The 72,089-nt window shown below is 33.0% G+C and overlaps 5 protein-coding genes across 5 annotated transcripts in view; 3 read left to right on the plus strand and 2 right to left on the minus strand.

Moving 5' to 3' along the window:
• LOC130803640 (protein NRT1/ PTR FAMILY 8.1-like) overlaps positions 1-274 on the plus strand; it is a 3,460-nt gene extending 3,186 nt beyond the window's left edge. The window contains exon 4 of the mRNA XM_057667838.1: positions 1-274. This exon is cut by the window's left edge and continues 600 nt beyond it. Coding sequence (XP_057523821.1) covers positions 1-229 — 229 coding nt within the window. The 3' untranslated portion in view covers positions 230-274.
• A 1,222-nt stretch (positions 275-1,496) lies between these two features.
• LOC130803642 (digalactosyldiacylglycerol synthase 1, chloroplastic-like) lies at positions 1,497-6,676 on the minus strand. Its single transcript, XM_057667839.1, has 7 exons — positions 5,790-6,676; positions 4,871-4,903; positions 4,284-4,371; positions 3,088-3,572; positions 2,741-3,007; positions 2,295-2,644; positions 1,497-2,195 (listed from the first exon to the last, which is right to left on the minus strand). The coding sequence occupies exons 1-7, from the start codon at positions 6,465-6,467 to the stop codon at positions 1,670-1,672; spliced, it is 2,427 nt and encodes an 808-aa protein (XP_057523822.1). The 5' UTR covers positions 6,468-6,676; the 3' UTR covers positions 1,497-1,669.
• An 8,086-nt stretch (positions 6,677-14,762) lies between these two features.
• Positions 14,763-32,032, plus strand: LOC130803643 (exocyst complex component SEC10b). The gene is made up of 25 exons (XM_057667840.1): positions 14,763-14,899; positions 15,256-15,317; positions 15,515-15,766; positions 15,862-15,936; positions 16,316-16,417; positions 16,645-16,695; positions 16,776-16,881; positions 17,069-17,188; positions 17,448-17,539; positions 20,224-20,392; positions 20,538-20,614; positions 20,771-20,869; positions 20,970-21,060; positions 22,148-22,233; positions 22,345-22,521; positions 26,862-26,915; positions 27,006-27,134; positions 27,324-27,416; positions 27,496-27,642; positions 27,896-27,993; positions 28,523-28,607; positions 29,795-29,853; positions 30,727-30,825; positions 30,937-31,020; positions 31,561-32,032. Exons 2-25 carry the CDS (start codon positions 15,264-15,266, stop codon positions 31,637-31,639), a joined length of 2,478 nt encoding a protein of 825 aa, XP_057523823.1. The 5' UTR covers positions 14,763-14,899; positions 15,256-15,263; the 3' UTR covers positions 31,640-32,032.
• Positions 32,033-41,872: 9,840 nt separating this feature from the next.
• On the minus strand, positions 41,873-43,006 carry LOC130803685 (uncharacterized). The gene has a single exon (XM_057667886.1). It carries the CDS (start codon positions 43,004-43,006, stop codon positions 41,873-41,875), a length of 1,134 nt encoding a protein of 377 aa, XP_057523869.1.
• A 4,034-nt stretch (positions 43,007-47,040) lies between these two features.
• On the plus strand, positions 47,041-50,727 carry LOC130803644 (BEL1-like homeodomain protein 1). Its single transcript, XM_057667841.1, has 4 exons — positions 47,041-47,969; positions 48,777-49,156; positions 49,325-49,385; positions 49,785-50,727. Exons 1-4 carry the CDS (start codon positions 47,454-47,456, stop codon positions 50,505-50,507), a joined length of 1,680 nt encoding a protein of 559 aa, XP_057523824.1. The 5' UTR covers positions 47,041-47,453; the 3' UTR covers positions 50,508-50,727.
• The last annotated feature ends 21,362 nt before the right edge of the window (positions 50,728-72,089 follow it).

Below are 72,089 nucleotides of genomic sequence, written 5' to 3' on the forward strand. Positions count from 1 at the left end.
TTCTCTTACAACGAATGCGTTAGGGAACTACCTTAGTTCGTTGCTCGTCGTAATTGTGAGTAATGTGACTACCAGAAATGGGAAGTTGGGGTGGATTCCTGATAATCTTAATAGAGGTCATATTGATTATTTTTACTGGGTTTTGGCTATACTTAGTGTTGTTAATTTCTTTGTTTATTTGTGGATTTCAAGCTGGTACAAGTATAAGGTCACTGGAATTGAAAATTAAACCCTTTCAAGTTTCAACTGCTTGTATATACTAAAAGTATTAGTTGCTACTTAAAGACTTTAGTCTTGCCCTGTTTAGTACTCTTTATCTTTAGATTGAATACAATTTATTTCAGTTGAATCCAAGTTTTTTCTATGTTTAGTTTAGTGGAAATTATTTCGGAAAAGTTTATGTGGTAAATTTGAATTTTTGGTTTTTTTACAAATGTTTTTTAAATCTGCGCGGTGATCTTGAGCTTTCAACTTTTCAATGTGGTAGATGAAATGTTAAGTTTTTTGTTAAATTAAGTACTTATTCAAACTGAAGTTCAAAATATGTGGTTAATTAGAGTGACCACGACGTTTATTTTTTTAAAAAATGTCATAACGCTGGGTTAAAATAGCATTGAGTTAACAAAAAAACTTCTCTTTTATTTACCACGTTTTTGTCTATAACATGAAAAAGTTGGAAGGCCAAGGTTACCACGTGGATACCATGTAGAAAAAGCCAAAAATTCTGGGTACCATATAGAATTTTCCAATCATTTTTTTTAAGAAAAATAATTTTTCATGAAAAATTAATGAAAAATGCCAATGCTAACTAGTTTTTTTTTTTTGATGGAAAACTATTAGGCTAAGATGGAGAAAATGGAGATGTTGTAGATTGAAAATTGGAGCAAAATTAGTTTCCTTTTGTAAAGGATTAGAATATAGTTTTCCACATAAATTTTTCTATTTTATTTTCTTTGTGAATCAAACAAGGGAAGATGCGGACAATAATTTTTTGGAATATATAAATTTTCCGTGTTAATATAAATTCTTATAGTCCATTTTTGTGTTCCCAAAGATTTTAATTTTAATGGCAACTAACCAATTTCTTAAATAGAATACAAAGTTTGAGTTTATACTGGTTACTTCAAACAATCACCAATTTGTGCCAAAAAAATATGCTCGAGTCATGCAATCTTACCGTTTCATTATAAATCTAAATCACTTACTCTTTAATAATTAAAAATAACAAATGACATTTTTTTCAAGATTATATTTCAACACAAATTAATTAATTCCTAAATTTATTAGTACTAACTACTAAGCAATCCCTCATTTGATAGTTAAACAATACTAATAAACACTAGAAGGTAACCCAAAGAGACTAAACTTTGAGCCCATTTCTACAGCCAAAATTTATTTAGCTAGAGTCAAAAATAATATATATATATATATATATATATATATATATATATATATATATATATATATATATATATATATATATATATATATAGAGAGAGAGAGAGAGAGAGAGAGAGAGAGAGAGAGAGAGAGAGAGTATTATATACTGACATCAGATTCTCCTACCATAACACACCAAGTCACCAAGATTATAAGAGAATTCATGAGTGGGAACTAATAAGATATCTACTGTACAGTATATATAAGAATGGCTCCCTGACTGACCTCTTTACCAACCATAGACAGGGTCCTCCACCTGTGGAGGTAATAGATTCATGTCCTTACTATGCTGCTTGTTATAGTTCCGAGACCCTGGAATCGCTCCAGTTGCAAGTCTTAAAATCTCACTCCCTGTGAAACAATAGTGAGTAAATGCCAACCCTCCATCAACCATATCGGACAAATTTGGCAATGAAACTGATTTTGTCACGGTGCTTTTGTTGGATTTGAGGCCGCTTTGATCCATATTCAGCACTTTTTCAAGATCAGAATGTTCCATAAACCTTTCAGTGGCTGCTTCCCATGAAAGCTTGTATCGTTGCTCTGGGGTAAGCGGCTCCGGCTCCTTCTCCAATGCTTCCTTCACCCGGGCAACAAAGTCCTCGGATGTATTGTAAGTCAAACAATTAGGGAATGACCTAAAGAACTCATTGGATGGATGGTCTGCGCAAACTACAAACTTGCCCATCGCAAGTGCTTCGGCAGTAGCTGTGCAAAGCACGTCACTCACACTGGGATTCATGAAAACCTTGTATCTGCAGCAACAGTCGGGATTAGAAAACTTGGGCCAATACTAGCATTCACATTTAACAGTATTTTTTATATCTGAGATTGCATAAGTAAGATGTTCATACCCATGGAGAGAATCATCAGCATGGTCTCTGCCCTTGTGAAAGTTGAGATTGAGATTCAACTTTTTTGCAGTGCTCTGCACCTCATTTGCATCCTCTCCATTACCAAACACATCCAATTTAAGGATATTGAGCTCATTCTTGTGCTTTGACAGCAAATCTATCAGTTCACGGTATCCCTTTGCCCAAACCATCTTGCCCAAGAAATAAGCTCCCTTGGAGAAGGCTTGTTCCCCAGAGTCCCTTTCAGAAGCCAGCTTATCTCCAATTTCTAGGAATTTTGGATTAACGCCATGTACATTACATACAATTGACTTTGGAAGATCTTGAGTGGCAGCTGAAAGCCGAAGAACCTGGGCCACACTAACAAACTTTTAGTCTCAACTAAAACAGGACAATATATTTATAAGAAAAAAAAATTGGCTGGTAATAAAACGTCGGAACTTCACCTTGTCACAATGCGCCCTAGCCACAAGGTTATTAATATGCTTCACAAAAAAAGCTTGCATAGCCCCATTCTTCTCCCTCTTTATATACTCGAGATAATTAGTGTGTACGACACCAACAACATGATTGAATTTATCAGTCCATCGTTTACCATGGTGATACCAATTCAAATGCTCTGGTTCTTCAAGGATAGCAATGTCAGCTTCCTTTGAAGAGATGAACTGAGAAGTATCACCTGTCGGAATTATGCTCCGCCTGGATTTCGAAAACTGCAAAGTTACCAGATGTCAAAGCATTGAATAAAATGTTTACCAAAAAGTCCACAATGTAGAATTAACCAAAATCATACCTTTCCAGGGTAAAAGGATATTTTAAAATCGGCTTTGAAACCAACCCTTTCCTCCAGCCAATTTCGAATATAAAGCTCCTGTTCTTCTGGGGATTTGAATATGAGCTTGTTTGGATAAACTAGTTCTTGGTCAGATTTGCAAAGCCAGGGAACCAATAGAGTAACCTTCTGCTTTTCAGACTTGGATAAATATGCTGCACGAAACAATGGATTCACTGCTGTTCCCGTCATCCAAGGAAGACTAGCAGTGGTGACAATGGCAACATGCCGCTTCTTGTCGGATGGGTTACGTTTTACAAAGTCCGACCAAAAACCACCATCATAATGATGTCCAGTACTCTGAAGAACGCTAGCTACCCTTAAATCAAGTTCATCACTAATATTATCCCCCTCTATCACAGAAGATTCTCCACTGGATATGGAGTGCATGAGAAGCTGGTTCTTACGCTTACTACACAAACTATCCACTATCTTGTCACATATCTCTGCAAGTGTATACAACATAAGTGTCAAAACATTTTACTCAAAAAATGTACAACATGTTCATTGGAAAAACTAAATTAAAACCTAATCATAAAGCAACAAACTGGCATCCCGGGGGGGTGGGAGCAACTACATGACGACATCCCACTTTGAAGTCCACGTTATCACAATATACCCCTATTGAGCTCTCATATGCTTCCTATTTGCACAAGTGTGAAATCTGCATCAACTATCAAGTTTCAACATATAAACCACGCACATAGAATTTAAGCTAAAACATCATCCTGTCAACTGCATAGGAACCTGGATTTTAATTTTCAGCATGCTATTGTAGCAAGTCAAAATTAATCACTCTTAGTAAATAAAGGCAACTTCAAACTCTGGTGTAATGTTTGTGAGACGTCAAAAGTTTGCGCTCAGGTGTAGTTCACGTGTCGGCCTCGTGTTGGCATTTTTTGTCACTCCTAGTGATAGCTAGGATACTAAAATAAGGAATGTGAGGTGCCACTCATAAAAGTTGAAGAAAACAGAGCAATGCTTGACCTACATGATTCTATAAATGTAAAAAATATATAGCAGGCAACAGATCAATATGATACACTAAAAGGTGTTGCATGTACCAAATATAAGAAAAGTTGAAAATGCAAATAATATCTAAGATTTAACGAATTTCAGGTATATATTTTGTAACAAATATAAGAAACTACATGTACCTTTTCTAACACCAAGTTGATCCAAAAAGGGTTCAGACTGCCTAACAAAATGTGCCAGGAGTTCAGGTACATCCAATGGTGGTACTTCCTGCAAAGATTATGCAACAGCCATGAACATACAGAACTGTAATTTGACTGCATACAGGTAAGATATAGGATCAACTTCAGAAAAAGAACCAGCATTTAACCTAGCACTAGCAACATGTTCAAACTGTATTCACTACTTCAAAAGTAAAAAAATGAAAAGGTTAAGGTGTTAAGCATGACTAAATTATTAGTTCTCTGTAACTTGTTCCTTTCTTCCATTAGCCTATTTCTACATGATAGAAGGACTTAATAATGTTTGGATTGATTCAATACAAGTCAAACAATGACTACTTCCTAGGGATTGCTTGTACAGAATTAGTCATTCAATCTCTCAAGAAAAAAGTACTTTTACACAAAAAGCACAATGAATTGCCTGAAAATTATATTTACAAATTAAAAAAAGTAACGCATACATCTAACACTGATAGTAATAATATTAAAGAGGTAAGAGATAAAAGGAGAACAAAGGGAAGAAAAGGGGAAGGGGGAGAAATACCAACCTTGTTATCCTGGGACTCCCACTGAAATGCTTTCTGAAAAATTAACATTAACAAAAACATTATCTATCAGGTAATACATGAGTACATGACCATCTTATTTATACCAAAGCAAACTTTTCATTGTAAATTAAGATAAGAAATTATGCAACGAATCCATCCTTTCCCCTTCAAGAAGTGCATTTCTTTCAAAAATCACATTTAAAGCATCCCTTACCATAAATCTTCCCAGGACATATGAATTACGCAATACATTTGGAATGGGGATGTATAAGTAACAAAACTACATAATTGAGTAAGAAATTCCAGATAGAAAAGGTCACATCCCAATCTAGTTAAGAGGTGTGGTGCTGAAAATATATAGTACAGAAGTTCAAAGAATTCACATAGCCTAGAGAATCTTGTCTGGAGCACAATGATAGAACTTAAACCCATGAGATTCCACCAACCTCAGAGTTGAGATTTGATAAACAATTACCATTTTAATTCTGCACAATTTAGCACAAACAATACCTAGCTCCAACCTTGTACCTTAGAATTCCCACCCTTTCACCCAGTGAAAGATCATGAAATATTGGGTAAACAATCACTTTTCAGACCAAAAAATCCCCTTTGTCCAAACTGACTGTCAAAGTTTTATGAAGTACATTAAGTCTGTGTTTTCTATAACTCATTACTTATACCCCATAAGAACAATTTTATCCGAACCATTCAGAAATTTTGTCAGAAAGATTAGAAACACTCAGTAAGCGAGAAACATTTTTATCAGAATCATTCAAATCAGACAGATCATATAAGGTTCATAACCCTATAAGAACAATAATTATATAATGATAACACTAATTAAAGTAAAATATAAAAAAGACAACAAAACAACGTGAAAATAGGAAACTACGAAGTTAGAATTGAATAGGAGATTTACCAAGCTAGACTTTAGTTTCTCCACAAGCTCACTATTCTTCCAGGCACCAAAAATCTCATCGGGAGATTTCTGCACTTCAAAATCTTTCAATTTAGTCTTTAAAACCCTAAGTGGTTCCCAATCTTTAAAACCTTCTTCTCCTTCTTCTCCTTCAGCTTTCCAATCCCATCGAAAATCCCTAAACGTAGTCCTCTCTCTTCCATTATTCCCAACCCTCACTCTTTCACCTCCTTCAATCTCCACCTCCTCAACAATAGCATTCTTAAACGCTGATAAATCAATTCGTATACTCGGCCTCGTTGGTCGACCCCATTTTTCCAAAACCTTCCGACTAAAATCCGGCGTCGAATACGCTCTCCGAAACTCAGATAACTTGGGTTGTATCCTCTTCACCAAATCAATTTCCACAGGAGAATTCGATCTATTCACCGGAACTGAAAACGGAGAAGCAGAATTAATAAAATTCTCAAGCTCCCTATCAAAAGAAGACGCTAAATTCTTGAAAGAATTAGCCCTATCTTTCATCAACCTAAAATCTGCATCTGCTGAATCCCTTACTTCTCGCCAGCCTTTAGAGAAGAAAGAAAACGCGCTTGACGGTGAGCCTCCGGCAACAGTTGCCGGTGACGTTCTCGATGTCGACGAAGATGTTGCAGTTTGTGGGATGAAATTGTTCATGGTGATTTCCCAATATTGAATGTTGTGGTTACCACAAAACAGAAATCTAGGGTTTGTGAATTACGTGAATTTGAGTTAAGTGGATGAGTTGAATTGGTAAGGTAGGAAAGAAGTGAAGAAGATGAGAGAGAGAGAGAGAGAGAGAGAGAGAAGAGGAAATCTAAATGATGGGCTGACTGCTCATCAAATTGGCGGAAATTTTAACGGCTTTCGTGTCTCTTGTTATGCCTCGGTGAGACGTCCTCGAAACAAGAAGTTAATATAGTAATAATTTTATTATGTTTTTTAAGGTACATATGACTTATGAGGTACATTTCACAATGAAATAGTCTTATATAAGAATTAGTGAACATTAAATTGTTATAATATTTACATGTATTTGAGAATCGAAATTAACTTGACTCGAGATATTATACCTACACAATCTGTCCAAACACCCAAATAAACATTTCTACCCCTCCATCCTATTATATTTGCTCAGTTTAAATTTTAGTTGATTCGAATTTGTTATACTCCCTACGTTTTTTTTCAAATGTCTCAATTGTTTTTGAGTTACTATTCATCAATTGCTCTTTATTTGTATTTTATTCTTAATCCATGCATAGTCTCAACATAAAATTTATTAATATATAGTTTTTATAATTTTTAATTATACACAATTAGTTAGTATATCAGCAAATACACACAAAGCAAATAAAACATTTTAAGTATTTTTTAAAAAATTGTCTCCACCATTTCTTAGATATGTGTCATTTCTTGTTGCCCCTAATTCATGGAGCAGAGAGAGATGATTATAGATTAGCTTGTGTTAGATTTGAATTAGGTTTTTGGGATGGTTTTGTCTCATATCAATGAATTTAAGATGGTATATATATTTTATAAGTTATTAAAGTTTTTCTCTTATTGTCATATTATATAATTTTTGACCGATGAAGTTTATGCACTCCATATTCGCAATAAATTTAGCCAATTTAACATTGGTGTGACTAATTTTAATTTGAATCCTATTTTGTTTGATGGATCTAAATTTGGGTTGAGATTTGTGAGGTCTAAAAGATTACATCCTTTGTTTACATATTTTATTTAAAAATAAAATTTTGAATTTTAGTGCTCAACATAGACTTAAAATTCATATTAATTTATGTAAAACAAAAAAATTCATGTGAAATCTTAATAGAATCCTTTCAATATATATTTTCTAAATATCATTATATCAATATTTTATTATTTTTATAAATTCACAAATAAAGTATTTTGATTTTTAAGTTTGTATTAAAATTTGTAAATGAAGTGAATTGAAGAACAAAAGAAAACAATTTTTGTACTCTAACCTCTATTATTATGACTTTATGTGTAGGGATTGAATAATTATAATTATCCTAAATAAACTACAGTCCCTTCCCCATAATGCAAGTGTCTCATTTACGCTTGCATTGTGACTGGGTAGTACTGCTTACTTTTGCCATAAAATTGTAACAAAATTATAGAATTAATAAAGGTATATTTTTATTAAATTTATTAAATTATTTTTTAGCTAATTGAGATACTTATATCAAAGCCAAGTTGATGATATTTTCGTCATTTAAGTTGCACATAAAGCTAAATTTATCAATATAATCATCATCTACATCTGGTTACAAATTACATAATCTAATAAACTAAATTAAAAAATCGAGTTAAATCAAAACAAGGTCAATATCAAACAAAGTTTACTTTTTTCGTGCACTGAAAGTAGATTTAGATGTCAAGTCTAATTCAAATTTTGAAATTTTGCTCAAAATCATTTTTCAAAGGAATAACATTTTGAGATTAGTTTTGGGGGGGAATATTCGTAAATTAAGCGAGTAATTAGTAACAATTACTATTTCAGGTCATATTATTTGAGTCGTAGTCAAAAATATATAGATGAAATTAAAGAAAGAGTATGAAAGAATTTTTGAGATAAGTTTTGAGGGTATTATCTTTTAAGGGAGTAGTTACTAGTTAGTAGTACTTACTATTTCAGGCTAGTTCTTAAGGAGACAGAGAGAATGCCCACTACTCACTAATCATAGTAATTGACAAATAATAAGAAATTAAAAACCTAGACATGATACTACGCATAGATATATAAATTAATAACATAAATTGAAAAATATTAGAGTAAGAGCCAAATTAACCTATGCTTGAAGGTGATCTTGATCACATAGTAACTCTAACATCGACGTACTCGTTAGAAGATGATGAAGGGTGTGCAACGGGGCATGAGTACTTAAACTTTAGGATTTTGATAGAATGATTAAAAGAAGCTAGGAGAAGGTAAAGGACAAGGCTGCCATGTCCAAACTACCGCAACACCAATAGCGTTATGATGCAATGTGCTTGAACAAGCATATGAGACGCTCAAATGAGCAAATTGTGTCAGGAGCTTTTGACTGTGTTCTTCGATTGCCTATTTCATTTAGGGCACATACTTTCTTTGTCTTGGGGTTGTTCTACTCATTTGACGGGATATATAAGGCCTAAATTGGTATTAGAATATAGTGCGGAGAAAATTACAAAGAGAGAATTAGGATTTGAAGAACCTATTGAGTCTTCTTTTGTATTAGTTTGTGAATTGCATTAAAGGAGAAAACTTTGAGCTCTAATGAGAGAGTTCATTGATTGCAATTGATATGTCATTAATGTTTTGTTGAATAGTTAATGAAATTTAATTCCATTTGAGTGAAAAGTATCCGAGACACCATTTTATGTTGTTGTGTGTGCTTTGTTTATTCAAAGCTTTGTACTTTTTGCTTGTGTGCATATACTTTGTTTTTCACTTTCTTTTACACCCCTTATCGCCACTTGAGGGTCCAAGATTATTCCATTTCAAAACATTAACAATTAAGAAAACAATAAAGAACAATAATAAATAAGAATAGGCAAAAAGTGAGAAACATCTAAAGCAGACATCCGATTGCTCACGGTGAGTCATCGTGTGGAGAGGTTGTTAGCCATGATGACTTATTGTAGCCTACTAAACTGGTTTTCATATCAATTTTCAAACGTCCGCTCTTGAAGTCTAATTTTTAACCCATAGCTTTATATCAAAATTTTAATCTACAAATTGAACTTGTATCATATTTCAGCTTTAAAGTTTTGTATTATGAACACTTTTTACTCTTTTGGTTATCTTTTTTGTCAAACTTCTTCAATGCTAAAATCATTCTACCAAGCTCCACCGTCATCAAAACCACAAAATTATGCTAAAAACGATTAAAACCACTAAAAGTCAACATAAAAAACCAAAATGATAGTAGAGTAACACAAATCTTTCAAAATAAGCACAAAATAACTATTATAACCACGATAAAAAAAGTATAAAATCATGAGAATAAGTGGAATTGCAAACAATTGCACTTATCAATCTTAACTTGCATGCAAAGAACTTGGACATAATTAAAGTGGAACATAATATTGAGACGAAGAGACTATGAGTAGTGTCTATTGTCTAAATGTAAATGGCACAAAGAGAAAACGGTGTTTGGTAAATGATTGTTGGCCGTTGGCTTGTTTGACCAGTTGGAAAATGTTGGTTGTTTTTGTTGGCTTTTTAAGCTAGCTGAAAAAGCCATCTATATTTATGTAGATGTTTCATAAATTTAGGCATTGATTATTAGCTATTTATTTGAGAAAAATTAGGTCAATAAGCCAAAAACCAACCAAAAAAACGAACTAGAGTAATTTTTTTTATTTTGACTTAAAGGCTAGCTTTTGGCTTAAAAACCATTTATCAAATACTTTTTTTATTATTTGACCGAACAACAAGCTAAAAATCAAAATCAACTAAAAAGCTAAGTAAAAAGCCATAAATCATTTTTCAAAAAAAATCCATAAACCAAACAACCTAGATAGTTGATAAAAAAACTCATGTATACCCTTTGTTAATCTCACATCAAAGGCCGTAGTATAAGGACAAGAATTTTTGAAATTGTTGAGTGAAAAAAAAAATAATTAAATAAACGAAGTTTTAAAAAAATCCCAAAAGTAAGCGTCCAAACCTCAAAGCTGTGCTTTGGAGCTGTTCGCAGTTACTAACTGTGAACAACATATAAGACAAACTAGTTGTTCGCAGTTACTAACTGCGAACAGCTACTTTGTCTTTTATAGCTGTTCGCAGTTACTAACTGCGAACAACTAAACTGCGAACAACTAATTAATATTTTTTTTCCTTTATTTTTGGAGTAGTTGTTGTTTGTTGTAATTGCACTAGAGACATTAGAATAGTTAATTACAAGTCGATGTATCTTTAAGGCGGCATGATTCATCGCCAAAACTCCGATCATTCATAAGTCAAAGTTTGGGGGCTATGATAAAGTAATTAAACATGTATATACAACAAAATATATACAAATGTGTGAAATATACAAGTCAATTAAAATATATATATATATATATGTACATAGTCGATCCAAATACACAAAAGGTAATCGTTAACATTCACGAACCCTCATCTACCTTATCCAACTGAGTTGGTCTCCTTCGCCTCCTACGATAGTAAGAGGCGTTCGCGTGACGCTCTGGCAGTGGAGGGGACTGGTACTGTGATGGCTGTGATGGCCCAGCCTGCGAGGTCCCCGCAGCGTCAACGGGATATGAATGATCCATTTCCTCCAAATGGTAGTCATAAGAAGGAGAGCATGCCATGTGCGTATGGGAGGTAGTTGGTGAGTGCTGTGCAGCGACTTCCGGTATGAAGTGCTGGAACTGCGAGCCGAAGAGCATGCCATGCGCAATCTCCCTCACCGGCTCCTCCTGGCTGTACCGCATAACGTCTGCCGCACCTTGTGCCTGAAATTAATATTTAGATAATGTAACATTTTATTATTTAATTGGCAACTTAATGAAATAAATGCAAATGAAGACTTACAAATTGGGTCATCGTAGGCGCAGTAGATGCGTAATGTGCTGCTTCCAAGATGGCACGTGGTGTCATCCATCGGCGCGTGATAGAGAGGAACCACGGCATATAGTCAGGTGTAGTAGGTGCGCCGACAACATCGATCGACGCACCTTGTGCAAGCAGCTCAAGTCTATGATCCCAACGAGCGATGTGGCGCCCGTTGATCTCCATCCAGTTTGCCTCGGCTTGATTTCTTCGCGAAATTAGGTGCAGCTGGGGTTCAGTGTCACAAGGCGGTGGAATGCCCTGTACCAACCCATATTGGCGCATTACGCGCTCTGGTATATGTACTTCGACAATGTCGAAGTATATGAGTGGCACAGAAGCCCTCCACGCCCCGGAATGAATCCCCGAGTGTTCAGGTACAGCTGCGTAGGCTTCCACTGGGTATGGGTCCCACAAAAACTAAAATACATGTTTTGAAAAAGGTAAGTGATATGTTGATTAAATTGTACTAATGTTAATGAGTACTGAAATGTTTACCTGGTTGGGTCGTTGGAGGTCTAATTGATCTCGGTAGAATTCTAGACCGCTGCCGGTGTGCTTGCGCGTCCGGCTGGCAAAATTCCACCTCGAACCGTACGCAATATTTGTGTAGCAGGAGCTGCACTCTCGATACATAATTAACATTAATAATTATACTTAAGATAAATAATGCGGAAGTGTAAAACGCCGAACTGCTAAAAACCATTTAAACTAAAATTGTTCAAAACATAAGTAAAAAAATATCTTACAACTGAGAAAATATAAAATAAGGTTTACTTAAATACGATAAAAAAACATAAGTACAATATAGTCATCAAGTAAAATCATTGAAGCTAAGTCCTCGATAGAATAACTAAAGTTGCGGCCTGGATCGAAACCTGAGCTAATTTTTCCTGCAAAATACTGTCATCCATAATACGGATGACAGCCGATTAAATCGGTCAGCGATAAAGCCGAGTACAATTTCCTCAACAAGCTTATGATGCGATAGTTAAATCATGCTTACAAAATAATCATCAAGCACAATATAGAAGGTTATTACTCATTATTGACCTTTACTAAGCCATTAAGTTACATTCTCAATACTTGCAGAAGTTCATTACTGCTACTAAATACTAGGTAACCTTAATGCTTATTTAATCAAGTTCAATTAAGCCTCATAGCTTTACCATCATAGCACATCACAAGATCACAACAATAATGACAACTGATATATGTAAGGGTCTGGTTAGGTGAGGACCGTAGTCCTAAACCCTAACTGTGGTGGGAGTCGTCACTCCTCTCAATACTGTTATGCTCGAGACTTCACAGGATGGGTTTTTCTCGGACCCCCTGTCTGACGCCGCATTTTACGTGCCGGCTAACACGGACGCCGGGATTTTACATGCCGGTCCATGGTTCGACGTTACCTTACTATCAGAGTCATACAATCAATATCATGCAATATCAAACAAGACTCTAAACCGAAATAGTTTATATTCTTATAAGTCAAACTTCCACTAGTCAAATTTTTGACAATTCTACCCTTTTAATAGAAACAAATTACTAGTATCTAATAAATTAATATTAATTAAATAACAAATTTTCGTAGCTATACTAAGATTAATAAGAAAAATATAGTTAATTTTTAGGTATAAAATAATTAAATCAAAGTTGTAAAGTTAAAATGATAAGTAGTAAAGTTAGTTTAAGGAAACGAAATTGAAACGTAACGTTTTAATAAAACCGTAAATATAATATTAAAATTTTACTTTTTGTAGTATAAAATAATAAAATAATATTTTAGTGCTTATAAAGAAATTTAAGAATATAAATATATTTTTAAGTTTAATATTTGGAAGAAATTACAAAAATCGGAAAAAGGTTTAGGAATTAAAGATGATTTGAATTGGATAACCAAAGGATTAGGAATTCGAAAAGAAATTTCGGAATAATTAATCGGAAGATTAAGATTAAGAAATTTGAGCCTGTTACAATTTGGGTCTGGTTGTGGTGGAGGAGCAGTATCACCACGACCAACGGTTCTGTAAGGTTGGCCGATAAGAATATGCTCCCACGCCCACAGCTAACGATCGCAAATGTAATTAGTATGTAATTAACCAAATGTTGATGAGAATTAAGTTAACCATTGAATCAATTGGAACTTGATTCGTAGGGGGTTGAGAAAAAAATACAAGATGCGGAAGAAACGACGGGATTTACAGTTTCCTGAGTTAATATAGGCATAGGGGTAGGAGTTGGATTAGAAGCAACTACATTCCCTAATGGTACTTCTTCTACGTATAACTCCAAAGAGGGAATTTTGGTGGACGTTGAATGCTCCCACATCGCATCTATAGCCTCATCATCCTCAACAGGAAAGGCAATAAATTCTCCACTCAAGGCATATTTAAAACTTATATTTACGGTACTTCTAGTAGGGTCCAATCCAATCTTAGAAGATATAAAACGTCTAAAGTGGTTCAAATCTATGTTCGAATTGCAAGCAAACAACTTACGTCTTCCCCCAACATAATGAACTTTGTCATTATTTTCTCTAATACAACCATTCCAAAAACATACTATAGTGACGCGAAATGATGCCATTTTCTACATTAATACAAAGAAAATCAACATCAACATCAACTCATGTCCATACAAGTACATTATATTCATTTGATTATAATCTTTTTTGGTCTACAAATAATTCAAATTCATAATGTAGCTAAGTTCATACATATATAATACACATAATCCAAATAATAAATCAATTCATAAGTTCACAAATAACATTTCTAATACCAACATCAACATCAACATTTTCTAATCAACATCAAATAATACAACAACATTACTTCAAAATCCAACATAAAGCTATAAAAACAATTAGAAATTACCTTCAATGCTTATGGATGATTAAGATTAGTCTTGATTTAACAACTAGAAACCTACATTTGAAAAAATAAACAAATTTGGTTAAAACCCTAAAATCCAAATATACACCAAAAAACACAAAAAAATTTACCTTTGTGCAAGCTATAGTATCCCACACTAATTTTGAAGTGCCAAATTCAAAGAGGATTGCACGATTTGATGAAATGAATCAATGGGTTTAGAGGGAGAAGGTGAAAATGTCGAGTGAAGTAGGGTTTTAGAAATGCGATTTTGCGAAAAACAGAAACTGATCTGATTTTGTAGATTAGGTCTGTTCGCAGTTAGTAACTGCGAACAGCTATAAAAGACAAAATAGCTGTTTGCAGTTAGTAACTGCGAACAGCTAGTTTGTCTTATATGCTGTTCAGCTCCAAAGCACAGCTTTAGGATTTGGACGCTTACTTTTTGGATTTTTTTAAAACTTCGTTTATTTAATTATTTTTTTTTTTCACTCAAGAATTTCAAAAATTCATAAGGACAAAATGGTCAGTCTGATCACTTGGATTTCATCATAGCTGTTCTCTTTTTCGTCTCTCTCCTTCATTTCCATTCTCCTCTGCAAATTTTCTTTCGATCTACCAAATCCATTTCTACCAGAAAACGCAATCAGGTTTCTAGTTTTATTTCATCTCTACTTTGTTGTTTATAATTTTAATAGGAGTGCGGAATAAAATTGAATACTTAAATGTTTTTTCCCCTTTTGCCATGTTACATTTCTTGTAGTTAACCTGCTTCATTTTGCTTTATGAAAACATTGAACAAATTGTTGAATTTTATTGTTTTAATGCTTAACTGGTAGTAAATTGAACTGGGAAGCTGTCATTTTCGTTCAAAACATGTTTCTGATTGAATTTAAGATATGTTATTTATAAGATCTTGTATACATCAAGGAATTCGGGTTTTGGCAGTAAATTTTGTATCTTTTTTCTGGGTTTTGGGTAATATATGTTTCAATTTATTGTGCAGAGAAGGAGATGAAAGAGAGTACTGGTAATGGGCCTTTGATTTTGGACATAGAAGATTTTAAGGTAAAAGAATAATAGTTAATGTTGAGTTATAATAACTGTATTTGTATTTGTATAGTCATATTCAGTTTGTTTATGGATCCATGGTTTTTGGATTGTTTGCAATGTATGGCATTACCAATTTAGCATACATACCCACCTTTTATGTGATGTTGAGGAGAAAAATAAACTTTTGAGGTTCAATTTGTTGGCTTATGTAGGGGGATTTTTCATTTGACGCGTTGTTTGGTAATCTTGTGAATGAGTTGCTACCTTCTTATCAAGAAGATGATGGGGATGGACATGATGGGCATGGTAATATGGGTGCCAATGATGTATTGGCGAATGGTCGGATGTCGTCTGATGCAACCAAAGCAGCGCAAGGGCTGTCCATGCCTTTGTTTCCAGAAGTAGATGCTTTATTGGCACTTTTTAAAGATTCTTGCAAGGAGTTAATCGATCTCCGGCAACGGGTAAACTTTCAATATTAAGACTTAAATGATACTACTTGTGTGTATATGGGAGTCATTCTCCTTTTTTTTTTACTCGGATGTGGTGAATTATGAAGGTTGATACAAGGCTTAGCGGTCTCAAAAAGGAGGTCTCCCAACAGGATGCTAAGCATCGAAAGACACTTGCTGAGGTTAGTGTGCTAATGCATTCGTGTTCATGGCTTAATGCAAACCAGTTTGATAAGATTTTAATTTGTTACCCTAGCTTAGTTATTTTCTCTTTTAGAGTGATAGAAAGTGTTATGATTGAACATATCACTATACTCATGGCACGAGGTGTGTGTTTGTGTCTTAAAGAACTACTAGTCGGGGCTTTTGCTTTCATTGCTTGTTCCCCTCTATTCCGTGTACCATTTTTAAACCATGAGTTGTATGCAGAACTGATTCTTCTGAAACTTCGCGTTGCTGTGAGGTTGTAATCGTTTAAAACCTTATCGTATGATATAGCTTTGACTGTTAATTGTTAAGAGTATTGATGAACCAATATACTCCTTTAACTTTTACTTTCAGCTTGAAAAAGGAGTTGATGGGCTGTTTGATAGCTTTGCGAGGTTGGATTCCCGCATCTCAAGTGTTGGACAGACTGCAGCTAAAATTGGTGATCATCTACAGGTGAAACGTCTTTTTATTGCAATTTGTGTTATAGGTACTGCTAGTATTGCGTTTACGCTTCTTTTCATGACGATTGTACAAGCATTAATACTATTATCCGTAGTTGTTCATTATGGATCCCTGGATTTTGCACAGTTCTGGAGTATCTGTTCTTATACCCAATATTTCCTGATTATGCATGGTTTCTCAATGCTGATGTTAATAAATATAATATCTTTTGTTGCCAGAGTGCAGATGCTCAGCGAGAAACTGCAAGTCAAACAATCGATCTGATAAAGGTATTGTTAGTTGCTGGACCTTCAGTGATAAATCATTGAAGATGCCCTAATTTTTGTATTTGTTTAAACATGTCTTACAGTATTTGATGGAGTTTAATAGCACTCCTGGAGATCTTATGGAACTTTCACCTCTGTTTTCTGACGACAGCCGTGTTGCTGAGGCTGCTTCAATTGCTCAAAAGCTACGTAAGATGTCATGTTAACCTATAAAGTTGAACTTTTAATGCGATTGGTTTATATAATTTTTATGCTTTATGTCCCAGATTAATATAGTGATGCAGAGGGTCGTTTTTTCTGTGATTCCTGTTCTCTCATGGTGCATTGATTCTTGAAATATCCGTTCATATATTCATTTCTAATGTTGTTCAAACAGGGCAATTTGCTGAGGAAGACGTAGGAAGACAAGGTATAGGAGTACAGTCGGCCGCAGGAAATGCTGCTGCAAGTAGAGGTTTAGAAGTTGCTGTTGCTAATCTCCAAGACTACTGCAATGGTAAGTCTTTCATTAAGCTTAAGGGGTTCTGATTCTGTTGCCATTAATATGCAAAATCTGAAGAAATCTGGTTTTATGACATAAAATGAATTAAGTGAAGACTTTCTTTCTTTCTTGGTGATGAAATCTGAAGAACCAATTGATGCATTTGTTTTTGTTTTATGACATTAAATGAATCAAGTTTTCTAAAGGAAAGCTGTTTTGTTTTGGTGTACCCGCCTTTAGACTTCTTAACATATTCTTGTTTGTTGTTTCTTAGAATTAGAGAATAGATTATTACAAAGATTCGATGCTGCATCTCAAAGAAGGGAGCTGTCAGCCATGGCCGAATGTGCCAAAATATTGTCCCAGGTGATTCTTCTTCTTTCCAAATTGTTGTTTGTAATTTTATGATTGGTTTACCTTATTTGTTATTTGTGCTCAATGTTCTATATCTTCACATATGTACAACACGATATTTAGTGGATCTATATCTTGTTTAAGATGCTTAGTGTATTAAAGCTATAAATCTTGAGCCTTCTTGATTCCCACTAACTGTTGAGTGTTGACAAAATTATTTTCTGGCCCTTGACATTAGATAATTCAATGTTGTACACTTAAGGATATCAGATGAGCAAGTGCTTGTTCATAAGACCACCAAAATCATTTGTTTTGAGCGTTCATTGTAGCCTATTTTGCATGTTTTATTTTTCTCTTGCCTTACTAATTTTGATGCTAATGATTTTCGTTGCATTAATTTACGATTAAAGAGAGCAATTATTGTCAAAATATAGTTGATCTTATGCAAGTTTTGGGCCAAGGAGTTAGCTTAATTGATATGATGAATTGGCTGAAGACATCTTATCCACAATCTTTTTGCCTGATCAATGTCACTCGAGTGATGGATGTAATTTGATGTTTAGTAAAGAGCTAATCTAGTGGCTGGTTTGGCCAAAAATAGCTTATGTGAGGTATATTGGAGGTTTGAGAAGTTAAATCAGTTTATCGTAGTGTTTGTTGTATTGGAGTTTAAATTGCCTTATTGGTCCAGCTAACAAAATTTAAATACTAGGAAAAAAATGCTTTTCTAACATGTGGTTGAAAAGAAATTGTTGGCAAATTTTCTTTGTCTCCGAAACTCATTTATTAGTCATTGATAAAAAATAAATTAATTTGTCGAATTTTGTAAACAATTTGACTTTTAAGTAAAAAACTAGAAATATAAAATATAAATATAGATTAATGTTTTTAATTCTCTTCAAAATGAAATCCATTTTTTGCTATCATTTGGTAAATAGAGAGAGAAAAGTAGGAGAAAGAAGGTGATGAAATAAAAATGAGCTGTTCAGTTAAGTAATGGCTTTATAACATGTTTTGAGCTTACTGTTCTGCAAAACCCTGTTACGTAACCCATAGACCATGATTTAAAATTATGGAGTATAAACCATTCATAGCTGTTATCATAACATATCATTCTTTAGTATCTTTTTAAAAATGTATTATGTTATCGAAGGTCTATTTTATGCTTTAATTTTAATATATGTTCTAGAAAATTTGAATTACTATGATAAAATGAAAATTTTTCGAGTTAACAATTCACGTTGTGACTTTTTGCAAAACAAGTTATAAGTGTTATAACACCGTGAGGGCCTACGTCTGCGACATGCAATCGTGAGAACATCTACAATTTTTTTTAATATGGATGGACGTTTAGGTCAATGTTTTAGAATATGATATAAAGATAAACTTTAAAGAGATGGAACATAATTGATAATATTGTGAACAAAAAAGGGTCATTAATAATGTTGTAATTAATGCAAGTGCTATACAAGTCGTGATTGCAGTATTGATCAAGCAATGGTGATCGGGTTGTCATATTGGACGAGACCATGAGACATCCCTAAAACTTATATAAAATTATGTTTTTCGCACCTTCATGATCAATAACAACAACAAAGATTGGGTTGACTCTAAACTTTATGATGGCGGTATAATTAGTTGATAAATTTCAAAACCTTAGCAACTAGACGAATATGAAGTGTCCTTGTTTTTGCACTATGGCAAGTGATGATATATTGTTTTTGGGCTCTATATGTATTATTATTTGTAAATGAACAACAAAATAATTATATTTGCACCAAATATAAAATAAAATAGTTAGTTTGGGAAATCATGAGCACCCATTAATACCACCATACTAGGAGGAGAACAAGACTACAAGAAAATAAAGATGATGGTGAATAGAAATAATGGATTTATATTTATGGTATTATAAATCATTAACTCTATGTTAACTTTTAAGAACTGAATACGATTTTAAAAAAGTTTCATATCTTATAAAGAATTGTGAGAATTGACTACATAATTCTATATTGAATATGTTGCAATAATAGATTCAATAGTAATAAATTCACAAAATGAATCATGATTGTTGACTAAAAAATAAGTTCGTTGAGGATAATTTAGGATAAATTGTGGTGTTACCTCAATTGTCAATTTTCATATATCAGCTACATCAATGAAGCATAAATTTACCAAGCATTTTTATATAAGTAGTTGAATTTTTAGATGTTAAACATTTACCCGACAAGGGTCTTATTCTAGTTTTAGCTTATACCCTACTTTTTATTCTTAAATCTTAGTGAATAAAAAATGGTAAGAATTTAATCAATGTATGGTCATATTACAACCCATTCCAACCGTCCGTTTTTTCTTAGGTTGTTGGCGAGTAAGGGTAAGCAAAAAATCCAATTAGCTTATTTGATTATTGGCCAGGAGTAATAGCGAGTTAAGAATTTAGGAATCAGGACTAATTATAGTTCTTAATTGGTATCCACTACCTATCCAAAATCATACAATGCAATGCCAAAACCTTGATTTCAACATATGTGGTTTGCTGCATGTATGAAAACAAATTGACGTGATAGAGTGTCACATTGATAGTATTCTTTATTTGACCTATCTATTATAGTCTACAACCCAGGCAATCAATTGCAATGATTATTATGCAAATATTTATTCTTTCAAATTATTGATTTGTTTCACCTTTTGAGTAGTTTAACAGGGGCAGCAGCGCCATGCAGCACTATGTGGCAACACGTCCGATGTTTATTGATGTAGAGATCATGAACGCAGACAACAGATTGGTTCTTGGTGAACAAGGCTCACAAGCCAATCCGAGTAATGTTGCTCGTGGACTTTCCTCATTATACAAGGAGATAGCAGGTTGATTTTCACTTGGGATGCTCAATTTATAATAAAATTGAAGAACGTAAACAAAGAGCTCTTTTTTTTGTTTTCTAATCTTGGAAGTTGGAAGCATGCGCATTTATTTGATTGGAGTTTCTTTTTCCTTGAAAAATTATGACAGATACTGTTAGGAAAGAATCTGCGACTATAATGGCTGTATTTCCATCCCCAAACGAAGTTATGTCAATCCTTGTTCAGGTAGTGTAGGTGTTTACCTTCCTTGTATTTCCACTTTTGTTCTCTGCTTTCCTTTTGTTTGGAGATTTTTAATACTATCTGTGTTGCTTAATAAAAGTTGCATAGGAGGACCTTATATGTTGATAACCCCTTTATTGTTACTATAACGTGTTGCAGAGAGTTTTGGAACAAAGGGTCACTGCACTTTTGGATAAGTTGTTACGAAAGCCATCTCTTCTCCATCCTCCTCCATTGGAAGAGGGTGGGCTCCTCGTAGTAAGCTGTGATTCCATGTCTTTGATTTTGGGTTTTGTAATTTCTTACTGTTCTGTCACAACAGGAGAAAATCATCATTATCTCCCCTTTTTTGCCGCAGTACCTTAGAATGTTAGCTGTTGCCTATGAGAAAACCCAGGAACTTGCAAGGGATCTTCGTGTAGTTGGCTGTGGAGACTTGGATGTTGAGGGTAATATTCTTTGTTCTTCATTCTTTTTAAAAAGAGACTGTATTTAGAGTACTACTTTAATACAATGCTTTATTGAGTATAAAGCTAGCATTGCTCTTGAGAGTTCTATATGGTCACATATGCGCACATTATAAATTATGTGGTACTGTATTGTACAGGTTTTGCACACTTTTGTCCATTCAATTCACGTGAGGTACTGGAGTCAAGCATATTTGAGTAGCGCTCCATTGTAAATAATTTAGTTGAAATGCCATAACAATAATTCCTTTTGTTGGTTTGTACATTTGATGAGGCCACTAGGTTGTCTGTTAATGTAGTTATGCTTACAGGTATCTTTAAGGGCAGTATGAGCAAGTTGAAAGTTTAACTTACTAAATTTAGATAGTCAATTACTCTTTTCAATGGCCTAAAATAGAATATAAATGGGACTAGTATTGAGTCTCGCAATCAATCTATAAAAAGGATTTGAATGGTTTTGCAACAAGTCTCGGAAACATTTTAATTGCTCAATTACACAATAAAATCAAGCACACAAGCTTACCTCACAAATTAATATTAGTCTTACACTCTAAAATACAAAAATAATGATGCCAAAATGACCAACACAAAAACCAGTAAAGTCCTAATATGTAATTCTAAAATACCCTACTTTAATATTAGAAAGAAAAACTATATCAATAAAATTACTACTATACTATACTCTGAATTGTGTCATGAGCCTGTTGAAAGTTTAACTTACTAAGAAAGTGGACGAAATTGCATCTTATGACATAAATAGAATTAGATAAAGTATATTCTTTTAGTGTGATGGTTATTGTGTGGTCAATGTTTGACCTTGAGTTTTTATGGTTTTTCAGCGATTAAGATTCCATATCAAAATGACCCTCTTAACGTGATACTTATATCTCATATAGTCATATCATATACTTAAGTGGAAGGGCCAATAGCAATTTTCATATCTTTTTCAGAGATCTGCAAAAGGCATAGCTTGCTGAAATGAAAGCTCGCCCATGCATTTGTGCTTTAAACCAGAGGTCTTTTTTGTCCTGTAGGCATCAGCTAATTGGTTTCTGGCTTAATGTTTCAGGTCTAACAGAATCTTTATTTTCTGCACATAAAGAGGATTATCCTGAACATGAACAGGAATCTCTTAAACAACTATATCAAGCAAAGGTTGGAACTGTTCTACCCCCTTTTTCGTCTAGGCTTGAGAAATTTCAGATTTTAAACCTGCTGCAGTGCTGTAATATGTGATTTTGTTTGATGTATAAATCTACTATGTAGATGGAAGAATTACGTGCTGAAAGCCTTTCAGAGTTAGGAAGTGGAACTGGGAGTATTGGACGATTTAAAGGGGCTTCTATAGCCTCTAATCATCAACAAATATCAGTTGCTGTGGTAACAGAATTTATTCGTTGGAATGAGGAAGCAGTATCAAGGTGCAATATATTGTCTACGCAGGTAATTTATATTTTCAAGCTCTTTTCCTCTCCTATTTGTACTGATTGTGGTTCACCAGAGTTTTGCAAGTGCTATGTCTACTCATTTCCTGGTCATGATTTGTGGGTATCTTTAGCTGTGTCACTTTCTACTGTAGAATGAAATTTTATTTATTGTCAAAGTTGACTAAGGTAATATTGTAAGTAGAATACTGTTTACTCTGCGTCTTGAAATTGACATATTCAGGTTGATCTGTACAACTTTTTTGATATAAACTATAAAGTAATAATGTGGCTTGAAGAACAAAACATAGTACAAAATATTAGCCGCATCACCACTTTGCATTATTGCCTGTGACAACCGTGAAAGTGGTTTTGAGACCGATAGCACGAATTCACGGAGATTTTTGCAGTTTGCTTCACCGCGTCTGCAAAACAATACATACTTTGACTCGCATGATCATGATATCTACTTTCAAGTGATCTTTAAAGGCTTAAAAATTCAATGTCTTTTATGTGTTAACGTTGATTTTATGACTTTAAGAGGTACCCTTGTCTTAAAAATTACTTGTGTGAGCAAGACCTCGTGACACTTGCTATACAATGACTCTAGTAAGACCTCATGATCTATCAGTTGCCAAAGGCATAATTAGGATATAATTGGAAGTGCCATTTAATTTTGTTTTTGTTTACATTAACTAGACCGTATAAATATCTGGTTAGAAATTTTGTGGGAATATAATTGAAAAGCCAAATCAGAGCTTAATATATTGGTTTTTTCTTTTTGAGGATTTCCAAATTACTTGAAAGTATGTAGTTGTAAGAAGGTTTCTTGCATAATGATTAATCAATATCTATATTGTTCTATCTTCCCTTCCGTTCTCGTAATGCATTGCAACACGAACTCCTCTAAAGTCCAATCATAAATGATTTTTGTATTGTCAAAATGTCGACAAACAATGTGATATCCCTTGAATCGACTTGAAACTCATTTTTTTTGGGAGATCAAGGAAATGCATTTTCAAGTGTTTGACTGAGAAAAGCTAGATGGATGGATCTTGAGAGTGAAACGAGTTTAGATTTTTTAAGCCGATAGAGGAAGCAAGTGATGTGCCCTTGGTGCAAGATCACTTATTAGTAGTAGGTGGAAATGTAGTCTTTCAGATACATGAAGGGACGGAAATGATCAATGGTTTGAGTTGTTCATGGCGACGTGGGTTTCCTATGTGGAGCATGGGAGGAATTTTATTGATTGGAGAGGAGGCCAAATTGTATGTTGCTAGTATAATTTGTGCTAAAGGAGTTGATAAGGTGGATAGGACCACAAACATGGAGGCAAACATAGACTTGTTTTAGGTACATCGAAGGCTAGTTGGGGATTGACCTACGCTACGACTAAATTAAGGATGGGTTTTATACAGGCAGCCATTGGATGAATGAGGAGGCGTTTGATAATGCCCATAGCTCTCATGGTCATTACATACAAAATAAAAAAACATACACCATACGAATAGAAATTTGAAGAAGCCAAGTTTTTTTTTTTTGGATTACAAGGTAGGCCGTGGTTAAGGAAGGGCACCGTCATGTTGCTTGTTGATAATGCATCTCCTGGAGGCGTTGGATATTTTGTGGTGACAACCATACTTTAAATAAGGTGATTATTCTCAAAAGGATGCCGCACAAGTGATTTAAGACATATTTGATGAGTTATAGCACACATGTTTTCCAAGATCTACCCTAAGTCCACATATCATAAGATTTGAGTTTGGAGAGAATATATGCCAACAATCATATTATTGACTTATAAGGGCCATTGAAAATTCTTCGTCATCACCAACTTGTTTTCGATCACTCATGACTCTTAGGTGTTTTGTGTAGAAATTTGACTTATCCTTTTTGGATTTTATTCTATTTCATGGTTCTAGCCTGGAGAAGTATTGCAATGAAAGTTTGGTAGACCATGGTCATGTGTAGGTGATAGTTTATATGACAATACAAAGAAATATGTGAGGATGGACGAAGGTGGATTATATGGGCTATTTTACCTAAGGAGAAGATAGGGAACAATGGTAAATTTCTAAGAATCTAAAGGTTTTACAAGGGTTTTTGGGGCTCACAATATTAGTGCAAACTGATATCACTTATGCTCATATTGCAAGGCCTCTCACCGGTCATCTATTGAAAAGATCTACTGGAAATATAGTTTTAGGCACTTTTAGCCGCCCAATTATATCGAGGACTTCTGAATATATGAAGACCTACATGAGTTGGGTTTGATTTTGGAGTGAGATGTGCAAATAAGTAGATTGAAATTCGTCAATGTAAAAAGCTTCAGATGACTGTTTACAAACCCTACTTAACCAAGTTAGGATTAAAAAACACATTTCTATGCATTTGGTTAAGATGTTGTTTAAGTCCAAAGGTGTAGACATTGTATTGATGGTAGTAGATAATCTCACCAAGTTGCTGCATTTCTGAAGCCTTTAAACACCCCTTAATTGGCTTGATTATTTCTGTTCTTATCATAAGGAAGATCTTGATATGCTTAATCTACAATTATGGATTTCACCTTGAGTAAAAAGTTAACCTAATTGTCACTCCCTATGTCCTCAGATTTTTCCACATTTACTATTTTATTTCGTCCCCATATAGTTTGCTACGTTCCTGTTTTTCGATACAACTCTACATTCAATACTCCAAAAAACCCTCACAACTTCTATATTAAAACCTATTATTACTCCTCTAAAGGACATGACCTTGCCTACGTACCCCACTAAGATACCCACCTTCTCCATTTTTCTTGGTTTGTGTAATGCTCTGAGTATAGGGACAAAGGATTATTTAAGTGTTGCAATTGATCATTTTAAGAAGCAACCTTAGCCATTGACTCGTCAATTTTGACATTCAATACTCCAAAAAAACCTCACAACTCCTATATTAAAACCTATTATTACTCCTTTAAAGGACATGACCTTGCCTACGTACCCTACTAAGATACCCACCTTCTCCATTTTTCTTGGTTTGTGTGCAAATGCTCGGAGTATAGGGACAAAGGATTATTTAAGTGTTGCAATTGATCATTTTAAGAAGCAACCTTAGCCATTGACTCGTCAATTTTGACATTTTCATCTTGAGGACAAGGTGATTGAAAGTGTTGAACATAGTTACATGGAATGTGGAACGTAGCCACATTCCGGGATCCAGTAACATTTGTCCCCAATCACCACAAAATGTGACTCTAAACGCTCAAGGTGGCGTCCTGGTGTAGAGAGAGGGGGGTAGTGCGAAATGGGGACCATGTGTTTGTAGGCTTGCGTGGGTAGGGGATGGTTTAATATAGCACATGCTGTGAGAAAGATACGTGTTGACTGCTTCCTAGAGGCTTAACAAGGATGATATAAGTGGAAATGCTATGTAATTTCATTTTAGTGATGTGAGCTAGGTTGTTATTATGGTTATCTGATTATAAAAAATTTGATTGTGTTGGAGTACAAAGAGTGGGCAAAATGGTAGGCATTATGATGATGTGTTAATCTAACTTTTCGGGAGTGTGCAGAAGATTTCATGAAGTCTCTAATTGCAAGGAACATCTCTAGCTTCACAATCTTGTACTCCCTCTGTCCCTCTCAATTTGCACCTCTTTCTATATTAGTTTGTCCCACTCATTTTGCACCCTTTCTCTTTTTGGCAATGACCCCACTTTCTTTCTTTAAATCTCATTCACAAACTTATCATCTCTTTCTATCTTAACCATTCATTTCTTACATCTATTTATTTTTTGTCTTATTCTCTAATCCAATTTCACTTGCCACTAAATTTCACCCAAACCAATTTGAGTGCATTCTCATAGGGACAGAGGGAGTATCTCTTATGGTTCTTACTATCTCAATTGACATTTTGTGAGGGGAAATGTCAACTGGAAAACTATGGACACCGAGGAGCAAATATTAATTTGATTAAAGTTGTATCATCATATGGTTCTTACTATCTCAAATGTCTTGAATTACTATCATAAAGAAAAATGTCTTGGATTGTTTTAGGACTTTAGATACATGCTTGTACAATTGAAAGTAGCATTCCTTACTTTAATCATGAACTTAATTGTGTGAATCACTATGTGATACTTGGCATTTAGCTGGGTATAGAGTTGAAGCAGCAATCTTTTTACCCTCCTTTCATGTAACAATGGCTGGAAGTGAAATAAATTATCGTTTGATTTGCTTATATTTCATTTAACTCTCTGAATTTTGAGGCTTGTTTTAGTCTAAGACTATGTAGTTATATGTACTGGTCCTGATTTTTAATCACATAGGATATTGATGACTGTTACTAAATGATTGATCTTTTGATATTTTCATTCAGCCATCTGTACTTGCTGCAAATGTAAGAGCCGTGTTCACTTGTCTTTTGGATCAAGTAAGTAGGCACACTTCTACTTTTCTTTCATTTTCTTTGGTCATTGAACCATAATGAATTAATTTCGAATGGTTATTTGTATATGCTCAGGTAAGTAGGTACTTAACTGAAGGCCTTGAACGGGCTAGGGAAGGCTTGACTGAGGCTGCAGCTTTGCGGGAAAGATTTGTGCTAGGAACAAATATCAGTAGGAGAGTAGCTGCTGCTGCTGCTTCTGCTGTAATTTCCTTTATGGCTTAGCTACTGAACACCCATGTGAAAATTTTTTAGATAGATATGATTGCAATAGGAAATGCTTTATATTTATAATTAATAAATTATGAAGGCTTTAACAATTTGCAGAACTTTGCTCATATTTTGGCTTCTGTCTATTGCTCGACTCAGTTTCTGTCAATTGGTTATGTATAGGCAGAAGCAGCGGCCGCAGCTGGTGAGAGCAGCTTCAGATCGTTCATGGTTGCTGTACAGCGTTGTGCGAGTAGTGTGGCTTTAGTTCAGCAAGTATGTTGTAGAGGTTATACTATTACCTATCGAAGATGATTGTTTAAGAATCATTTACTTAAGAAATCTGATTCTACAGTATTTTGCCAATTCGATATCTCGGCTTTTGCTGCCTGTTGATGGGGCACATGCTGCATCATGTGAAGAGATGGCCAACGCAATGTCTAAAGCAGAATCTGCTGCTCATAGAGGACTACAGCAATGCATTGACACTGTGATGGCTGAGGTCTGATACCAAAATCTTGTCAACTTCCTATTTATGCAGTTAATTGAAGGACAATTTTAACTTTTAAAACCTGTTATCTAGTTCTTGATAGTTCAAAGAATGATGTTTATTTTCTGCTTTGTCTGATTCCTCACATAAGTAAGACTATGATATTGGCATATTGCATTTACGACTTTTTCTTTTTTTCATATCGTATTTTAACCTTCATGTTAATTCCTCTAGTAGGGTTTAACCTGTATTCTGGCTCATGTAGGTCGAAAGGTTGTTATCAGCGGAGCAAAAGGCAACTGACTACCGCTCTCCTGATGATGGGATTGTTCCTGATCATAGGCCTACTAGTGCATGTACGAGGTACTTATTTAATTTTATTTTTGGTTTCCCATGCCACTTTTGGCTGATACGGATCTGAAGCATATTCATTTGCATGGCTAATTCTCTCATTACTTTGACAGCCCGTTTGTTAGGTGGTTTTAAACGGTGGTAATGAGAATGAAAAACTAGTGTAATTTTGGTTGAAAAATATCTTGGCTACCTTGATGGTCATGCTTGTCCAACTTCAATCATCTCATTTTTTTCATAAAATTCATTCCAATGTATTACCATTGGGAGAGGTGGTATAAGGTGGTAATGGAAATTTGTAAACAAAAAAAAAATTTTATGATCAAAGTTTCATTACCATAGGAATGATATGGAACTTTTGATGAAATTTTACGCTATAAATCATTCTCATTACCACCATTTAGTACTACTAACCAAACGGGCCATAAATACATTGTGGATTCCTTTAGGTGACGGTAATAGCCTCATGGTTAGTTTATTTTGAGGAGAATTGAAATTAATGCATTAATGACATTCATTATTTTGATTTTCACTGTTGCAGAGTTGTTACTTATCTTTCGCGTGTCCTGGAGTCCGCGTTCACTGCATTAGAGGGTCTCAACAAGCAGGCGTTTCTTACTGAATTGGTATAAAAATTTGTAACTTCTTATTACCTTGATTTACTTTTGCGGATTTCATGATTGTGCTTGACTCTTTTTAATTTTGTCATTCTGATACTCTACCTATGAGTTTCATTTGTACATGTGGTTTATGGTTCTGCCTTTTGCACACTGGTGCATACTGTATAACCCCAAAAATCCACTGCTTATGCATTTTGTATCATGCATTTTGATCGACGGCTTTAAGTATCCTGATGAAGAATTGATGGCAAAAGCATGAACAATCACCGCACTATTGAAATTTGAATGCTCAAGTCCATAGACCCGAATGCATAGAGATTAAATTTTTGCACCGTAACTTAACGATCATGATAAAAGCTTATATCTTTGCACCGTAACTTATGGTTTCTGCTTCTTTTCAGCCTTTGCAGATGCAGGCCATATCAGTGATTCAATTTAATGGCTGATAGTAACACTGTTAAAACAATATAGGAAAAATTGCCGTGAATAGTACAACCTTTTGTTAATTTCCCTACAATAATATCAACTATTGATTAACCATGAATAATACCAACTTAAACGGGTGTTTTCCTAGAAAATTCCTAACATGTTAAAAATCAAACTATAGATGATTATAAGACCAAAAAAAATTGGTAAATTAGTTAATAAACTACTAAAGTTGGTATTATGCTAGGAAAATAACCCCTAAGTTAGTATTATTCATGGTTAATCAATGGTTGGTATTATTGTAGGAAAATTAACAAAAAGTTATTCACGGTAATTTTTCCAACAATATAAGCAGATACCTATTATCATGATGTCTCTTTTTTCCCAAATAGAAATAAAATTATGAGAAAAACGGCGACCTTTATTTATACTGCGTTTGAGATTCAGTGACAAAATGTCCTCAAGGATTAAATTTTTGTCAAACATAAGACGTGAAACCTGTTGCAGTCAAAGCAAACAAGGATATGTAACTTTCTTTCTATAATACTTATTTGTTCCAAGTTCTAAGTATAGGTTTTTAGTGTCTGAAAACTTATCATTTAACAGAATAAAAATCCTATACTGGATAATCCAAAACATTCTGGCAATATTATGTAGCAAAAAGAACTCCTAGCAACTAAGCCCTAAACTTTTCATTTTAGATCGCCTGTCATAGATGTTTTTGGATGATTTTTTTCGTTCAACTTGACAGTGGTTTCATGTTTTAGGGAAACCGCTTGCATAAGTTGCTGCTCAGCCATTGGCAGAAATTCACTTTTAATCCCAGGTAACGCACTTTGTACAGCATGCTAATACCATCTTTTGCTTGGTTTTAGATTAGAAGTACTTTGCTTTTGAGGAATTATAAACAAATAAATTGTTAAATAGATTATTACAAACGAAGTATTGGGATTTGTTACAGTTTCTATCAGCACCAAATACTCAAGTTTGGCCATTATGTGTCAAGGAAACTTCAATGTGATTGTGCATGCATTTATATGTGGAATGCTATATTACTCGGACTCTTCATTTTGCTTCACGTATCCGTGTCTGATCGTTGATACTCGGACATTGGTATAGCACTTAGACACTTCATTTTAGGCGTAAAATTGAATATTTAGACATATCTGACACTTAGACACGTACTAGTATCCATCATCAGTTTCCGAGTCCAAGTAACATAGGTGGAATGTATTAAAAATTGCCTCCTGAATATACAAACCAAGTCCTGGAGATTTTTATTCCTTAGGTAACTGATTTGCTAAGTACATATAATTTGGGTAAGCTTTTACTTACTCATTTTAAGATCTGAGTGACCTTTTAATTACATTGTAAATGGTAAAAAGTTTTCTCCTGGATGGACGATTACTGCCAGAACGTGATAATTTACTGGTTCATAGTGGTCCAGTAGGGTCAGGAGAGAAATGAAAGATTTCTCATCAAGTAATGCGAATAGAACATTTCGACTGACCGTGAGGATATGGAATGGCGAGGAGATGGAACTTCCATTAGGTTATAATTGAGTGTTGAGTATCAAATGCTGAAGTGCCCTATGAAAATTTTGCTTGGTCACTTTTTTTTAGGGGCTTTAGAAAATGGCTATATTCTACACCTACTGGTAAATATTTAGTTGACATAATTTAATCTTTGTATTGTTTAGTGGAGGGTTGCGCCTGAAACGTGATATAACAGAGTATGGAGAATTTGTGCGCAGTTTCAACGCTCCTTCTGTCGATGAGAAATTTGAAGCATTGGGAATGTAAGATGCATGAATCTTATATCATAATTAAGTACTTGATCGCATTGTTAACTTATATCATAATTATGTACTTGATCGCATTGTTAACTTACCGAACTTACATTTCTTCAGCTTGGCAAATGTCTTCATTGTTGCTCCTGAAAGTCTGTCTACTCTGTTTGAGGGGACCCCTAGTATCCGTAAAGACGTACAAAGGTAATGCTATATACTAATTCTCTGCTTCATTCGAGTGTTTGCTAATATATCCGGCCGCTTACGCAACCTTCCTGCATAATTTTCTTACAAGTTTGTAATTCTTAGTAAAGATCCAGCTCTATCACTCTATCGGTAACCAAAAAACACTTAGGGTGTGTTTGATATGCATTGTTTTGGATCAAGTAAGGGAAACGGATAAGCAAATCCGTTACTTTGCGTTTGTTAAGATAATTAGGTAACCATTTCTGTTTCCTTTTGGTAATTGATTCCTCCAATTTGTTTCCACTCTCAGAGCTCGAGTAGCACTTTTTGTAAAAAAGTGTTTCCGTTACATAATTATACCAAACAATTAACAACAATAACCCTTATCATTTCCCTTACCCCTCCTTAAGACTTCCCTTTTCACAATTTATACCAAACTCCCCCTTAAATTGTTTCGGACTTAGATACTTCTGATGTTGTTTTTTGATGTTAGAAAAGTTTGAAATCTTGAAAAGAATACGGGTTTTCTAAACAATGGCGCGTTGATATGTGATCCAGATTTATTCAGCTTCGGGATGATTACAAGTCAGCAAAACTTGCAGTAAAACTCAGCTCATTGTGGCCTAGCCTTGGTTAGTTCGAGTCCGCGTTATTGGAAGGTTTACATCACTTTCCAAGACTCTCGAGGAAGAAGACGCGGTTATTGTCTTTGCCGGAGTTCTTGTCATGAGCGTTGTTGCTTGATATCAAAGTCGAAAGTCATGGTTATATAGCTCCTTCTTCAAACTGTATTTGAGAGTTAAAAGCATCTTGAAGTTATTGTATAAAGGTTGGAAACTCTTATTTGTAGCATATTTTTTAGTTTAGTTCATTTCTTTTGTTTATATATGTACATTTTAATCTTAGTGATTTTTGATCTTTTTTATGATTTTAACCTTTTTGACTTGGGTTTGTGTTGGAAACAAGAAACAAAAGATTCGGTTTTTTTGGCGCCTTTTTTTATTACACATTACTTTCCTGTCCGGCTGTCCTTTAAAATTTGTTACTAAAAGTGTTATAAGTGATATGTTATGGGAAATATTAATAAACTCAAACAGACAAAAAGAGTATATGTCGAATATGAAATTATCCTCCCTTTCCTTGATTAAGGATCGTAAATCAAAATTAAAATTGGCCTTAAGAAATATCTGATCTGACTTTATTATAGAAAAGTCCAAAGGACGTAAACGTAGCGCATAACAGTTAACATGCTAGCTTTATTGTAATTACGATTTTATATATTTTAGTTAACATGCATGCTTTATTGTAATTGGATAGTGCTTGTATGATGTACGATTTTATTTAATTTTCTGATATATTTGTATATATGAAGTAAGAAAATAAAATTTTAAGATATACTTATAAATTATTTTTTGGACATATTTCTATCTTTTATTTTGAATAAAAGGCAAATAATGGTTGATACTTGAAATATACGGTATAAATTTATGAGTTTTTTAAATAAAACATACTAATGTTTTAGAACAAATATAAATATTACATTGATTTATATAAATAATACAACTATTTATATTACACTTAAAAAACAAATATAAAAAACATAAAAATATATAAAATATATTTTGTAAAAGTTAAAACGACAAAGTTTTCTCATAAAAAACATAAGTGATTTATTCAAAGATAGTCACAACCTAAATTTAGACAAAATTGTATGTTAAAATTCAACATTGCATCTAAGTAACCAATAATTAACCAACTAAAATAAATTCAAAATAAAAGTTATTATGTTTCAACCATCTCAAAATATCAAATACATTAAAGTAGTTTATCTAAATATTTAGAAAATAAAGGGATTAAAATAGTAATATGTAATTTTTTACACATTAACTGATGTAACTTAGAAAGTCAGTGGTGGATCCAGGTTTTAGATTAAAAAGTTCAAAAATTAGTGTTAAAGTCAAACAATAAAGTCAATATCATATAACAAAAAATTTTGCAATTACCCCATATAATTGGTCAATTTATGTCAAATTAACATAAATAAATATGGTGTATATACATAAAGTTTAAAATGTCAAATTGTTGTTTGACTAAAAATTTAAATTTGGGCTACATTTAACAACTTAATTCCAAAAATAAACTTCGTGAAAACTTAATTCCCAAAATAAGCGTTCGTACATCCAAACCTAGCCTCGGAGTAAGTCGCTGTTACTAACAACGACTTAAAAAAAAAATTTTTTTTTTGTTAAGTCGCTGTTAGTAACGACTTAATGCATTTTAAGTTTTCAGTTTTCAGTTATTTAAGGAGTTGACCAGTTAACCTTAAAGTCGCTGTTAGTAACAGCGACTTATGGCTTTTATTTTTTTTATTTTTTTTTTGTCTTTCGCTGTTAGTAACAGTGACTTACTCTAAGGCTAGGTCTGGATGTACGGACGCTTATTTTGGGAAATAAGTTTTCACGAAGCTTATTTTTGAAATTAAGTTGTTAAATAATCTTATTTTATTCAAATTTTCTTTACAAAAGTAGTAATTTACATTTTTCAACGGACCATAAGTTATTTGACAAACCAATACAGAAAAAGTTGTAGCATATTATACATTATATTCATTTATTCAAATTAATTGATAAATGTCACTCTAGCAATATGCTACTTTCAATTTTAGATGTTTATTAAATTATCTAATTGTTAGTAGGTTGAAGGTTCAATGCATTAGCCGTAATTTTTCTCAAAGAGTCGTAAGAGTTAAGTGGAGTCGAATGACCCATGAGCGCATATGGCCCCTGACCGTAGTCATATATGGGTAGTAAATAAAAATTATAATAATAATAATAATAACAACAACAATATTATTATTATTATTATTATGACATCATTAAAGAATTTTGAAGGAAAATTTATGTTGAAAAAGTGAAAAAGTGACACATAATTTTAAAAAATAATGTAAGTGTTATTTTATTATTTTATTTTAATAATAATTATAGATTATAAATAGATAAATACCATATAAATATAAATGTATAAGTTTTATAAAAGTTACACTTTTTAAGTGAGGTTATTATTATGATGCTTATTAAAGTGTCTAAATTCAATATAAGTAAGATATTGCTATATGATCTACCACACTGCACTATTTCTTTTAAATCGTAGGACATGTTCAATGCTTAATAGGTTATAGCAGTGTGGAACGAAATTTAATAATTTGCACATTTTTCCCGAATTAAATATTACTCACTCCTATTCAACTTATGTGTCTCATTTCCTTTTATGGTTAAGTCATCTTAATTGTCCCATTTCTATGTTTGGTATGAGTTTTTGACTTTTATGCCCTTAGTAGCTTTATCCTATTTTCAATTATACCCTCCATTACCCATACTAATTTTCCTCCCTTACTTAAAAAACCCATAATATCACTCTCTTTCCTACCCTTAGGATATCACTTTTGACTCTCCTTAAAATTCGTAAAAAATCAAATGGGACACTTAAAATGAATAGAAGGGAGTAATATTCTTCATTAAATTAACAACAGGATATATTATATGTCCATTATATCAATTTGCTAGATTTGCCACTACTTTCTCTTGTACTTCCTTCCACCCAAATACATCTTTTGTACTCTTTTGAATAGCTCACTAATTATCTATATACTACATTTCTACTTCCTCTCTTCCTCCGTTTCTAGGGGATATTATAAGTAATAAAATGAAATTTTTGAAAAAAAAATATGAAAATACAAATGTTAAATATATCAAAATAAAATTAATGAAAAAAATACGAAGATTATAGTAAAATGCATAAAATAGAAAAATGGGTTTCATGTTTCATATTTACTCTATCCAGTATCCCCATCATTTATGCAATAATATTAATATTATTGAAATTGATTTTGCTTGCTTTCATTAATGAATATGAGAGAATAAATACAAGATGGAATAATCAAGTTTTGGAAACTAAATAATCTATACAATATTTACTAATAATAAGAAGATTTTGCAAGATATGCAAAATATACAAGATATATGAAATATTACTTCTAATACACCTTGCAGTCGAATCGAGAGGCGTACAAAAGCTGAGACTGGAGCGAAAATCATCGAAGAGAAGCTTAGGAAGTCCCTTAGTAAAAATGTCAGCAATCTGATAACGAGATGGAACATGAAGTACACGAACTTTCCCACGTTGCACTTTTTCTCGAACAAAATGTATGTCCATCTTAATATGTTTAGTGCGTTGATGATGAACAGGATTACTAGACAAATAGATAGCACTAACTGTAACACCCCGAGATTTTCTGACGTCATTAACTAATATTTTAATGACTTTTGGGTATTTTATAATTATATTAAATTAATTTTGAAGTAGTTTTAATAAATTCCTTTCATATATGAATTTAAATATTGACATATATTTATATTAAAAAAATACAATCACGATTTCTAAATAAAGAGGTTCGAATCAAAATAATTATTTTATTGAAATGTGTGAGCACACGAAGGGTGAGTTCTTAGTTGGGCCTCGCAAGAAGATGAACCTAGGTAAACAAATAAATAAATAAGCGTATAAATTAATAAATAGGATGAGTTAGGGTTTTAAGGGGATATCACTCCCTCCCTCACAAGAATCACGCCGTTAGCCGTCAGTCCCTCACTCCCCTCTCTCAATTCCCTTCCCTCACTCACGGGTCAGCCACAAGCAAGAGCAGCCGCCTTCTGCCTGACCACCATTAGCTGCCGCCTTCTGCGTGACCACCACCTGCACAGCCGTCAACAGCAACCAGCAGCAGGGGCTGCGATTTCTTCCCCAAACAGCAGCTGCGCAGCAGCCTCCCTTCCCTCCTCCACGGCAGCAACCAGCTGCACACCAACAGCCCTCCACGAGCGCAGCGCCACCATCTTCGTGCTCCACCACCACCACAACACCACCTATACCCTCACCCTTTTCTAGTTTCTCCATTGTGAGCCATCTCTTCTCTTTTCTCCAATTAATGTCTAGTTTTATTTGAAGTTTTATGAAGTTTATGAGTGAGGTGTTGATTTTTGTGTTATTTTCATTGAATCTTTTTGGGGGTAAGAATTTGATTGATGAATTAAACATGTTTATGAGTTAGGGTTTGAAGTGTGATTGAAATTATGGGTTGTGTGTTGATTTGTATTAGTTTCTTTGAATCTTAGTATGGGTAGTAATTAAATGTTATCTTTGAACACGAAACGATTAGGGCTTAGATTTAGAGATGAAATTACCAATGATGTGTGTGTTATACTATATTTTGGTGATGATTGATTAAATAACTTTAAAAGTTGTTTTAAGATTTGGTCGATTGGTTATTATTGTGAATAATTAGTAATGGTGATGATGTTAGTTGACTATGAAAGTGATTTCGATTGATTAAATTGGGAATAATAGTTACTAATTGTTGTGGTTTGATTGTTGTAAATTACAAATACCCTTATTAGGTTGTTATTGAAGTTATAGATACATGATATTGGTAAGCCAAGAGCATAATGTCAACTTATCGTCGATGGTTGCTAAAGTTATTTGTCGTGTTGTTTTGATTATAGTTCTTAATAGCTTTGGAGAATGCAACAAATGATATCCCGATATGATAACTCTAAGATTTGCTTTATCGTTATATTAATATTATATTAAAATTGTAAGATTTAGTTGTGATTAGTTATTTTTGGGTAACGCGAGCCGATATGCTCAAAATTAGTTAATGTAAAGAAACGATTCACACATACTTCTACTTTAAATTGATGGAAAAACTTATGCTGTGTTGAGTCAATGATTTTGACTTGTATTGAATGAGTTGTGTGCGTGCTAGAGTAATCGGAAACTCATGTTGAATGGTTGATAGCGGTTGATTTGGTATTTAGTTTGGTATGTCAAAGTAGTTAAGGGAACTTATTAGTTCTACTCATAACTTATATAAGTGCCCATTTCGTAAGAGGAAAGTAGAGCCTTAGTTGGGTGATTTTGTGACTTTTGATCGTGCAGTGACGCTTACAGGTACGTACACGCAGTAATAACCCTTATATGTAATTTTCTTTAAGACATTATTGTTTATTTTGATAGTATGCATTGTATCGAAACTATGAAGTACTAGTGAGTACACTTTATATGAAGAGCTATCGACTATGAAATCCTTGCGCTTAGAATAGTTTAGAGAATGAGAGTGTTAATAGAAGGCGGGAACCACCCCCTTATTTATTTAAGAATTAGATTATGCCTTAATTGGAGTTAGAATGACTCCGTTATAGGTGAATTTCCTATTCTATTGAGTGGCTCAGTGGGTTTTGGCGCGCTACTATCCCAGGGGGCTCATTAATAGTTGAGAGTGGAAGTTATTCCCATCTGATAAGGTACTAGATTATGATTAGCTGGCGTGACTCAACTGGATTATGTCTGGTTGTTTTAGTAGTCCCCTAGGTGAGGTTCGACGGGACCACCGTAAGGGGGGTATGAGCATGCTTGGGTCATTGGGTGCCGGGTGGCCGATAACGCCCCTTGACCGAGGTGTTACCATGCGGGCCTTGCAAACCCCAATATGGTGGCCTCTTCACTTGTTTAGTACCCCAGTGTGTTAGTTTTTCCCAAAGGTAGGACCCGAGAGGGTCAGCTGGATGGGGCATGAGCTCATACTTTGCCATGGGCTCCGGGTGGCCGATAACGCCCTTGGCCGTGTCACTATGCCAGGAAGTAGAGAAAAGATCCACTAGTAGAAAACTATTCAGTGATAGAAAGTTTATTCTTTAATCGAAAGTTATTTCATGATAGAAGGTTCATTCTTTGGTAGAAAGCTTAAGCGTTGATAGAATGTTTACTCTTTGATAGAATATTTACTCATTGATAGAACATCTACTTATTGATAGAATAGTTTATGCTAGTGAGAAGTGTGCCTAAGTTAAGTTACCTCAAGGGTATTACGGACTATGATCACACTTACCTTAAGATAGACAAGCTCTACAACGTCATGTGTTAGGTATTCTGTTAATGTCTTGGTCGAGTTAAACTATGCGTGTTTTGCAAGAGTTTATGTTTGAAAAGAGGAGCGTGAAGACCTGCATTCTACCCAAGAGCACATGGTTCGGGTTGGAAAGCACGTGATGGAATTAAGGAGTATAAGTGGCCGATAAACGGTTACTATCTGTGCTTGCGTTTTATGAAATCATCTTATGTTGTTTTATGATATAATGCTATCTAGTAGTTGGCCTTATTATATTTAATGCTAGTTACTGACGTGTACGTGTTTGTGTTTATGTTTGTTTGTTGATGACTTTCTATGATTGTCCTGCTATGACACATTGGCCTTTGGTCTAATGTCGAGCAGCAGGGGGATCATAGACAAGCGTAGCAGGTACTGGAGCTTCTTTTGCATTGCATTGCATTTGGGGAGAGTGATGAGGGCGAAGCATACCCTGTGTCATACCGCTATCTTTCGATTTTGTAGTTTTTGTTATCTTTTGTAAAGTTTGGTTGTATATGTTTTGTTATGAGACCTTGTGTCCTCCCTCGTATATTTGTATTTCCGCTGCGTAGTTTATAACTCTGTATGGTTTTAAGGAGTAAGTCTTTTTAAAACGCAAACGTCGACACTGGACCACGATCCATGCTTGGCATGTTGATTTGAGAAGCCGGCGACGAATCATTCCGCCGTGACATAGCTTTAATAGGCCGTTGGTGCCTTTACTTTATTAGTTTCTAAATTAACTTTTTTTTTCTACAAAGGCGCACAGTTTTAAGGCAGATGCTGCCAAAATTTCCATTCACCTTTTTAAAGTTAATATTTAACGTTTATCTAAATTCTTTTCTTTTTCTTTTATGTAACACCCGAATTTCCTCCCGTCCTTTACGGTTTTGGTTTCGTTAAAGGGTTGAAAATTCAGGGGTGTTACACTAACATTATCACAATAAACAAGAGTAGCTGTGTTAATAGGAAAATGAATCTCAAGTAGTAAATTTCGAATCCAACAAGTCTTAGAAACGACATTAGCCACTCCACGATACTCAGCCTCAGCACTGGACTTAGAAACGGTAGGTTGGCGCTTAGCAGACTAAGAAATCAAATCATCACCAAGAAAAACACAATAGCCGAATGTAGAACGACGAGTGTCAGGGCAACCACCCCAATTAGCATTAGTGTAGGACAAAAGAGAAGAGATCGAGAACTTGTAGAGCTGCAGTCCATAATCAAGAGTTCCCTTGATATACCGAAGAACGCGATGAAGAGCGGACATGTGAAAAACCCGAGGATTATGCATAAAAAGACAGACTTATTGAACAACATAAGAAATATCCGGTCGAGTGAAAGTGAGATACCGTAGAGCCCCAGCCAAACTGCGATATAAAGTGTGATTATCATAAGGAGACCCAGCATCAGCAGAAAGTTTTCGGGACGTAGCAACAGGTGTAGGAGCAGACTTGCATTGAGACATATCGGCTTTCTCAAGAATCTCAGTAGCATATTTGTGTTGGGAAAGAAAAAGACCGACAGAACTGCGAGAGACAACAATGCCCAAAAAATAACGGAGAGGACCTAAGTCCTTCATAGCAAACTCAGAACTCAATTGAGACATAATGGACTGACGAAGAGTATCGGAGGAGGCGGTGAGAATGATGTCATCCACATATAATAACAAATATGCTATGTCAGACCCATGGTAGTAAATGAATAGAGAAGAATAAAAAATGTTGTTAACGAAACCAATATTAGTCACAAAATCAGCAAAACGTTGATACCATGCCCTAGGAGCTCGCTTAAGACCATAAAGCGATTTGCGAAGAAGAAAAACATAATCGGGATGAGATGGATCAGGAAAACCCAAAGGCTGATGCATATATACAGGTGTAGTCAAGTTACCCTGAAGAAAAGCATTTTTCACATCCAACTGATGAATAGACCAGGACTTAGCCAAAACATGACTCAAAATAATGTGAATGGTAGCGGGTTTGACAACCGGGCTAAAAGTCTCATCACAATCAATACCTACCTGTTGAGATTTACCATCAGCAACAAGGTGCGCCTTATAGCACTCAAAAGAACCATCGGACTTAGTTTTGACCCGGAATATCCATAAAGAATGGACCACATTAGCATTAGGGGGTCGAGGAACAAGATCCCAAGTATTATTCTCAATCAAAGCATTAAATTCCTCTTGCATGGCCTGTTTCCAGTTTGGGTCACGGAGGGCATGGATGGGATTTTTAGGAAGAGGATAGAAAGAGACAGATAAGGCATGGGAAGTGTACTTGGAGTTGGGTTTGAAAATACCATTTTACTCCTTGTAGTGATGCCATAGGAATAGGATGGTGAAGGAAGTTGGGTAGAAGGGGATTGAATTGGGCCAGGCCCAAAAAGGGCGGATGGGAATGGGGGGTAGAGAAGAGTGGGGAGTGAATCTGGGCTGTCGAAAGCAGGCCCAGGAGAGGAGGGAGGGGGGTGTGGGGTGGGCTAGGCTGCACAGCAGGCTTAGTAGGGGACGGAGGGGGGAAAGGAGCTGGGCTGTGGAGAGGGGCTGGTTGGTGGGTTGGACTGCACTGCAGGCCCAGTGGCTGCTGGAATATGGATAGGGTGATTTTGAAGAAGAAGGGAAGGATGAGGAGAGTCGAAAAAGTCATATGCTCAGGTGGTGTATGTGGAAAGATTGGAGAAGGGGAAAGTGGACTCGTCAAAGAGGACATGACGGGACACAATAATTTTGTGGGTAGCAAGATCATAGCACTTGTAACCTCGATGAGAGGAAGGATAGCCTAAAAATACACATGGAGACGAACGAGATTGCAATTTATTAATTTTGGTGGAGGGAATAAGAGGAAAATATAAACACCCAAACCCTAAGATGTGTATAGGATGGTGATTTATTGTAAAGTAAATGGGTTGGAGTAAGGTTACCAAGCAATTTGGAAGGAAGAATATTAAGAAGATATGTAGCGGTACTTAAGGCGTGAGGCCAAAAATACGGAGGGGGAGAAGCATGACACAATAAAGTACGGATAATATTATTGATGGAACGAATTTTTCTTTCGGATTTGCCATTTTGAGAAGTTGTATGAGGACAAGAAAAACAAAAATGAATACCCCGATTATTGCAAAAAGCATGAAATAATTTATTGTCAAATTCACCCCCATGATCACATTCAAAAGATTTGATTTTGAGTTCAAATTGGGTATGAACAAAAGCATAGAAATTCACAAATATATCATACACCTGAGATTTGCGAAATACAGAAAAAGTCCACAAAAAATTAGTGTAATGATCAAGAAAAAAACATAATATTTATAGCCCGAAGGACTTGAAACAGGAGAATTCCATACATCACTATGAATAATATCAAAAGGACGAGTACTAATAAATAGAGAACGAACAAAAGGTAATTGAGCATGTTTCCCCAAAGAGCAAGAATGACACACAAAAGAGGAATTTTTATTACATTTGATAGAATTAGACGAAGACAATGAACCCAAAATTGCATTTCCCGGATGACCTAAGCGAGAATGCCAAATACTAGAAGACAAAAGAGCGGAAGATATAGAAGTCGGGATGGGAATTCCATGTGTTGATTGGAAAGGATAGAGGTCACCAATGCTATTAGATCTCAGAACGAGGTTCCCTGTGGCCAAGTTCTTCACAGAAAAACCAAAAGGATCTAATTCAGCATAAACCATATTATCACGAGTAAATTTGCGAACGAGATGAGATTTTTAATAAGTTGAGGGGCATGTAAGACATGTTTAAGAGTGAGAGTATGATGAGAGGAAGGGAGGGAAATATTCCCGTGACCTTGAACTGGAATCATATGACCATCACCAACAACAATAACATTATGTAAAGGATGCTTGAACGAAGAATTAATTAAATAAATTACCTTGAGATCAAGTCATATGGGAAGTGGCGCCGGTGTCCATGTAATATTGCTCATCCGGAGAAGATAAAGATAAAGTATGCATGGCTTGATCGATGTCCGTAGGAAAATAGCCCGGAGAGGAAGAATTAGTTGCATGAAAACTTTGAGCAGGCCTTGGTCCAAGAAGCCCAGCAGAGGGAAGCCTATTGTGAGAAGGAGTATGCATTTTCTGATGTGCCCAAGGTTGAGTAGGGAACGAACATGGAGGCTGGGCCCAATATGGCAAAGCTACTGGATTCCAAGAGGGAAAAGAAGATGGGCTGGATTTGGTGGGCCGGCTGAACTGGGTTGTTCTGGATGGACGGTATTGCTGCCCATGGTGGGGATTGGTGCGGTGGGAGGGGCTGCGGCTGGACCGGCCACCACGGCGGTGGTGGCGGTGGCCACCATGGTGGTTAGAGGTATCCCGGGGTTCAAAATTTTTAGAATTTTCAATGGAGGAAGGTTTGGGAGTAGTAATGAGAGCGGAATCATGAGAGGAAAAAGTTTCTTTGTGGTGAGAATGCTCTTCCAATTCTAACATGGAGCGAAGAGTATCAAAGGAAGGAATGGGAGAGATGTGTTGAACCAAGGATCGAAAGGTACGGTAGTCAGTAGTCAAACCATGAAGAACTTGAAGAGCCAATCGATTGTCGGAAATAGAAGAGCCAAGATTGTTAAGGGAAGTAGCAAGATTCTCAAGTTCGTTGCAATAAGCCTTCACATTCGGGAAATTAGCAAGGGAAATATCATTGAATTTGGACTCAAGATGAAGAATACGAGAAGATTTGTTGTTTTGAAAATTATTTTCAATGCGAGTCCAAGCATCAAAAGCACTATCATCAGGACGGATAATCGATGTAAGAAGAGAAGGACTAATAGTACAATAAATCCACGTGCGGACAATATCATCAAGACGTTGCCATTCAGAGTCCTTAGAAACCGATGCTTTAGTAGAGTCATCAGGAAGAATGTGGATATCCACAAGATGAGCCCGACAATGAAGCTTAAAGAGAGTTACCCAAGTATTGAAATTTGTTCCTTCATCATCAAGTTGAATGGGAACACAAGTTTTAATGTTAGTAACCAATGTAGCCGAGTGTAATTTTGTGGAAGAAGCCATGATAAGAAGCAAGAAAGAAATAAAAGAAAGGAGGGAGAAGTGGCGGCACCACCACGAGTGGTGGTTGGCGGTAAGAAAAGAGGAAAGGGAGAAAGGAGTGATCAAAACCTAGGCTCTGATACCATATTGAAATTGATTTTGCTTGCTTTCATTAATGAATATGGGAGAATAAATACAAGATGGAATAATCAAGTTTTGGAAACTAAATAATCTATACAATATTTACTAATAATAAGAAGATTTTGCAAGATATGTAAAATATACAAGATATATGAAATATTACTTCTAATAAATATTTCCTTCCTTTTAGATCTTTCATTGACCAATTTTTTTTTTAATTATTGAGTTGACTAAGAAAATGGACTAAGTGAAATTGGTATCCATGATTATATCTAGATAAAGTTATACTTGTTTCAATTGAAATTAAATTCATTTATCATCTCTTATAGATTACTAATAACTTTAATCGATAATACAATGAGCGTGACTTACATTGTATATTAAAATATTTATGTAAATTAAGAGATTTAAATTGCAAATTATGTAAAAATCAGTGTTGGAACACCACCTGGAATAAAATTTTTGTAAATTAAAAAGCTAAAACATAAATTAACAAATGTTAACTTTTAAATAAGGTAATTTAAAAATTTTACTTATTAACTTTATAGACTATCATCTAATTTTGAATGTACTAGAAACAAATAAATTATATAATTAAAACCCTACACCTTTTAAATATACTAGATTATATTGTTAACACTTTAACAAGCACATAAGTATGCCCTAACATTGGGCATTTCTCATATAATTAGCTTGATTGTTTATATGTTTTGAAAAAGATGGATTTGTGAAACCTAGTGTGTGTTTGGTAAATGATGATTGATTATTGAGTTTTGGTTTTTTAGCCGGTCAAAAAAAATCAATTAAATGTTTTACAGCTCGTGTTGTATGAGGTCTTCTCACTATAAGACTAGTCCATATAATTTGTCTAATTTTTAATTGATTATTTTAAGATTATAAATGATTAATTTAAGACTACAAAAGGTAATTAATTTAAAACCGTTAGTGATCAATTTAAGACAATAAATGCACATTGGATCATCCCAATGAAGATATTTCACCATGAGACCGTCTCATTTAAGAATTTATGAATGTTTTATTAGCCAATAATTAGCCAATAAACAACTGATTTAAACATTCAATTTATCTATCAATATTTTCAATTGGTCAAAACAAAACAAAGAAATCGTAACAATCACGGTTTTACAAACAAACCTCTAGTCAAAGACTCATTGGAATAGTTCATAATTTGGTTATGGTAGTATCACAAAAAGGAAGATTAATTAAGGTTTTCACACTAACCCAGTCTCAAATCTCATTGTCATCAACCAATGTGTGGGCCATACATAAAAGAAAGAAAAAAAAAAAGCAAAAGAAAGAAAAGAAGCATACGTAACTTATGTGGATGACAAAAGAGCAAAATAAAGATGAGTATCTTTCAAAGCCTTTAAACCCCACAAACCCAACTGCTTACTCCTTTTTATAAATCCCATTTTTAGTGCCAAACTACAGTGGCAAATATTGGATTATGATACACCAATTTCTCTGCTTCTTACACTTTTATATTTTGCTTCTTTTTCTTACTATATTTGATTTTGATTCCTAACATTGATTTCAGATTTTTGTAGGTACGATTTCCTATTTTGTCAGGTAAGATTATAAGGTTAAAAGGCAACATAGTATTTTTTCTTGCCTTAGCGCTAATTTTGACATGAAATTTATATCGTGTTGTATTTTATGTATAAACCATGTCAGAGCGTGCTAGCCTGCTCGGTGGTAGACTTGGACAAAACTTCTTTGTTAGAAAAAATTATTTTAGATGGAATACGACCAATAATCATATATAACATACTATCACAGGGATTTATACTTTTGGCGATATAACTCTTTCATCCTTATATCAATATCAATGACATGCAATATAAGACTCTTGTTTGAAAACTCTTAGACACTCTCTCACAATTAAATATAAGGCTTGCTCTTAATATTCAGGAATGCAAATATGAGTAATTATTTCACGTATCCTTATATTGCATTGACACTATGGGCAAAGCGGGCTATAACATGTATAGCCACGTCAGAACAATAACCACGTGTACAACGATGTCGACTAGTGATCCGATGCACAGGTGACCAATAGGTAAAAACATGTTAGATAAAAACTAACTTTAAAATTCTTTTCAACGAACACAATACTTAAACTACCGATGATAAACTTTTCTTTTGGCTGATGTTTGACCTTCTCTTACATGAAATTTTTTGAAAAAAAAAAAAAAACAAAGGAGTATAGTTCACATCAAAAAAAATAATAAACAAGGTAGTAAAATTAGTTTTAGGGTATACTTTAAACTTATTATATGGTTTAGGTTTGGGGTTCAAATTCCCTTCTAACATCTTTTTGATTATCTTAATATCTTTTATCACTTAGACCAAGAAATTCAAATTCAATAAACTAATAATTCAACCAACTAATAGATTATTAAAGACCCAATAAATTATTTTTTAGTGCAGCTAACAAAATTTAATGGACTCAATCATTTTATTTGAAACTTTATGATCATGATTTATTACTCCTATAATTTTTGTGGTTGTAGAAAATATTGTACTAAAAAAAATAGATTAATATTTGATTGTTAAACAATTCGATCAGACAAGTTTCGCCATGTACAACAACTGAGTATATAACTTTAAAAATGGTATATAACATATCTTGAGGCCTCAACCATCAGCTTAAGCTTTTTGTTGAATTGGTTCCTTGACATGGTATCAGAGCCGATGGTTCGATCAATAATTTTAAAAAAATGGTAGGTTCGAAAAGAATGGCGTTCCTACCCTAATTGATTACTCCCACATGCGAACTTGACGAAGGTTCGCATGTGAGGGGGGTGTTGGGATGAGTTATCCCACATCGATAAATTGAAAATGGTGTGCACGCTTTATAAGCTATTAGAGACCTTCTTTCCATTGCCATATGGTTTTGGGATGGTATATATCTCTTTGGCTTATGAAGTGTGTGCACTTGCGTCCCCCCGCTAATATGCTGGCATTTACAATAAGTCCAGCCTAATTTAACAATATTGCTCTCTTCGTTTTCATATGTTCTTCTCAAATAGAATTTACGAATTTTAGTGTCAAACTTCGACTACAATTTCTCATTGATTTATAAGGAAAAAACATATTTACGTGAAATCTTGTTAGATTTATCTTAATATATACTTTTTAAATATCAGCTTTTTAAAATTTTAAAAAGTAACGATTAAAATTATTTGATTTTAAAGTTACATTGGGATATGTGAAAAAAGTGAATGAGAAGAATATTTGAAAACAAATGTAGTAAAAAATTACAAAAATTTGATATTAATAATGTTTTTGCGATGTGACGAATGAAATATGATCTTACTTAACTATGTTTTAACTTATAAATTAAAAAAACTACTCACACATAAAAAATAAAAAATAATGAATACTCCCTCCGTTCCTTTGAATTTGCTTCATTTTCCATTTTGGTCTGTCTTACTTAATTTACAATGTTTTTATATTTGGACAATGGTCCATTATTTTCTTTTAATCTCTTCCATACAATTTAAATCTCTTTTAATTTCATCCACACAATTTATTTTCTCTTCATTCATTACTACTTTCTTAAAAATAAACTCATTTCTATTTGATGCAAAGGGGACAGAGCGATAGATACATCCTTCGTTTCATATTAGTTGCAACATTGGCAAAAATGACACTATTCTTTCATGACTTTTAATTTGTGATTAGTTTTAACCTATAGGTTAAAATATAGTCAAGCGAGATCTTGTTTGATTCGTCTCATTGCAACGATTATTAATATCAAATTTTATAATTTTTTATTATACATAATTAGAGATATTAATCATTGTATTAGAATGCGTAAAAAAATAAATGTTGCAAATAAATTAAAACCAAAGAAGTAATATCATTTTTCTAATATTATAAGGGAGGAAACTTCTATGATATTTACAAATTTTCCAAGATTAAGGGTGTACTAAGTGAGAATTTGACGATAAATGAATGGAGATTGGCGCCTACACAGTGAAAATTTCCACATCTGCAGCAGCAGCAACAGATGATTGCGGAATACGTGCACCCCCATTTTATTTATCCTAATTAAAAAACAGCCCAATCATATTATCTCACAAACCAATCAATTCTTTTTTTTTCTCTTTCTTATTTCTCTCTTTCCTTCTCCCACTTCATTTCTTCCTCCTCCATTCACTCCACCCAAACCACTTTCATCATAATATCCCTTCTTCATCCACCATTTTTTTTCCCATTTTCTTAATGAGATTAATGGGAAAATATTTAATTTAATACTTTTTTAATTTTTAATTCTTAATAAAAAAAGAAAATTTACAAAATGGCATCATACTATAATCACACCCATCATCATCATAATCATAATCAAGAAACAAATACACAAATCCAAGACCAAAATTCAAATAATTATCATACACTAATTCTCATGAACCCAAATTTAACTAATCCTTACCAACAATTTGTCCATATCCCAACTTCACCCGGCCCGCAACCAAATAATATAACCCTGTACGGATACCCATCTCATGAAGCGAGTGACATCCCACGCGCTAGGCAAGGACTCTCCTTAACCTTATCTTCTCAAAACCCCGCCCTAGGTGGGACCCATCACGGTTTAGTTTTGGGATCAAAATACTTGAAGGCTACTCAAGAATTACTTGATGAGGTAGTTCATGTTGGTAATGATAATAATTCTGATGGTTTACCCAAAAAGGAGATTTCTGATGATCAGAAAGAAAAAATGAGTTTTGGTGATGGTGGTAGTGTGCAGCTGAGTACAGCAGATAGACAGGAGATTCAGATGAAGAAAGCTAAACTTGTTACCATGCTGGATGAGGTATGTATGAATTGTGAAAAATAAATAATTTAGGGATTTTATAAGTAACTTATAGTATGTAATTGTGATGGGGTCTTTTTCAACTGACTTTGATTCATCTGCCTTTTAACTGCTATTTGTGTTCTATGTGTCAGAACTTTCTGTTAGGAGTTACTATCACTCATACCCATTAAGGATTTTCAAAAAAAATTTTTTTTTTTTCTTGGGTTGTTACTTTTATTACTTAGTTCATAAGAGACTAACTTCACGTTTGAGCTGATGGTTGAGGTTCGAAAATATATTAATAATTTATTACGACTCGTTGTATAAAAGTATATTAGATTTGTTAAAAGTGTAAATGCAGCACAAACTATCTTTAATTATATCGAGCGTTGTAGATGAGATTAAAATGCATGATCTTATTTTAAGAGAATGATTGGAGTTTGAGGGTATGTTATTTTATCTCATCCCTTTTCCGTTGGAAAAAAAATTCACAGGTGATCTCACATTGGGCTATTCTTCTTACCAATTGTTTTAAGATAGACTTTCATCGGATTTATGTGCAGTTAATTCTTTTCTATATGGGTCTTGTTGTGTAAAAACTCAATAATAAATTTATCATTTTCAAATGGGTCTTTGTGGTGTTGTGAATTTATCATTTTTCTAACTATTTATCTGTTAATATTTCTCGAGTCAAGGGACTCTTTGGTCACATTCTCCTTTATGGGTATGAATTGCCACCTTCCTTCCCACCTTAGACTCTGATCATAGTTTCTTATAAGCGGGATACATCGGGTAAGATGATGATGATGGTGTTGTAAATTGTAGGCAGAGCAAAGGTACAGGAAATACAATCATCAAATGCAAATAGTAATAGAATCATTTGAGCAAGCAGCAGGATTAGGATCAGCAAAGACATACACATCACTGGCACTAAAGACAATATCTAAGCAATTCCGGTGTCTAAAAGACGCCATTCAAGCCCAAATCAGAGCAGCTAACAAGAGTTTAGGTGATCATCAAGAATCATCTGGTGGGAAGATTGAAGGGTCTAGATTGAAATACATTGATCATCAGATTAGACAGCAGAGAGCACTCCAACAGCTTGGAATGATTCAAAACCCTACTGCTTGGAGGCCTCAAAGAGGATTACCTGAGAGATCTGTTTCTGTTCTTCGTGCTTGGCTCTTTGAACACTTCTTACACCCGTAATATTATATCGACAATCAAGCGAAGTTAAATACTTTTCTGTTCGTTTGAATTTGCTACGTAATGCAAATTAAAGCAAAAGCTTTTTATTATATGTTGCGTAGCAAATTCAAAATGACTAAAAAGTAGGACTAATAAATGTGAGAATGTACTAAATGTTTTTTCAGGTATCCCAAGGATTCTGACAAGATTATGCTTGCCAAACAAACTGGACTCACTAGAAGTCAGGTAAAATTATTAATAGTGGATCCTTAAACATAAATGCGTTAATTTTATGATATTAAAATTATTATGGCGAATATGTTAGAGTATATAATAGATTATGGGGCTTCAAGCATTAGCTTAAATTTTTAGTTGAGTTGTTTCTTAACATAGTATCAAAGGCAGCGTGACAAGAGGTCACGAGTTCGAATCTCAACCACCTCTAATTTAAAGTGGAATATTTAGCGCCATATATGGGGAGACTACGTGCTGCATCCACACTTCTTACCCAATGGGCGCTCGTGTAAGAAGTGTTAGAGTATATAACATATTATGATATTCGAATATTCAATATTTGGGGATGTGTGCCGTTGGACACCTTGATAGTTGATATAATTGTATTGATTGGTTTTATGGATATTGTAGGTATCTAATTGGTTCATAAATGCTCGTGTACGTCTATGGAAGCCAATGATTGAAGAAATGTACACAGAAGAACTGAAGGAACAAGAACAAAATGATGGCATATCAGAGGACAAATTACAAGAAAGGAACAAGGAAAACTGCAATAATGAGGCAAATCCAGCCATTTTAGATCAAATTTACAATCAAGACAAAACCCATGAACCTAAAACCTACAAAGATCCAAACAATGTTTCAATAGAAGGTGGGATTCCCCAAAGAAGCCCCAAAAGACAAAGAAATGATGAAGTTATTGGGTATAACAATGGGACTAATAATGGAGAAATGATGATAAAATTTAGGAATGAGAAGCAAGAAAGGGAGACTGAAACTGGGTATGCCCTTATTTCAGGGGGTATGAACTTTTTAGGGGGTAGTGATGAATTGGGAACATACCCAATTGGAGAATTAGCTAGGTTTGATACAGAGGATTTTAGTCCACCACCAAGATACCTTCATGGGAATGGTATTTCCCTTTCATTAGGACTACCTCCTTGTGATAATCTTTCCATTACAAATCACACAATTCTATCCCAAAATCCGAACATTCAGTTTCGACGAGCGAATGAATTTGGTGCAATGCAAAGCCCTCCTTCTGGACACTCGAACGCAGCTGCGTTCGAGTGTGTTGATGTGCAAAACCGGAAAGGGTTTGCTGCTCAGTTGCTACCTGACTTTGTAGCTTAAAAGAAAGATCAGGTAAGAAAGTATTTGTTAGTATATATAGGATTATGATTATTATAGAAGGGTATTGAGAATGTATATTAATTTTGTAGCTTATTTACATTATATGTGTATGGATCGTAAATAGATTGGAAAGTTATCAGCTTGCATAAGGTTTAATTTCAGTTATATATGGTAACTCTGGTTTCTGTTGCAATAATAAAACGGTACTTTTATTTACTAATTGCAAAGAGCTTCTTAGCTAAAGTTGTTGACTGAAGTTATTAGCTGATTTGACCAGCTGTAAATTTGACTGATAAATTAAATGTTTAAGGCAATTGTTTTACATTTGATAAGAATTATTTATTAGTTGTTTATTAGAGAAAAAAATTAAGCTAAAAACCAAAAACCAACAAAATAAGCTAACAAGCTACAAATAGTACAATACTAGGCTTTAGGTTTTAGCTTAAAAACCAAATTTTATTTACTAAATATTCTATTGGCTGATTGACCTGCAATCAACAAAATAGCGAAATTGTTAGACCCCCACAATGTATGTATGATCAGGATCTTTGTGAGCTGATAGTTTGTGATGTCCTCAGAAAATGACTTAAAAAGAGTGGACTTGGGTCAGTGTGTTGTGACACAAATTTTCTTACTTGTTTGGTAAGTTAGAAATCTGTCAGAAAAAACATGTTCCCTGATGAAAGCTACACGTACAACCATTGTCAAGAAAAAGATAGAAGGGAATGTGAGTACAATAAAAGTAGTTTAGTTTGATCATCAATGGCAGATAAATAGAACAAAATGACAGGAATTGGCTGTTGCTAACTTGCTCGAATTAAGGTTTAATGTTCGTGCAGTCGTACTCTACTTCAGTTGCTAATAGGCGTATGTAGGAAATGCAAAAATCGGCCTGGTCTGTCTTTTTTTTTTTTTTTTTTTTTTTTGATAGCATTTCAATTTCATTAAGCTGAAGTAGTTCTCATTTTTAATATCATAGAGTAGAAAATGCTTATAATTAAGAGACATAAATAAATTAAAATCTACATATGAAAAGCATGATTACTTTTGCTTTGAGTTAAGTGCAAAACAAATATTTTTTGAGGTGAATAAAATTTTACTTGCTCTGTTTTGGAAAATTTGTTATATTAAGATTATTGATTCTATTTATCATTTACATTTATTTTATATATTGCGTTTAATGTGTAAGAAAAAAATATAATCATGTAAAATATTATTTGAATCGTCTAATAACATATTTTTGTGATACTAATTTTTTGTAATTTTTAATTTTGAATATATCAATATGTAAAATAATCAATATAGCGCATTGATTTGCATAAAAAAGTCAAATGTAACAAGTATAATGAAACGGACAAAGTAAAATTTTACCTATAATCCAAGAAATAAATATAGTATTTTATAGGAGAATCAAGAATTATCAGAGTTAGAGTAACTATTACTTTTCTAAATAAGCTCCTAGTTTTGATTCTGGTCCCGTCATTCCAAATAGTGCTCTCGAAATTATGTATTTTTCCTGTAATGGCCACGACATATGAACCAGGAAGAACCAAAAAAATAAACTTGTTGACCATGTATATTTAATATATCAAAAATTCTTAATTAATCACCGTTATTTATATATCATCGCAAAAAAGATTATAATAAAATAAAAAAAATTAAAAAAGATATATTAAAATAACAAAATTCTAACCCTATTACATCCTAACACATAAAAATAATTTATTAACTTTATAAATAACTGTTATTTACTAAAATCTTCTCTTAATACATCGCTCAATAAGAAATGAAAGGCTTCCTAGCTTGTCGGTGCGTGACTGAGACTTACACTAAGGCCCAGCCGCTGAGCCGCCTAGCTTTTAATTATCAATAAATCCATCAGAAATGTATGCATTCATTTATATATCTCCTTTGTATACTAGCTCGATTAAGACCCTTTACTTTTCTTTTTGTTGAACCAAGGAAAATGAAAATTAAGATGAAAATAAAAAATAATAAACAGATATTAGAGATAAATAATTAACATGGAAATAAAAAATAAATTTGATGATGGGATTAAATATACAAATAGGATTATTACCAAAAAAAAAATATAAAATCAGTGAAATGGACTAAAATGAAAAATAATGCTTAATTTAGAAGGACAAGTACAAGGAAACAATCATGCACTATAATAAAGCAAGTATTCCCTTTGTCTCTAAGAAATTGCCATATTTATACGTTGTATAAAAACTTAAAATTAGTAAAATCATTTAAATTATGTGAATGATATTGAATTGAAATGTATGTGTTATGAGGTCAAATAATTAAGCCCATAAAATATTTAGTCCAATCTTAAACCCTTCACCTTAGTCCACTAACTTCATAAAATAACTACTCACTACTCCCCATGACCTACCACCTAGAATACACGGACACTTCTCTAGACTGGCGTGTCCCGTGTCGGACACGTGTCGGACACGTGTCGGACACGCGAAAATCTGTGTCCGACACGCCAAATGAAGTGTCCAATATTTTAATATTTTTTCGGACACGCGGACACGGCATGGACACGGCAAGGGACACGACAAGCAGTTAAGGACACGTTTTTTTGAAAAAAAAAATAAAAATAAAAGTTGAAATGTTGTTCTTGATTTTTTGTATATCCTCTTTGAATATTTGTTAATTGCTATTTGTTAAGGTTAAATTGTTAATGTGTTATTTGTTAATCTTAAATTCTTAATCTTAGTGTTTGTAATTTGAATTTTGAAAAGTTGAAATGTTGTTTTTGATTTTTTTGTATATCCTCTTTGAATATTTGTTAATTGTTATTTGTTAATGTTAAATTGTTCATGTGTTTGTAATTTGAATTTTGAAAAGTTGAAATGTTGTTCATGATTTTTTTGTATATCCTCTTTGAATATTTGTTATTGTTAATGTTAAATTGTTAATGTTAAATTGTTAATGTGTTATTTGTTAATCTTGATTTTTAAATCTTAAATTTACCTATTTATTTGGTTTTCTTTGATTTGGTTTGTATGACTATTTTTAAATACTCATGTTGTTTATTTGGTACTTATTTGCATTTTATGTGTGTTTTATGTTTTTAAAGTGTTTATTTACATATATCAAATGAAAGATTGTAAAATTATCTTTAATTTGATATATTTATTATATTACCATTTTCGTGTCCCCGTTTCCGCCATTTTTAAGTTGGCGTTTTTCCGTACCCGTGTCGTGTCCGTGTCCATGTCCGTGTCTGTTTTAGTGCAACCTAGCCTACCACTACTCCCCATCATGCCCATTAATTCATTAACCAACCTCCATTCTACCATTATAGATACTTGTTGCATCATTCATTTACGGGGAAAGCTTTTATATTTCTACCGTTACTCCGCAAAAATACACCATACACCACCCTCCTACTTACAATCTATACCTAACCAAATATTTCTTTAATTGATCAGAACTCATCCTACAATCCTTTAATTTTGTATTCATTCAATATCATACATTCGTTGATTTTTGTTTCCCGACCTTACTTGAGCGTTGCTGGGGTTTTCCGGGAAACTATCTTGAGCAAGGCTAACGTTATATTGCAGGATTTGAGGTCTCATCAATGGAAGGATCATAAGCAGTTTCAGCATACTAACAGTTGTCCCCGATTACACCTTATAAAGTATTTTAAATATCTTTTGCACTTTCTCTTTTCATTACCGAAACAGTAGGGATAAAGAAAATAGTGAGTACATTCTTATTGAAAGAAACTGTAATAAGTAAAAGAAACAAACAAAATAGATAATTAGACAATATCTTAAAACGCTAACGGCCCGTTTGGTAGGTGGTAATAAATGGTGGTAATGAGAATAAAAAACTAGTGTAATTTTTGTTGAAAAATCTCTTGGCTACCTTGATGAATATGCTTCTCCAACTTCAATCATCTCATTTTCTTCATAAAATTTATTCTAAGGCATTAACATTGGAAGATGTGGTATTAGAAGATAATGAAAAAATCTAAACAAAAAAACTTTTTTTGTGATCAAAGTTTTATTACCATAGGAATGACATATAACTTTTAATGAAATTATACATTATAAATCATTTCCATTATCAATATTTTGTACCATTAGCCAAACGGGTCGTAAAGAGTAAAAGAAGAGAAATGAGAGATTCCTTTGTGTTTCATGTAGTGGGTCTCTTATCTTATCTCCCTCTATTCACTTTTGTTTAGTTACTTCAATTCCAAAATCATGGGTCACCACTTGATGTTAACATCCATAATTCTAATCTTTACTTACAGAGGCCGATATGATGTCAAGTGGGTTGGCCGTTGGCATGATGCTTGTTAATATGATAAAATATCTATTACTTCCTTTAATTTTTTTATTGAGTATGCATAATTAAAAATTTAAAAAATTTAATATTATAAATAAATATTATTAGATAAATAAAATAAGATTATATGATCCTTTTGGCAAAAGAACTCTAATCTTGATCATATAATTAGACAAACAAAATTATCGTAGAATACCTCCTTTATAGGATATAAACAATATATGAAAGCAATTTTATATATCACTAATTAATTAAATCGATAATAGAATGGTTGATTTGAATCTTGTAAATAATAAAATATTGCAAAAAGGATCCTTTTATTGTCATTTCCTTAATGGATAATGCATTATAAAATTAGTCTATGATTACATGATGAGGTCTTTTGGCAATGGAACTCTAATCTAGACGTCACCAACAATTTTTAAACAGGCAATGAAAATGTTTTGTCAACGTTCATTAAAAATCCAACACTTAATTAAAATATATTGAATATGTGGTTTGAGATTGCTATTAATAATAATATAATAATATATATTATAAGAGAAAGTACTTCTTTTGTTTTGAAATATCAGCTATATAACAATTTTTGACACTATTTATCGTTTAAACTTATTTATATATTGCGGCTAATATGTAAGATTTACTATAGTCAAGTGGGATCTTGTTTGAATACTCTAATTGCATACTTCCATAATATTAAGTTTTTTATAATTTAAAGTTCAATATATAAATGATCAAAATAACACATCGAATTACGTAAAAAAATCAAATATAGCAAGTATAGTGAAATGAAAAAATTATATCACTATTAATAGTAATCTCACATGAACAAAGAGTACTACTGATAGTTACATTTTAATTATAATATATTTTATATTATAAAAAAAATATCATTATTAATAGCATATTAAATAGTGGTAACTTACATAGTTTCATGATCGATAAAAACCAAAATTTGAACGTTGAGCTAAATGGATCATATTTGTCAAGCAATTCGGAAGTTTTGAATTATGTTTTGGAGATTGCTTCTCACATAAGGATTCCTCAATTTGAATTTCCTTTTCATATCATTTACTATGTAACTACTATTAATTAGTGACCTTTGTTTGGTATACTATACTGTACACTATAGAGGATTATGGTTCATGGAGATTAGATAGGAGATATTCAAACACTCTCACCAACTCTTTTCTTTTTCTTTTAAAAATCAACCACCAAATTATGAAAGAAAAATTATCGTAAATAAAAATAATGAAATTTTATTGATTTTCCTATAATAATATGAACTATTAATTAATTATAAATAATTTTAATTTTAGGGGTGTTTTCTCAAAACATCCTAACATATTAAACTATCTGCTATTACAAGTCATTTGAAAAAATATCTACAAAATAAAAAAAAAAAATCTTAACACACCTTCCCTTCCCAACCACCCAACCACTCTCCTCCTCTTTCCTACCTCCGGCCAGCCACCCCCTTCCCTCGCTCCGACCAACACCTCCAACACAACATTACACCAATCCAATCTCCACCAAGCCGCGAACTCAGCCCCCTATTCAACAACCTTAACCTCGAACTCACCCACCAACCCTAGTCCCCAACCATACCGCAACTACCACTTCTCCCTCCGAACACCCCAAATTTGGGGTACATTGCTACCTTCCTCCCTTTTCCTTGGCCTATGAATGTTGATTCAAAGATGAAATTACTCATGAGTAATCCTTTTATGTAACGAGTTATATACCTATATTAATGTCGATGTATTTTAAGGTTATAACACTTATAAATAATCATGACTGTTAAAATTAAATCAACTTAAAGTGAAGGTTATAAATAGCAAAAAAGAAAATGATTTAACGAGTTAGAAAACTCAAAATTTTAGAGTCATGAAAAACGGTATTATGTAAGAATCATACTTTTAGACATTCTCTTATGGGAGGAGCATGCATGGGAGATGACATGGCTTTGAGGCAAGTCGGACGGGAGGGGCACGACATGACTCTAGTAATGATGCCACGACTCGCCAATATTAATGCAATGGGCTACAATCGTGCCTCAGTCACTATTTTATGATATCAACATGACTTATAGACCGCTAGTAAGGCTAGATCAGACACTGCCAGCTAATCTCGCCTTTTTTTAATCAATTTTAAGGAAAAACTCGAAAAGACCACAACATGTGTCTCGTTATGAGCCGTTGTTTAAGGATGGCTAGCCATGATTCCGTCGGCTATCTCAACTGCTTCGGCACGATCCATGACTATTCAACTCAGACGTTGGGTCCCACAATTAAATATTTTCTACGTTACTCAAAAGTTAAAATTAGGTTCACAAAACTCGTGTCTTTGGACTACTTTTCCATTTAGACCCCTTCCCTTCTCAAAGTCACTACTAGACAACGGTATTATGGCCCCACTCTAATAAAGAAGGAAAGAAAGGCAAAACGGACCCAAAAAAAACTAGTTTTTCAAAAAGAATACCCCCACTTAAACAATAAATACTATAGCACAAAAAAATTGTGAGAAACGATCTCATATTGAGACGCTTAATATGGACCCGCTTAAAAATTAAAAAATAAAAAATAAAAATAGTTAGTCTTTCAGAAATTAAAAAATAAAAATTTAATTTTGACATTAAAGATATTAATTTAAACTTAAAAGTGATTAATTTTGATGTTAAACTTATCAATTTCTATATAAATATGATTCTTTTTTACAGTTTTAGAACACATGTAATAAAATGATATTATTCTATAAAAGATTTTCAAACAACAAATAAATGGTCAATAACACTATCAATAATAGTGTTAAAATATTGCATATTACAAGTACTCTTACTTTGTGTAATATGATGTATCTAATGGAACATAAGAGTGTACTCTTTAATCATCGATCAATAATAATGGTATTGTTTTTCTCCCAACAGTTTCTGTTCATAATGGACTTGAAAATAAAGTTATAGGTGAATTGTTTGCTTACCCTAGATGTGAAGGCGAAGGAAGTGTTGATCTCGAGATGCTTGGCAATTGATTCAATGAATGCTCTTTAAAATGATCAGAAGTTCACAGCTACTTTGTTATAAAATTTTTTAATTTTAATCTACAAGTGATAAATTATGATCAGTTATAATTTGGCCGATAGGGATATCAATCTCACATTGATACCATGGCTCGCAAAAGCGACTGATACTGAATTTTATTCTACAATAATTTATTTATTTGCTCATAACGTATCCTTATACAATACAGTCTGAGAGCAATATTGTTTTATTATTCTTTAGTTCTAGAAGAAGATAAAAGATGTTGATGAATGAAATAACTGAACCACATAATGAGAGAATATGATTTTGTGATATTTGGTTAAAAAAAATGTAAAATCATTGTAAAAATAAAATATATTAAAATTAAAGAGACATATCAAAATAAAAAAAATAAAAAAAAAACAGTAAAAATTAAGAGAACAAAAAGAATATGATTTACATGTTTTAGAAATGTTTATTAGTGAAGAAAAAGAAAAAATTCAGCATAATTTACCTGTGATGAATGATAATCTTCGCTTTTATTAAATGCAGAATTAATAGCACTTCTTATAAACATGAACACCTATATAATGATAAAGCAAAAAAATGGTGAAAACCAATGCTAATAACAAGATTTACTATGTTGATTCATTTAGGACACTTTAAATTTGATATAAAGACAACTTTAATACTCCGGAATATTCACAGGAATTAAGAAAAATCGAATATTTTAGATAGTGGATATATTATTTAATTAAATAATAAATTTGATTGGAGAAAAATAGGGACTACAAGTATTAAAAAAAAAGTTAGTGGAAAAAATATAACGACCACGACTAATAAAAAATTAGTTTTATAAAATTAGTAGAAAACATGTGGGGACCATTACGAATATTAAAATGTTAAATTGAAATTAGTGGAGGATAAGTGAGGTACATAAGCATTATAAAAATATTAAAGTGAGTATGAATAAGGTTATTTTTGTCCAAAATTTATAACATAAGTGGAAAGATTCTCTGTAAGAACAACAAATGAAACACTCCAAAATGGCAAATGGGTACTTCTTTAAGGAATGGAGGGAGTAAAATATAATACTTTCTCCGTTCCATTATACTTGTTACATTTGACCATTTACGCAATTTAATGTGTTTTTTTGTTTATTTATATGTAGAATTATACACATTTAAAAATTATAAAAAGTTAATATTATTAAAGTATGCGATTATACAATTCAAACAAGATTCCACTTGGACTACATTTTTACTTATTTATTAGTCGGAATGTATAAAATAAACTTAAATGATTAATAGTATCCATAATCGAAATGTTGCAAGTATTTCAAATCAGAGCATTTAATACATATATATTTACACATAACCTAACGTTGGATCATAATCCACCTTATAAAAGTATCATGAATTCTATTATAATGTTGCTATTAGACATGATTGATTGCATTTGGCCTTCATATTGATATGTTAAAGTCAATAATGAATAGTCAATAGTCAACATTGCTTTTATAACTTTGATATTAAATTTTCTACTCCTATATTGATGAGTCAATGTCAAGAATTATGTAGTATGAGTATAGCTACCTATTTAAATTGTAGACTGGTCCTGTAAATTAATATAAGTCTTTTTAGCACACTTTAGCTTTATTCATATGCACTCAGAAAAACTTTTTAGGAGGTTACTCATCCTAAGATTGCTTCTCACCAAATATAGGAGTTCTTAGCAAAATGGACTCTCATAAAAAAAATACACCTTATTAATATAAATAGTCTACTAATCTTTTTCAAATTAAACCTGGGATATCAAAACTATATTTTGATTTTCTTTTTCTTATCTACAAAAGTTCTCTTTAACTCTTTTTGAGTGGTTAAATATTCCTTGTCCTCTACTAATGGTAATGGATCATCCCACTTAGATAAAAGAACATTATTATACTTTATTTGAATAGAAGATATTGAAATCAATGAAAAGGAAGAGATTTAGATATATTTAATAATTTTTATTTGGATAATAAATTTTGAGGAAATAGGTTTAGAAGGAAGATATTTAAAGCGATTAGTTTTCTTTATATTGTTAATAACAAAATTTCTCTATAAGTGAAAATATTTGAAATTAAAATTTGTTTTATTAATTTTTTGCTTTTTTTTTTCTTTAAATTTATTATCCAAATATAATATATAGCGTAAAACTCAAAAATAAATACTTTCACTTGTTGGGTGGTGTTGCTATGGAATAAGATAAAGTTAAATTAAAAAGAGTGGATGAATCTATGAATGAACTTATAATCTTTTATTAAAGTTTTGAAAAGGATTGTGTGGATGAATGGTAAAGATTCTTTTGCATGCATCTTTTTGTCTTTGTGCGAGTTTATGTCTAAATCAAAACAAGTCTATAATCATGAGTTCACGTTTCCATTTTTATAGAAAAGTTTTTTTTACCATCATATTCTTTTTTCCTTATAAAGTAGGCTTTGGTAACTATTCATTTTTATAATGAAAGCAAATCTCATCTACACAAAATAGTTGTTTAGCCGTTTGGCGTTTGCCATGTAAGTATGTAACGCAAAGGAAATATCCACACTGGCGATGAACAACCATTCAAGACCCTACTTGAACCCAATTGAATCATTAGGTGGATCAAGCTGGCTTCCATACCCGCAAGTAAAATCACCAAAATTGAAAAAAAAAAAAAAAAAAAAAAAAAAAAAAAAAAAAAAAAGAAAAGAAAAGTTTAGAAGGGGTGCTATGAATCGAATATAAGAACAAGAATGTAAATATGTTGTGCTCTTAATAATTAATATAATTATATTAAACTTTTTTGAATATAATTATATTTAATAATTCAATATTACGTACTAAATGCTGAACATATATATACAAGCACTCTTGATGAATTATAAATTAGAAACAAAACCACCCATCAGTATTCTCTATACTTCAAACACTCGCCATCAACGCCGATTCAAACTCGTCGGTTTCAATTAATGGAATAGCAATAATAAATAATTACTTGGTAACTTTTATTGAGATTGATGGATGTTTTTTTAATATTTTAAATGATTTTATTACTCATCAGTTTCAAGATATGAAAACACGTCAATAAAGATTATAAAATGTATTTTTATGAATATTTATGATATTTTTAAAAAAATATTAAATTATTTTTATATCGATTGTGCGCTAATTCAGTTTGAGTCTTGATCCGCCATTATGTCTTAATATTTTTTAGCACATCAACAAGCATGTATGTTAGCTGATTGTGAAAAATTGAACAAAATAAGTAAAATTTAATTTGCAAAAGGAGATAATGTCATAGCGTTGAAAAGGAAAAAAAAAATAAAACATATTTGTTCGTTATTAGTAATAGCGAACAAAAAAATTTTGACCAGTAAAAGCGAATATACATAACCTCAACTTTTGCGTGAAGATGCTTATTTTGAAAATTAAAATTTCCCATAACTTATTTTGGGCCTAACCTCAACTTTTATGAAAACGCTTATTTTAAAAATTAAAATTTCCCAGAACTTATTTTAGGAATTTTTTTAATAATAAACTTTTTTTTTTTCGATTTTTCGCAGGTTGTGGTTTGAGCTTTTGCAATGGGCCCAATGACCGGTATGGTTTGTAGAATTTCCTCCTCAGCCTTTTTCCTCAGTGCATTTACTGAAACAAATGTCAAGGCCCAACTCAGGCAGCAAAGCTAAATCGAGCCAAATTGTTCATTATGCATTTACCGTAATTAGTAACAGTGAATTAAAGGATGACAATGTCATAACTTTTAAATAGAAGGGAAAAATCAATAAATGTGCTGTTGATAATAGCAAACAACATATAATTTATTTTTTTGTTTATATATTATGACGTTGTCTTCTTTTTGTTCACGATTAGTAATAACAAACAAAATAAATTATTTTCTCTTGTTGCTGTTAATAACAACAAAATAAACTCTGACTTTAAGCTCGGACACAAAGACGTTTATTTTGAAAATTAAAATTTCCCAAAGTATATTTTGGTGATTTTTTTTTAAAAAAAAATTAATTCATTCTATTTTCCCCATGCACTATACTCAGCCCATTTTTTCCCTAAGGTCTAGCCTGGATTCCAAATAGTAGAGGGTAATACATTATTACGGGACATTAATTCTAGGCATTTTATTTGCCTGAAATGGGAGAACTTTTTACAAGGTTTACTTTATTACTCCAAAACAAAGAGTAATTTTTTCCCTAAACCCCCTTTGGAGTAAATTTTTCCAGGAAAAAAAATAATTCCTCCTTCTTTAATAGCAATACAATCAACCAAATCCAAAGCTAACTTATTATCTTGTCATCTTCGTTGTCAACCTCACCTTCATCGTCGACCTCATCTTCGTCTTCCTCTAATCATTGTTTATCAGAATTGCATTGAAGTTTAATAGAGAATATAATTGCATAACTCTATTGATATGATGATTATCATGATAATATAATTATTTTATCTTGTAGCTATTTATAGATAATATTACATGTAATCTTTATTTTTAGTATTTATATTATTATATGTAATATTTTAAATATTTTTTTTTTGTTTAAAATAATTGTTAATATTAATCATAACATTACATTTATTTATACCAGAAAAAAATATTTAAAATATTACATAGAATAATATAAATACTAAAAATAAAGATTACATGTAATATTATCTATAAATAGCTACAAGATAAAATAATTATATTACCATGATAATCATCATATCAATAGAGTTATGCAATTATATTCTCTATTAAAGTTAACTTCAATTTTGTATGTTTGCAGGTTGCAGCTTTTTTTGTTTAGTTATTGGAAAATTTTCACAATTTCTTGATAGTTGATATCATCTTTGGAAACGATAATTTCATTTGAAAATTTGGAATTGGTTTAAATTTATTGTTTGACAAATTAAAAATTTTCAAATTTGAATTTAGATCAAATTCCACCATTGCTTTTGAAGTACTTAAAATTGAAAATTTGAGAATAACTAATAAAACCTTATCATTCTCAAATTCTTCATTTATGATTTAATAATTGAAATCCATAATTTGAAATGAAATATTTCCCAAACACTACATGAGCTAATATATTTTCACCAATAAAATGCCAAATCTCACTTGTGTTTCTCTCTCTTGATTACAATGTAATTCATACTACAAATGATGAAGATAAGGAGTATTTATAAGGTTAGACATAACAAGGCCTTCACTTGCCCATTTAAACCAAGACGATATTGAGATTATGAGCCAAACCAAACACATCATATTCATAAAACAATAAAATTTGACATCCAAGCACAACTTAAGTGTATATCTTATAAAATGTGTTTTCTGCTTTTCTTGCACACACACATATATATATATATATATATATATATATATATATATATATATATATATATATATATATATATATATATATATATATATATATATACTTTTACTGTATTATCCAGGTAGATAATCTCAACAATAAAATTCTATATTCATAATTGATACTATAAAATATGGGCTTTGAATAGGATTTGAAACAAATGAAGACGGACGCTTTTGCCATTTTTCCATTTACCCCATTCAACAGATGCCATTGTTCTCATACAAATACAATTTAATTGGATACTTTATGTTCAAACTTAGTTTATCCGGCCCATATTCTTTTATTTCAATAGAACCTTTATTTAGTCCGACCCTTATTTATCCCAACCCATTTAAAAACCCTTATAATTGGACAAATTCTATATTAAGATCATCTCACGGCTTAATATGAGCTAACCCATTGTAATTTTGGTAAAACAAATTTAAGAAAAAAAATAGTTTAAACGTAGTTTAAATTTTTATTTTTTAATGTAAATGATTTAAACTGCTTGTAACACAAGACTTGTTGTCATAACTAAGGATTGGATTAGAGTCCCCTACGGCCCTCGGCCCAATGCACAGGCCTATCTTGGACCTCCAAAATATTATAAAAAATATAAAATAAATAGGACCTCCAAAATTAGTGTGTATTTTTTCTCTGCTTTTGTGACACAATGTGCTAGCTCATTCGTCTTTTAAATTCACATTTGCTTAAAATGGCAAAAACAAAAATAGCCAATTAATTATTTGGATTGTAATTTGCGAGAAGATTACGATCTCTAATTTTTTAATCATGATATTCTATTCGAATTTGATATCCAATGGTGGCTATGATAGAACTTTTTTGTTTAAGCTTTTGTTTTTGAAACAAATTGACTAAATGAGTGTTGCCCCAAAGTAATTGGAAAATCAAGCTTCAATGGAAAATGCTGGGTTTAACAACATTTTCTACCCTATTGGGCTGGAGATTGGGTTTTGCTCAGTTGAGGGAGAAAAACGCTGTTTCTAACAGCGTTTTAACAGTTGAGGGAATTTCATCTGGTCTAATATTTTTTTTTTTTTTTTTTTTTTTACTTACATGAAATTTATTGTGTTAAATATATATATATATATATATATATATATATATATATATATATATATATATATATATATATATATATATATATATATATATATATAAAATTAAGTAAATATATATATTTATAATTAAACATCAAAATAATTAAATATATATAATAAAACATCAAAATACTTAATTAAAATGCATAATTCATCGTCAAAATACAACTACGTCTGTTATGTCCTGTTCCGTTGCATAAGCCACATCTGAGTCCTCTATCAGTACAATCATCCATCTCATTACGCAACATCTTTGACCTTGGACGTCCTTTTGTTCGTACTCTACGAGCATCAACAATCAGGTGAGGGCCATTGTATTCCCTCCATTGAGTAGAGTCAAGCACATTGTCAACTACGTTATCAACTACATTATCAAACGCAAGATGTTGTTTACGTTCAGGCCCTTCTCCCTCGTCTTTCAAATCATCATCTTCATAATCTCCTTTATCACTCAAACCATCAACCCCTTCTTCATCATTACTTACTCTCGTTATCAAGATAAGCTTCTTCTTCATTGAAAATATATTGTTGAATAGAGTTATGATATTGTGGGCTAGAACTTGATTCAGTTCTGACATTATCAATGTGGTCAAAGATAAGAGACACAGGATTGAACATTTGGGAAGGAGGGCGATCAAATTGAGAGAAATGCTTCATCATTCCAGTGAATGATTGCATGAATTGAGCTGAAGAAGGAACATTTCATTGCAATTTATAGGTACTTGTTCAGTATATATTTCCGTACTACTACACCCCAAATTCCTAACAAGAGCCCACAAAGCATTCATTGAGTACTCTTCATCAAGTGCCACCACATTAAAGGTCGATTGGCTAGTAGGGTATTTCATTTTCAATCTTACTTCTACCATATGTTTATCAAATCCACACACTTTATACAACAACTCAACAAACTCACAAAGAGACATATCAATTGCTGCAACAATTGGTCTTAAATTTTCACCTTGATATCTCACTAAATTATTATTTTCAATAATAACTCCATCCCATCTACACATCAAAAGACAATCCATAATTTTTAAAAGTTTATAAAATTACCTCAATTAGATAATGTTGCATAAAAAACAAAATCAACATTATTACAAGAAATTCAAACTCTAAAAATTCAATGGAAATAAGTTTAATGACCCAAAATACTCACCTTTACTAATCAAATTCAACATTGAAGTTTTAAATGAAGAAGAATGTTAACGATTACACTAAAAAATGGAGAAGAAATTAAAAAGGATAGATAGGATTTGGAAGATTTAGGGTTTGTTTATGAAAGAGGAAAATGGCAAATAACATGAAAAGAAGCTACTGGATTCGTATTTATGCAGAAGAAGACGCTGTCAAAGACAGCGTTTTAAAAAAAAAATGACATACCATGAAAATCGCTGTTAAGAACAGCGATTTCCCTCAACTGCTAAAACACTGTTCTTAACAGCGTTTTTCCCCCTCAACTGACCAAAATCCAATCCCCAGTCCAATAGGGTAGAAAAACGCTATTACGCTCAGCATTTTCCATTGAAGCTTATTTTCCAATTACTTTGGGACAACACTCATTTAGCCAAATTGTTTCAAAAAAAAAAAAGCTTAAAACAAAAAGTTTGCTATGATATCTGGTGAATTTGCTATATGATGTCCTTGTCTAGATTGTCTAGATTCATTCAAATCAAATTCTCTATCCAAACAACCTCTACACATAAAACATTAAGAACTATTTTAAAAAAAATACAATAATTATCTTTGAATATATCGTCTCCTTCCAATCCTTTTTCAACCATATAACTGTAAAATTGTAAATTGCCTAAAAAATTGCATTCAGTTATTTAATTGCGACAGATAATTTGTCCGAAAATTTTATAAAACTAGGGTCTTAAATGACAAAATTGACTTAAATGAAAGTAGCATTCACTCCCTATATTCTTAAGAAATTATAATTATATATTGTACAAAGATTAAAAAATAGCAAAATCCATTAATTAGTGATGATGAAATTAAACGACAATTAAAATGTATATATGCAAATAAAATAAAGTGGTGAGAATAGTTTTATAAAAGAAAATTGTAGCAAAATAAAATTGACAAATTAAAAAGAAAATTATAGTAACATCTTACAGACAGAGGAATAACAATTAAGTTAAACCCACTGACAAAGGAGTAGTATTCAACATCATTTTATTACTCATTTCGTCTTTAATTTAGCCTATTTTAGTTTGATCCGCTAATTTTAAGATATGCACATTAAAATAATAAAGACCAAATTTATAGAAGAATTTTAATTATGTCGATACTGTAGCACAAATTCAAGTCAAACATTGTACAAGTCAATTTTCTTGGACAAATGAATAGATTTCCCTGTGCCCGCCAAGAGTTGTCCTAATGACTTGTAAGGGACTACATAGTCTAGGCACACATTTAGTCAAATCTTAGGTTCGCAATACAACTTCACATGAACTAAACCAAGAAAAAAAAGGGAGTTACTAAATTTCGCCACCCTTTTCATTTTATCGCCACCCCTTTCCACGAAATTACGTATTTGCCCCTGAAGTTTAAAAAATTACAAAATTGCCACTCCTTACAAATTTCTTATTTATAATAATAATAATAATAATAATAATTAACTTTTTATATTCTTAAAAAAAATATAAATAAAATTAATAATAATAACAGTAGTAATAATAATAATAATAATAATAATAATAATAATAATAATAATAATAATAATAATAATAATAATAATAATAATAAAATTAAAATTAATAATTAAAAAAAAAAAAAAAATTGAGTCGCCCAGAATTGGGCGCCTGAACCATGGTTCAGCCGCCCAGAACCGGGCGACTGGACCCCGGTTCAGGCGCCCAATTTTGGGCGACTCAATTTTTTTTTTTTTTTTTTTTTTTTTTGCTTTTTGGAAAATAATAATAATACTACTAATACTAATAATAATAATTTATAGATTAATGTGGCCTATTAGTTCAGTTGGTTAGAGCGTTGTACTAATAACATAAGGGTCACAGGTTCGAGACCTGTACAAGTCATTATTTAATAATTATTAATTTTATAAAATAATAACTTGTACAGGTCTCGAACCTGTGACCTTTATGTTATTAGTACAACGCTCTAACCAACTGAGCTAATAGACCACATTAATTTATAAGTTATTATTATTAGTATTAGTATTATTATTATTATTTTCCAAAAAGCAAAAAAAAAAAAAAATGAGTCGCCCAAAATTGGGCGCCTGAACCGGGGTCCAGTCGCCCGGTTCTGGGCGGCTGAACCATGGTTCAGGCGCCCAATTCTGGGCGACTCAATTTTTTTTTTTTTTAATTATTAATTTTAATTTTATTATTATTATTATTATTATTATTATTATTATTATTATTATTACCACTGTTATTATTATTAATTTTATTTATATTTTTTTTAAGAATATAAAAAGTTTATTATTTTATTATTATTATTATTATTATTATTATTATTATTATTATAAATAAGAAATTTGAAATGAGTGGTAAAATTGTAATTTTTTAAAAATCAGGGGCAAATTCGTAATTTCATTTGGAGGGGGGTGGCGATAAAATGAAAAGGGTGGCGAAATTTAAGGATCGGGAAAAAAAATGCAAAATCTAAACATAGCAAACCTTTCTAGAAGGTATATAGGATTCAAAGTTCCATAAAACTAAAGCACATGAAACACAACCTGCATTTGGAAGTATATAGTTGACATCATTTGTTGGATTGTATCAACTGTTATTTCTTTTGAATTCAAGTAACCTATTCATGGTGAGAATAAAAATTAGGGAGTTATTAAACATCGCCACCCCTTTTTATTTTATCGCCACCTCTTTTAATTTTATCGCCACCCCCTTAAAATTACGAATTTGCCTCTGAAGTTTAAAAAATTACAAAATTGTCATTCTACTTAAAACTTAATTAACAAATATAAATCATACTTAATAACACTATTAACAGTTTAATCCCGAAGATTTTTATCGCAACTCTATATATAATGTACGAATTCAAACACGGTACTATCTCTCTAAAAACTCTCTAAAAACGTTCATCGGTTTTAAACAAGCTGTTACTTGTAATCGATTAACTACGGCTAACAAAAGCGACTATGAATCGGATCCGGTACGTAAATTTTTCGATTTGAATCGGTGTAATTTTTTATAAAAAAAAGTCGCAGAAAACGGATGGACTGAACCATGGTTCAGTCACACAAAATTGGGCAACTAGACCATGGTTCAGTCGCACAAAAATGGGCGATTGAACCATGGTCCAGTCGCACAATTTTGTGCGACTGAACCATGGTCTAGTCGCCCAGTTTTGTGCGACTGAACCATGGTCCAGTCGGCCAATTTTGTGCGATTATTTTTTTAATTTTTTTTTAAATTTTTTTTAAATTTACATTATTATTTTTTTATTTGTTATTATTATTATTAATTTTATTATTTGTATTATTATTATTATTATTATTATTATTATTATTATTATTATTATTAGTTTTTTTATTAATTTTTGTTATTATTTTTATTTATATTTTCATTATTAATGTAATTAATTTATAGTATTTTTATTTCAAATTTGCAGGAGTTTGAAAACTTCGGAGACAACGTAGATTACTCCGGTAGTTTTGTTACGGATAGGGAATTTGTTTCCTTAGATGAATTACATAGTTGGGCCAATGCGATAGCAATAATAATTGGTTTTCAATTTACACGTGCTTCTTATAAAAAAAAAGAAGGACGTTCTAGAGTTAGTGTGTATTTAAGATGCCACCGCTATGGTAATATTAGGGGTGATTTACATAATCTAGATAATACTGCCCGACCTAGTTCTAAAAGTAGAAGTTGCGGGTGTAAATTTTTTATTGTAGCAAGTAGTCGTAAACCAGAAGAAAGACCTTGGACGGTAAGGGTGTGTCCCGGTGAAAAAGGAAGACATAACCATCCGTTCTTAGTGTAAAGAGATGGTCATGAAAGGACGAGTAGGATCAATGTAGATATTCGGGAGCACATACGACAGCTTAGTGCAACCGGAATGCAACCGGCCTTTATTATGAATTCTATTAGAGAAAATTTTCTTGGTTTTTTTACCAATATGAATCAGATATATAATATTAGGCAATCAATAAGGAGAGAAGAGGTGGAGGGTAGGACTCCCCTTCAACACTGTCTTTATATGGCCATAGAACTTAATTACGTGGTCTGGACAAACTTGGATAGCGAAGGGGAATTGAGCAGCTTATTAGTTGCAAATCCTACCTCTATCCAAATGATACGTACGTGGCCGTATGTTGTTCTGATAGATACAATGTACAAAACAAACAAACAAAAGTGGCCACTGTGTGAAGTGATCGGAATGACGCCAACGAATCACAACTTCTTGGTTGCGTTCTGTTTGAAGAGAGATGAGGCAGCTGTGTCGTATTCTTGGTTGTTGCAGGGATTGAGAGATATTTTCGGCACAGCTCAGACTCCTAGCATCATTGTAACCGATCGAGACGAAGGTTTATCTGCAGCTATTCGTGACGTTTTCCCAAGTAAAAAGGTTTGGTTGATTAATTATGGTCGTTCTATCTATTGAATATGTCTTAATTACGTTCAATGTTGTGTTTAATGTAGATGTGCGGCATTTGTTATGCATTTGGCATATTGCAAACGACGTTGAGAACATGGTGGACAAGTTGTGTGGCGGGAAAAAAAAATGAACAAGGGCAAATATTTAGGAAAGGTAGATTGAACCCCTTGGTTGAAAGTTCTACAATTGGCCAATTTGAAGAGAGATGGAAAGCGATCGTGAATACGTGGTCGGTTAGGAACAAAAAGGTCGTTCGGTATTTGGCTGGAATATGGATTCCACTTAGGGAGAAATTTGTGCGTGCGTAGACGAATGATTGTTTGCACATGGGTAACCAGACTACCAACAGAGTTGAAAGCCAACACTCGTCTTTCAAGTATTACCTTGGTAGCGGTAATAGCTCATTCGATACCCTGTTTAAAAGGGCACACGCAAAGATTACAAATCAGCAAGTTAGGATCCGACAAGCGCTACAGGAATCCATGAATTCTGTAGCAAGGTTGCTGCGACAGCATTTTTTTAGACCTTTATATCGCCACGTATCTATCTATGCCTTGGTGCAGCTGCGGCTTGAATATAACCGTAGGTAAGAATTGGGTGATGTATTTAACAAATGCGGTTGTGTACTTCAACACACCCATAGATTGTCGTGTGCTTGTTACTTATATATGTCTATCGGTTCACACGGTGCTTTGTATGTGGACGACATTCATCAATTCTGGAGTACTTTGAGGTACATAGAGGTAGGAGATGAAACCAACGAAGGAGTACAATACGCGAACGCCGATGACAAAGAGTACTTTCAACCTCTGGTCGATGAAGTTCTAAAATTTGATCCCGCAGTTGTACGCCAAATGTCTCAGGTACTTGAGTATGAACGACACCTTGATGGAGCCGAAATACCTGAGCCTTACGCAAGTCCACCTAGAAAGGGAAGACCACGCACAAGCAAAACCATGAGAAGAAATAAAAGTGCATTTGAATATAGCAAATCATCTTCTCGGGGTCGAGGGTCTAGATCTTCATCTCGCGGGAGATCTAGTGGTAGATCCAGTGGCAGATCCAGCGCTCGAGAAACGCAATCTTCAGTTGGAATTAAGTTTAGTTTCAACTTATCCGGTACATGACTTACCTTTCCGTTATTTACATTACTTTGTTACAGCTTAATCTTGTTAACCTTATTTTCAATTATTGCAGATGATCCAGGAGGTCATGATTTTTCACAGTTTCCATGGCCTAATGACATCCCATTCATTCTTCCTCCTTACTTGTTTGACTTGATGTGTTAGGTGATGGTAACTGTGGATTTAGAGCTATTGCCGCCACAGAGTTGGGAGGCGAGGAGGCATGGCCTCTCTTAAGATGTGCTATGTGTATGGAAATGCAAATGAACAGAGACCAATACCTAAGTTTGTATTTGTCCCAGAAGTCGTTAGACGATGCTATATTCAGAATAGGTTCACACGGCAATGGACCTGCTCCTTATATTCACTGGATGGATGCACTGATGGCATTGTACTCTGCAGCAACGTTTCTTAACATTGGCATTGCTTATTACGGTTCTGCTGACGGTAACCCGATGTACAACTGTTTGGTTCTTCTGTTAAGGAAAGCACTGGGCGTGCATAGTGTAAATAAAGCTATACATATATGTTGGGTGAATGCAAATCATTTCGTTCAACTTTTAACGAACGACGATTCATCCCCAGTCCCTCCCATCCATCAACGTTGGAGAGAAGCTGTTGACAATTTTTGCAGGCATATTGAAACACATTTCACTAATAGGATTATGCTCTGGAATAATCTATGCGGGCCACGACCACCACCACGTAATAACACTGCTGACGATGCTGTAAGTTTAGATAGTCCATAGTTTTACGTGTTGTATAAATCATTATTCAGTTGTATTATAGAAATTATACACGAATTAAATTTGTAGATACTGCATTGTCATACTACAGTGTATAGTGATTACCATAGAAGATGTACATTAAATTCTTTGTGTATAGTAACTATTCAAATTAATAAAAGCATTGATGTAAACATGAATTAAATTTAAGTAAAAAGCGTTGAGGTAAATCAATAAACGCATTAATGTAAATTAGTTTTAATACAGACTATGAAGGGCTGTGCCCCTTAAATGCTTGCCATTCGGCAAATAAATC

The sequence above is a fragment of the Amaranthus tricolor genome, chromosome 17 (assembly GCF_026212465.1).
Source record: "Amaranthus tricolor cultivar Red isolate AtriRed21 chromosome 17, ASM2621246v1, whole genome shotgun sequence".
Taxonomy (NCBI): Eukaryota; Viridiplantae; Streptophyta; class Magnoliopsida; order Caryophyllales; family Amaranthaceae; genus Amaranthus; species Amaranthus tricolor.

What these genes read in the sequence shown, in the direction of transcription:
- LOC130803642 (XM_057667839.1), bottom strand. Translation starts at nt 6,467, where the DNA reads ATGAACAATTTCATCCCACAAACTGCAACATCTTCGTCGACATCGAGA. An exon ending in AGAAACTAAAGTCTAGCTTG is followed by an intron (nt 4,904 to 5,789) that starts GTAAATCTCCTA and finishes TTAATTTTTCAG; the next exon opens with AAAGCATTTCAGTGGGAGTC. An exon ending in GGGAGTCCCAGGATAACAAG is followed by an intron (nt 4,372 to 4,870) that starts GTTGGTATTTCT and finishes TAATCTTTGCAG; the next exon opens with GAAGTACCACCATTGGATGT.
- LOC130803643 (XM_057667840.1), top strand. Translation starts at nt 15,264, where the DNA reads ATGAAAGAGAGTACTGGTAATGGGCCTTTGATTTTGGACATAGAAGAT. An exon ending in AAATTGGTGATCATCTACAG is followed by an intron (nt 16,418 to 16,644) that starts GTGAAACGTCTT and finishes TTTTGTTGCCAG; the next exon opens with AGTGCAGATGCTCAGCGAGA. An exon ending in AACAACTATATCAAGCAAAG is followed by an intron (nt 22,234 to 22,344) that starts GTTGGAACTGTT and finishes TCTACTATGTAG; the next exon opens with ATGGAAGAATTACGTGCTGA.
- LOC130803685 (XM_057667886.1), bottom strand. Translation starts at nt 43,006, where the DNA reads ATGGCTTCTTCCACAAAATTACACTCGGCTACATTGGTTACTAACATT.
- LOC130803644 (XM_057667841.1), top strand. Translation starts at nt 47,454, where the DNA reads ATGGCATCATACTATAATCACACCCATCATCATCATAATCATAATCAA. An exon ending in TTTGAACACTTCTTACACCC is followed by an intron (nt 49,157 to 49,324) that starts GTAATATTATAT and finishes ATGTTTTTTCAG; the next exon opens with GTATCCCAAGGATTCTGACA. An exon ending in CTGGACTCACTAGAAGTCAG is followed by an intron (nt 49,386 to 49,784) that starts GTAAAATTATTA and finishes TGGATATTGTAG; the next exon opens with GTATCTAATTGGTTCATAAA.